We start from the raw sequence: 72089 nt of genomic DNA on the forward strand, positions 1-72089 counted from the left end.
TTCTAATACTTTCCCTCACGTGGGAAATTTTAAAATGACCATTAACTCCCTTCATAATTAATTTTAAAGCTGCAGTGTTTCAATCAATGCAAATCTAAGCCCAAGTATCAAGCTGGTAATATTGATAGTATGCACTTATAATTACATATTTCAGTTCACTATAAAATCTATTATTGCATTAATAAAGTGTGTGAAACTCCTTAACCATTCAGAAACTTGGAACAACAGCATCATTGGCACTTGCCATATCACAGCTGCTCAAAGATTATAGAAATTAATGTGTAAAAGGAGTTCTACAAAGTGCTAAAAAGCTATTTTTGCATAAAACCTCAGTATATTGTTATATTAAACACTAAATTTCCATGCAAGATCTTGGTTTGCAAAAACACAACAAATAGCAAACTGTACACCAAACAAATATTTAGAACAAAAGCAGAGCAGGAGAACTGAAGCCATGTCTAACAGCCTGCTCATAAGCTCTTCATTAATAGGTGCTACTTCCCCCCAAAATATGTTCACATGGCAAAGCTAGGAATACATGTGCCATGCTCCATAAAGAAAGCAAAACTTACGAGGACAGGGGACGCCTGGGTGGCTCAGTCGGTTAAGTATCTGCCTTCGGCTCAGGTCATGATCCCAGGGTCCTGGGATCAAATCCCACATCGGGCTCCTTGCTCATCAGGGAGCCTGCTTTTCCCTCTGCCTGCCACTCCCCCTGCTTGTGCTCTCTCTCTCTCTCTGACAAATAAATAAATGAAATCTTAAAAAAAAAAAATACTTCTAAGAACAGTACTCCTTTCAGGGGGGAGACAGGTTTTTTGTGTACATGCGGTACATGAGGCATGGAGTGATGGAAAGTGTTCACGAAGCCGTAGCTAGCGTCATGGATAAACCAAGGAGAAATGAAGGAGATCCAGGGAACAACGAAGGAGAGAAGCCAGGACCAGAGCCAAGGAAGGGTCTCAGTTAAGACAGGAAGAAGACTCAAGTATGGACAGGAGCCAGATGAATACCCTGGTCCGATGGGTGCTGGAGCTCAGGGCAGAGTCTCTGTTCCTGCCCTTTCCGGTCTTCTGCAGTTCCCCTTGGGAGCCATGCGAATCAAACGAAATGGTTTGAGGGCCAGTATTGCTCTGAGTCTTAGTCCCTCTTGGGCCCCCCCAGAGCTTCCACCTCACCCCGCCCTCCCATGTCCCTCCCACTGCCTTCATCTGAGCTTTCCATGATCTGTCCCTTGTTCCCTCTGTTTCAAATGTCTCGTTCCCACTTCTCTCATTATTCCCACCACCATTTATTTCTGGAGTCTGACTTTTCTTCTGCCCTTTCTCCTTATCCTTCCATATAAACTTCTTGCTTGTGACATATTAGCAATTAGGCAGAACCTCTTGTGTGGCAATGTTTCATCATTTGCATGCAAAATGGCTGCATTTTATTTGAGAGATGGAGTCCTGAAGACCGCACTTAGTTTGAAATATTCATCTGTAAAACTAATCCTGTCAAATGATGGCAGATATCTCTGTTTACCAGCTAAAGTGGCACTGCCATGTGGCAGTCACAATGTCAACACAGCTCATTCAGCCTGCCAATTCTGGAAATTCTGTGATTCTTGAACAAAAATTTTAATTCAGGGCATCTGCATAATTTCATATTATATTCATGAAAGTCAGACTTCATTCATATTTTAATTGTACAACTTTAGATTTATATCTTTCACAATTATATCCATATGACTATATATTACTTGGTGGTAGGGCTATTCATTTCAGGGGTAAATTCAAAGGGTCAAATAGAGCCTTGGAAAGACCTCAAGAAGACTTAAATAAGATGAGAGCTACAGTCAACTTTCTGGTTATGTGAGCTGTGCAAGCTACTGTTTTGTGCAGATGACTGCCAAGGAGGCAATGACCTGATTCTGGGAGTGACTCAGCAAATGAGTGAGAAACTAGGATCCGCCATCCTGAAGGATGATATCCAGGGGGTAGTAGTCACATGATTCCTGAGAAACCTGGTCCCTAATTTTTTTATGTAAATCAATAAAATTCTCTCCAATTCAGGGGCACCTGGGTGGCTCAGTTGGTTAAGCATCCGACTTCAGTTCAGGTCATGATCTCAGGGTCCTCTCGCATTGGGCTCTACACTTAGCAGGGAGCCTACTTGTCCCTCCCCCTCTCTCCCTCCCCCTGCTTGAGTACGCTCTCTCTCTTAAATGAAAAAAAATCTTAAAAAAAAAAAAAAGAGGGGCACCTGGGTGGCACAGTGGTTAAGCGTCTGCCTTCGGCTCAGGGTGTGATCCCGGCGTTATGGGATAGAGCCCCACATCGGGCTCCTCCACTGTGAGCCTGCTTCTTCCTCTCCCACTCCCCCTGCTGTGTTCTCTCTCTCACTGGCTGTCTCTCTCTCTGTCAAATAAATAAATAAAATCTTAAAAAAAGAAAAAAGAACAAAAGAAATTCTCTCCAATTCCAAAATTTCCAGGAGCTCAAATATATATAGTTCTTTCCAACACAAACAAGACTTAAGACTAAAGTTCTTAAAATAAGTATACCACTCCTATCCTGGCTTGGGAAGAAAAAAAAAAAAAGTCAAAGAGAGAAACAAAACAGTGGTTTGTAACCTTATCAGAATTACCATTCAGCTTTTCTGTGAGGAGCAAAGGACTGTTCTACTGCCTTTTACATTCTTCCTCCAAAATAATCAACACTCATCACAATTAAATGTATGAGACTTACGAGAACAAAGGAGCCTATTTTTCTTCTTTTCTGTTGTAAAAGGAACATAGTCAAAACAGTCACAGTAGCCTTTTAGAACAATGAGGATGTTGAGTCAAGAAAGCAGAGGGAACTGGGCCATTTCTGATGGAAGAAACTGGATTGTGAAAGGCATGGCAACTTCTAACACATGGGCGATTTGGGGGTTGAAAGACCTAATTGTGAGCCTGGAAAGACAGGTCATGACCAAGTATACATTTAACTCCATTTGGTGATCAAAGGAGGACTATTTCGTCCACAAATATACAAAACCAGTCTTTGTTGGGTAACCCACTATATTTCAGAAATTATTGTAGGCATTAGTGACATGGGAAAAAAAAGAAAAACCTGACCCTGCCATCAAGACGTTAATAAAATAGTGGGGAGTATAAATATTTACAATACATTGGGGAAATAACTGTAGGTACCATAAACACAAGGCGCAGTAATAGTATAGGGAAATGATCTGCTAAATCTATCTTGAAATGTTGGGGGTTTTTGAACAAGAGAATATTAACCTGGCCAACAATGCTTGCAAAAAAGCATGGAGCAAAGACGGGTGGCCTAGATACCAGTGTTTAATTGATCACATAGCCCAGGATAAGGAACACCTAGCAACAGTTATGACAGAAGTGGGAATTGAAAAGAGGAGAGAGAGCTGACAGTGTTGAAGAGGAACCGAAAGTATTTGGAATCATCTGGAAGTGGGGACACAGAGGCAAAAACTAGATAGCCTAGTGGGGAGCAGAATCTCAGAGCAAAGACAATATGGTGGCATGGCGGGAGGAATGGAGTTTGCTTCTGGGTATTGTTGAGCTTGAGGAAGGAATTTCTCACAGGGATTTCCATTGGACTTTGGAAATGATGATGTCAAGTTTAAGAGGGGAGTTAAAAGTGGAGATATCTATTTGAGTATCACAGTTAAAGCTATAAAAATAGAACGATATCATCAAGGGAAGTCTTGCAGAAAATAAGCTAAGGACAGAAACCAAAGAAAGTATAGATACCAGGGATAGAAATGAGAACCAAGGGGACGCCTGGGTGGCGCAGTCGTTAAGCATCTGCCTTCAGCTCAGGGCGTGATCCCAATGTTCTGTGATCGAGCCCCATGTCAGGCTCCTCTGCTAGGAGCCTGCTTCTTCCTCTCCCACTCCCCCTGCTTGTGTTCCCTCTCTCACTGGCTGTCTCTGTCAAATAAATAAAGAAAGAAAAATCTTTAAAAAAAAAAGAAAAAGAAATGAGAACCATGGAAGTTCAGTGCTGTCTAAGTGAAAGCAGGTGAGTTTCAAGCAAGGGATGACCAACTTTTTAAAAATATTATGGAGCAGTCAGAAATATAAGACTTGAGTATAAAAATAACTCAATTTAGTGAATGCAGGACCATAAATGACCTACTTTTTGGAAAGCAGTTTCATCAGAACCACAGGAGCCAGATTACAAGGGATTAAAGAAGAGTGGTGGGTGAAAAACCCACTGCTCTTAGGGAAATAAAAGACTAGCAGAAAAATAGCCCCAAACTCTGCATCTGGGTATCTCTGGGTATCTCTCTCAAGATATGCATGGGGGGAAAAAAAAGAAAAACAAATAAACAAAAAACAAAAAGCCAAGACTTGTTATATCACTGGATATTAGTGGAGGAAAGATACCAAGCTAGGAGGCCATGTGTCTTTGACCAGGTCTTTATTCCACCCAAGACCACTGACAAGGGTCTGAGCATACAGTCAAATGGAACCTAGAAATGGCAAGAGAAGTAGTGGGGGAATTTTGCCAGAGAATGGATACTTTATATTTGCATTTTCTTTTCAAATTTATTTCTCAATTTTTGTGCCCTCCAAATTTTGGATCCCTGGTAAATAACTCTGGTGGACTGACCCTAGATTTTTCTCTGTGTAGTTCAAATGGGTAGCAAATTAAAGAATAATGTCTTGGTCTGGTGTTTGCGTTCTCATTTGTTTTGTTGTTTGAGGAGGAATTGTTTCTTTGTTCTTTGAACACTAGGAAGAAATGGTATTTGTTGGTGGGAAGGGAAGGTCTTTGAAGAATGGACTGCTCAGTATCAAAGAGTGCTGCATTAAGGCTGGCAGGACAGCAAGCTGCGGGGAATGAGATTAGATGCATGGGGGAAAGGTGTAGAACCTTCAAAGAGAGAAGACACATGGGAGTAAAACAAGAAAGACCATGTGAAGATGGTGAAAGATTTTGATGTGGAGAGGAGGGTTAAAAGAATGCATACCGAGAATCCTGGATTCTTGGTCATGTAAAGAGTCAAGAGGGTCAAGGAGATCAAATAAAAATGAAGAGTCGGAGCTTGAGGTCTTCCGAAAAGGTTAAAACAGACACCGAAGTACAAGTAGTGCAGTTTGGGGGACCCAAAGAGGGCTCCACTGAGATTGATTGTACCGTCCAAGTGTACCCTCCATTCACCACCTCCTGAAGCCCAGGATTCTCACGATTTATTTTGTTGGGTTTTTTCTCTCCCCAACTCCCCCTGCCAAATCTTCAGGGCCTATTCTTGCAAAGCCCATGCCAGACTTCTCTGACAAGGTAACCCAACAACATATTCATGCACCTGTGTTGCAGATTCTTGTTTCCCTGCAAGATTCAGTCAGAGAGGCAATGGGTCAAACTTTTTGGGTTTTAGCTTTTTGGGTCAAACTTCCTGTAGTTTCTATTGCTACATAACAAGTTACCACAAACTTAATAGCTTAAAACAAGACATATTTCTTATCTCACAAGTTCTATGGGTTAGGAATCCATGATCAGCTCAGCTGGGTTGTCTGCAGTGAAGGAATCAGTCATGGCTAGGATTACATCTGGGGTTCATCTGGGGAAGGGTCTTTTCCCTAGGTCACGTGGGTTTGGGGAGGAATTTGCAGTTCCTGGATCATTATTGGGACTCAGTTCCTTGGTGGCTGTGAGCCAGAGGCTGCCCTCAACCCCTTGCAGTATAGGGCCCTCCATATGGTAGCTTACTTCATCAAAGCCAACAAGAAAGGAGTCAACAGGGCGAGTCTGCTAACAAGATAGAAGTGATAATGTTATGTAACATAACCACAGAAATGACATCCCATTACCTCTGCTGTATTCTATTAATAGAAGCAAGTCCTGGAATTTGCCCCCCCACAAGAAGACTAGATTATACAAAGGCATGGCTACCAAGAGGTGGGATTAATTAAGGGCCATTTTTGAATATGTCCATGTTAGTTTATCATTGTAAAAAAGTAGCATTCTCTAGATAGCAGCAAAGTGACCTCAAGGACCATGAGGAAAGAGAAATCTGAGTGGCATAAGCATTTGCATTGTGAAATAACACATTTCACATGCAGGGAAAACAAAGCAAATGAAAATACAGGTGAGGAAAGCATTTGATTTTACTTCAAACACCTGGATATTGCCAGAAATCCAATCAATAAGATTTATTCTGAAACTGGGCCTAGGTTATAACAGTTGTTTAAATTTAGGAAATTGTGGGTTTTACTATTGACACATACCTATTCTTGATAAGGAATAGAGATCTGTCCTTTAAGTAAAAGAAAGGTGATGATGAGTAATGACACTAAGAATGAACTTGAAAATGTAATACCTATCAGTTGTCTAGCATAAAAGATATCACTGGATGTTAGTTAGAAACCCGATTTAGATGTTGGATGAAAATATAAACTGAAACATAGAGGTGAGTGGAGAACATGCGTGATGCCAGCCGTTTTGCATACATGCTAATTTATCCTTCAAACTTATATCTCATAACGTTTCTCCAATCTTATGAAAGGCTACCTATTTTTCTAAAGTAATAGGCAGGCAATCTTTATAGACCAACGCCGGTAATAATAGAACAACATAAATTATGTTTTTCTCCTCAACCCCCATTCCTACCCTTTCTTCCTGGTATATCACAGTCAACAACAATCTTAGGTAAAAACTTATGACCAAAGAGCAAGAAAACTTTAAACACACGTACACACACACACACACACACACACACATCAATAAAAAAGACTAACGACCAAGATTTTAAAAAAAAATCAGGAAAGATATGAACAGAAAATTCATAGTAAAAGAAATACAATTTGGGCAAGAAGCACTCAAAAAAGACATTCGATCTCACTAGTAATTAGGGATATAACACAAATGGTAAGAGGCAACATTTTTCAGCTATAATTTAGCAAATATATTCATAATATCCAGTAGTGACAAGTATGTGGGGAAATGATATTCTTTTATACTGTGAAAAACAGTTTGTCAAGGTTTATCAAAGGTTTAAATCTCTAAGTCATAACCAACACAGCTGTTTTCCTTCTTAAGTCTATCCTGACACATTTACAAATACACACACACACACACACACACACATACACTTTACTGCAGCATTACGTCTCAAAGTTAAAACCTGGAAACCACTTAAGTGTTCTTCAATAATAACAAAGTATGAAGTAAATTACTATATTTACGCCATTGCTGTAAGTTGAATGCATTTAAATAGAATGAGATAGCCATACATATATGTGCTCTATTTTAGATAGATATATATATATTATATATTAGACATATATATGTATATAATGACAGAGAAATATTCTAAAGCATATTAAAAGAAATTATAAAACAAGGTGTATAATATGTATATATTACATTATTTAAAAAAACCCTAAACTATATATGTATGTATTTGTGTATAACATATGTACATATAAATATAAAAAGAATGTGTATAAAAGTATGCAGAGAGAGACGTGGGCTGCTTACATGGTTATATTAATGAAGCTACTTCTGGGACAACTGGGGTGACTGGAGGGGAAGATGAGCTACAATTATAATTTATTGTTACATATATATGAGAGTGCTTGAATTTTTAACAGGCCGATGCTTATGGATCACAAGTAATATTGAAGAAAATTACATTTAAAAAAATAAGTTGATAGTGACAGGCAGAGAGAACTAAAATCTGGGTATTTCTCAGATGAGCAGCCCATTCTGTTCTCGCTCGCTAGAGTAAGCAAATCTCTGCCCTTACTGAGCTGCTTAATGAGGACGGGGGTACCAGCAAGAAAACAGGAGCTTTGCTCTCTGCCTGTATCACATAGTAGGAATCATCGTTTGTAGGCACCAACAAAGAGAGCGCAACTGAATCCTAAGAGGTCCATGATGCTGGATCTGTATGATTTATTATTCAGTTAAAATCTCTAAAGAGGGAAATAAGACCTCGTTGTCAACTCTGATTTATATTCTCTCATTTTGCAATTCAATGAGCAAGTCAGGTGGGTATTGCCGAAAACCGGTTATGGATTTTACCCAAAGACATATAATTATATTTGTATTCAAAGTTTCAATTTCATTCACCTCGCGTGATTTTATTTTTAGCTCTTTTCTTTCATTTAATTTTTATTTCTGAATTTATTTCACCCACTCAGACCAGAGTGACAGGTGGTAGCTGCCCAATATTTAAGCCATGTCTCATGCATCCCTTTGGTTCATTTCACAGCCCCTTCCACGCTCTTCTAGAAATAGGTGAGCTGCTTGCAATTCCCACCCCTTTCCTGACACCGAGTCCATGCTGAGCTATTAAGTCACTGTCACTCTCATCCAGAAGGTAAATTTTTTACTCTCTATGTCTGGAAACAAGGGCAATTAAGTTCAGGACGCATTTGGCTTTAGCTATAATTTAGGCTTTGCCTCTATTCAAGAAGTGGAATGATTCAGCCCTCTGTTGGAATTGTGCTGGCGATAGGGATTACAGCAATTATGCTGGCTACAGGATCCGCCAGCTTCCGCATCAGCAGGAACGTTCTGTATCTTCTGGAAGGATGGCTGGTGATAGGATCTAGGAACTGGAAAGTGGGAACTTAGAAGGATGTATATATAAAACCTAAATACCTATGTCTTCTCAAGAAATAGGACCCCACAAGATGTATTTAACCATGTAAATATTCAAATCCTTTAACCAGTCATTCTATTTTGTTAATTGCCTTGAAGGAGGAGAAAAGAAAATGCAGGAAAGACATTACATGCTAAGATGACCATAAGGGTTATAACAACCAAAAAAAATCCCCAAAACCATGAGACTCTCCAATAGTAAAGTGATGATTTTGTAAAATGTTTATATTTGGTCTTACAGTGCTATATAGAGGTTAAAATGAGTGGCGATGAAAAATATTTAGCGACATGAAAAATATTTATGTCATTTGTGAGAAAGGAAGAGACAACTCAGTACATATACCATGGTTAAAGCATTGCAAAAAAAGAAAAAAAATACATGGGAAATAGACCAGGAGGAAATGAAATAATATTTTAAGAGGAAAAAGAAGACAGAAAACACCACAATCCTATTTTTCAAATTTTTACGGTGTGCCTGTACTTTTTTATTAAAAGCATTTAAAAACTAATAAGGCATATACTTTAACATGTTTAGTTTTATTTAAGCCAACAGGATACTGGAATAAGGTTCAGAGATACTCTTAACAAATCCACAAAACTCTCCGTCTCTATGTCCATATTCCTATTCTCCCATTCTTATCCTCAACACGCACTCACACACACATATGCACACACGCTTCCCGTTCAAAGTTTTCTGAACAACTTGATGAACTAAACGACCGAGAGTCTATAGAGACTGTCCCAAGCTTTTAATTACAACAACAAAGTAAAGCTAAAAACTAAACTCTACTACTATGATCAGTAGTGTATTATCCTTATCTTCTTCAAATCTCATGTCAATTATAAGAGCGATGAACTATTTTATAAATCTGATGGAAAACAGAGAGTTAGAGAAAATAATTAAATTCCACAAGGTCCCAGAGTTTCTAAGTGACACACAGGTGATTCAGATGAACCCATGGCTCAGACTCTACCACTGCTCTAACTGCCTCCCACTCCCATTGAGTTATGCTCTTTTCCAGAGCCACGATGTACAATTGGGCAGGTTCTACACTGCACAACTCTAGGGAGCACTATTTGCAGTCAATGTGAAGGATACTCCCCAAAGTTGGGCACACACGGCCTGCTCAATCTTATGATCCCACTGAATGTTTCTATTTTCCCTTACCCACTTAGCCTATCACTTTCATAGAGCTTTCTCCAACTACCTCTGTATTATTCTTTTCTTCCAAGAGATCAATTGGTATACATACGATAAGATGCTGTCTGGTTGAGATTGCAAAACTAGCCCACATGAATTTTCAGCTCTTGGTCAGCAGATACTCTTTCATGCTTCTTTAGTAGTGTCTCAAGCACCAAACCCAGTCCTGGGTACAGAACAGGAACTAAATAAATGCACATTAACTATCCAATCTTCTAGGCAAATTACTGCAAATCATATAAAGGGATCTTTAGGAGAACATAAGGAAACAGTTTGTAATAGGTATTAAAAATGCTCAGACCATAAATTGGAATGCAGTGTTGTAGGTGGCTTTTCCGCAAATGAGCAAGGGCAGCTACCTAGTATCTGTGCTGATGAAATTTTAAACTAAAGTTCATTTGCTCTGGGTCTATAGAGAAGCAGAAATGAAATGATTTGCACTTGTATGAATATTCAATCTTGCGATCTCCTGCCCCAACCACGATGCAAATTACTGAAAGTTTTAGAAACGGTTTAAGAGTATGATTATCAAAATCCCTAGAATAAATCAAATGCAGTGATAAGAATAAAAATAAGATCGCAAATTCTCCTTGATGTTTTCATACAGTTGCTTTTTATTTGCGGACCTCTGCCCAATCCTAGGCATCTGTAAATGTGATTCCTCATATACAAGGCGGCAAAACCAAGGTCCAGAGAGAGGTGACTTGTTCAAGACAAGTAACGAAGCAGGGGGAAACACTGCCATTCAGACTTTCGTGAATCCGAGGCAGATTTTTTAAAAAAGAAATGACAGCTGCATATTTGGGTTCTGCAGCTTTCTCTGAGCCCAGCAGCCTATACAGAGCCAGTTTCAGAAGGAACGGAGTATACCGAGTGAAAAACAACTACTGCAGAGAAGTGAAAAATACATTATTTGTTGCATCATCAGTACGCATGCACACACACACTTACACAAGCACAAGCACACGCTCACACCGAACTCATTAAAACAAAAGCAGCGTCGTTAGGATTTATCAGACTTCCAACTAGCTGCTGATTTCATTTAAGAAAAATGGATGTAAAGCCATGCATTTATCTCTAGGACACGAACGCTACGTTCCAGACACATATGCCACGCTAGACGCCAAGAAGAGGAGGGCAAAGACGGAAGACCTGGCCCCTGTTCTGCAGAATTCATTTCCCTGTGGCCAAGTAAAGCTTTTCAAGAGCTGTGCAGCGGGTTTGCCCTTCCTAGGAGCAGGGGATGAGCAAAGCCTGTTTTTTTAGCTCCCGTAACTTTCCTGCCACTCAGAGCAGTAAGGCTGTTAACGGAGGAAAGAAACATTTCCTTGAATTAGCATGAATCATTTCATTGGAGATAGTGTAACGACCAGTAATTTTCAGATCAATTTACATGATATCCCACTTATATTAGGCAGCCCCTCACTGCTCCTCCACTTGACTGCGCTCATAACGTGAGCCCTTACAATTAAAACTTTTCATCTTCTTCCGAGATGGCTATATATTGAGACATCCCGTGGAGTTAAATACTTAATCATTCTCTTGCCACAGTTAAGTCTCTCACCGGGAGTCTTCACCTCAGAGTGGGCAGAAGACACGGGTAGGAAATAGACCCAGACTTTTCTTGCCTCCTCGTTTTTACCTCTGGGTTCTCCATATTATCAACATTTCTTCCCTAAACCTCTGCCCCAGGCTGTAACAGACAAGAAATGTGATGACTGCTACCATTGAATTCTAAATAAGAAAGCCTTTTTCAGGCTTTTTATATTTTTAAGATTTTATTTATTTATTTTAGAGAGAGAGAGTGAGAGCTCAAGCAGGGGGAGGGGCAGAGGGAGAGGGAGAAAAAAATCCCAAGCAGACTCTGCGCTGAGCCCGAAGTCCGAGGCAAGGCTCAATCCCACAACACTGGGATCATGACCTGGGCTGAAACCAAGAGTAGGATGCTTAACCGACTAAGCCACCCAGGCGCCCCTGGGCTTTTCTTTTCAAAACAGTAATGGAAACCCAGAAGCCAGCACATCAATGGCAAACACCTATTTTACTGCTGGTGATTGAAATTTGGTTCATTAATTCATTTATTCATTTCTTAGACATTATTTTACTGGGTTCTATGCTAAATCCTGGGGATGGAGAGATAAAAGACACTGAATTCTTCCTCATAAAGGCATCTTGTAAAGAAGACGTGATCTATGATCAAGGTTAAGACAAGATGTATTCAAGAGCAGGCAGTGCAGTGTGGCCATGGACCAAAGGCAGCCATCATTTATGGAATTCCTACTATTCTGTTCCAATTGTCCTTCCTATATTTTGTATTCTTCAAAAAAATTATATATATATATGTATATGTGGATATATATGTGTATGTATATACACATAAGAACGCGTATCCATAGATACACATAAGAATTTACTTTTGTTCTCATGTATTTCATATATCTGCACATCTAATAATGCTAGAAATGGGATCTAAATATGAGAACACATTACTCTAACACCATTGCCATTTACATGATTTTGTGCTGGTCCCCAGTTTAAGTGGCAGATGATTATTTTTCTCCATTCTTTCTTCCCTGACACATCATCATATGCTTTCTGGTTATTTGCTAAAGCTTTTCTAGTTAAGTTGATTCTGATTAGAGCTTGATGGCAGGCTCATAGCAAGGAGAGGAGAATAAAGCTTGGGGAATGAGGTATGAACCTGAAACTAACCCTGATCTTCCAGCGTTTTTTTTGTTTTTTTTTTTTTTTATTCGTTCAAGACCATTAGTCTCACAATGAAAAAAATCCTTATCTTTACATTTTTTTCTTTAGCGCTGTACTCGTACGTCTCATACTTGTGCCCCTGTTGAAATGTATCACTTATGTATTGCACAGAGCTCTCCAAAACTTAGAAGCTTAAAATGAGAAGTACTTACTCATATCAAGCTTCTGGGGGTCAGTGAGTTCGGCTCGCCTCCGCTGGGCTCCCCACATGTTTGGAGGTTTGCCGAGGGTCAGCTAACTTAGGATGACCTTATTCAGGGTGTCAGGAATGACTTGGCTTAGGTCCTTGTGACTCATCCTCCAACAAGCTGACCTGATCTATTCTCCGGGCTAAGCCAGGGGAGTAAGAGCAGAAGTGAAATACACAAGCACTTGTTCAAGCCCCTGCTTTCACTGCACCGGTAACATCCTATTGGTCAAAGCAAGTCACGTGACCAAAGAGCTCAACTGGTAAGGAAGAGCTCTGCCTCTTGGCAGAAGGAACTACAAAATCACATAGCAGAGGGCATGGACGAAGACTTGGAGACATTAAACAACCCATCTACTGCTGGGACTGCACACATGAACTTCTGATCAAGAGGGCACACATTTCCTAGATTCCATGTCCTGGTTTAACTGAGCAAACACTCTTTCACTGTGCTCGAAAATAGCAGTTTCAAAAGAAACTTGGAGGGAACGCAATGTAGTCTGTCATTCTACTAATTGACTTCTCCTTGAGATTCCCTACAAAGTTTTGCTTTATTATCATGGAGCCATCATTCTCTCTCTCACCCAAGAAGTTAAAGGAAAGCTTCAGTGACTAAACTTTTGAGATTCTTTAAATACAATGTCTCTCACAGAATAACATAATTGTAAAAAATAAAATAAAATAAATGTAATATATAATATAAATAGCAATGTCATCCTGATTTTCTTCGTTTTTGCCTGTCTTTCCCTCTTCGAAGACAACCCACATAATAACACCCAGACTGACATGAGACAAGAGCTATTTCTGATAATTAGTCTCCTGCGTTTGTCCAAGGATGGTTCCCTATCTGCCATGGCTCAGTTCCAAATTTAATAACAACTTATTAGCAAACTTAGGAATTTCCAGGATGAAATCTGACACTGACACCCTACATGCAAGGCAAGGAGAGATTAAAAAAAGGAGGGGGGGGGGCCAGATCCCTACAGGTTGGTAGGTGACAGCTTTAATAAGGGAGGGAACTTACATACAAGGCTTGTCTTGGGCATTCATAAGACGAATAGATCTCCACACCCACCCACTGGAATCTTGAAATTTATATAGAGGCCTTAACTGGGTTCAGTAATGTTTTCAGTCCAGATGGTCTCAACAACACCTTCCTCTCTCAAGCCTGCATCCTTGGAACAGCTGCTAATATGGGAATAGTAGGCAGAACGGACATTCCAAGGACAGGAAAGAGCCTCTGACTGCCCAGATCTACCTCTCAGGTCAACACCTAACAGGACGACCAGTGGTCACATCCTTTTGATTTTCTCCAACAAGGTGTTTTGATTCCCTCACTAAACAGGGTAACTTATCTACCAATATCTCCTATCCCTACGCTTCAAACGAAACAAAATCCATTAGGATTTTGACTCCATACCAACCCACCATCCTATCAGGAGTTTTCTTTATTTTTTAAAAGATTTATTTATTCTAGAGGGAGAGAGAGAGAGAGCCTGAGCATGGGGTAGGGAGGAGAAGAGGGAGACGGAGACAGAATGCCAAGAAGACTCCAAACTGAGCTCAGAGGCTGATGCAAGGCTGGATCTCACAGCCCTGAGATCATGACCTGAGCTGAAACCAAGAGCTGGACACTTAACCGACTGTGACAACCATGTGCCCTATATTAGGGTTTTTCTTGAATTTAACTTTGCCCATAATCTTTCTCCATAAGGACGTTGTCCTCTAGCAAATTCCTACCCATCTTTTAAGGAATATTTTACGAGGAATATTCTGATCTGATTTTTATGGTGTAGGTTAGCCTTCTGTCATAGAAGATCAGTTTGAACCTTGTCTGGAAGCATTCACTGAGTGTTGATGAACAGCCCAAGTCAAGAACATTTTGGTCCATATATGGAACACCGCCGTTCCTCCACAAAGTAAAAAAAAAAAAAAATAAATGGGCAAGAAAAGGACAAAAGTTCCACGCATCATCTCCGCATAAGTAGTTGGATTTGGCAAAACAGAGTTTTATTTTTCCTTTTAAATGTCTCCTTATTCAAACATATAGCAGTCTGTCACCCTTTTCCAGAAAGCGTCGACAGGAAAGAGAAGAGTCAAAGGAAGTCTCTAATGGGGTACCAAATTAGCACATGGAAAAAACAAACATGTCCTGCTCATTATGAATTGTTAATGGCCTGTTTACTGCTGAAGCTGTCACAGAAAATAGGCGAGTCTGGTAAGTCAATAATTTATTTCAGACTGTGGAATTAATTAGGAAGACAATTAAATAATGGTGGGAACGCAAAAAAAAATATGTTTAGATGTTTTGTTTTGAGAACTCCAGTGGTGGTTTACATGGTGTTTGGATACCACATGAGAGGGAAAAAAAGAAGTTAGAGGCAGAAAGGGAGTTAACGGTCTGGGTGTGCCTTCATTAGAAGATGCTGATAAAGTCCACTTTCTATCGCTTTGTTCAAAGAAATCTCAAACAGCAGGCAGCAGTAAGCTGCATGAATCCGTAAGAATGTTTGAATGATTTTACATTTCATGTAAGATCAGGGGGACAAATATGGTGTGCCCTCGATTTCTTTTTACTCTATTTTGAGGTTTTCCAATGAATACGTGATCCTTCCCCTTCACATCAGCCATCTGGGTATCAACAGCGGAGCCAGATGAAAAGTCTTATTGTATAATATATTTTAAAGCAATTGTCTTTCTATACTTCAAGCCACTTCAACTTATTTAAAAAAAGAAAAAAATTGAATAGAAATAAAAATCCATATGGTAACATTGTCCACGCTGGAATTATAACTATCATATATCTTTCAATGAAGCCATTTCCATGCCTTAGTCCTCGCCTACATTAATAAAGAAAATGTTTGGTGATCTAGTGACAGGAAATAATTCTTTATAATAAGCAGTGCTTTAGAGATTAAACTTGGTTATGCTCTCTGTACTGACAATTAAAGTCTTCCAGGCAAATCTGAGGGTTCTTTCTACATGTGTCTACCAGTAAACGGGCCTTTTTATTCTTTATATCCTCTAGTAAGAAAAAAAATCATCATTCTGAAAACATTCACCAAAAATCTTTCTTCAAAACATCTCCAACTTAGAAGGGGAAATAAAAAGATGGATTACATAATAGGCACTTTTTTTTCTTTTGTAAATTCATTACAGAGAAATCTATAGGTCCAAGAAACAAAATCTTTACAAATGATTATTTCTTTTTTTCACTTTTTGAGATGTATTTATTTATGTGAGAGAGAGAGAGAGAGCACATACACGCAAGTGGGAGGAGGGGCAAAGGGAGAAGGAAAGTATCAAGCAGACTCTGCAGTGAGCATGGAGCCCAACATGGGGCTCAATCTCACAACCCTGAGATCATGACCTGAGCTGAAACCAAGTCAGATGCTTAAGTGACTGAGCCACCCAGACACCCCAAGAAACAAAATCTTAAAAAATTACATTCTTATTCTAGAAAGTGTAACGACCTACCACTTACACTATTCCTTTCCCATGCTGAAAAAGATTCTTCACCCTAGCATTTCACTGTTCTGTCACTGCCTGGTCTTAGGGAGGAAAATCCAGAAAAAGAAGTCAACCCTAAAATGTGCCTTATGCTGAGACATGATTTGAACACTTTTATAGATAAGAAGGCAAAATCATCATCATTATCATCATCATCTCAGAAGGAAATCTTAGACTTTCCTATCACTGCCTTCATCGGACACCAACAAGGCATACGATCGGAAGAGGTCTCCAGTCTCTGGTGTGGACACTCACAAGAGGAGCTCAGGACTTAACCTTGAAGAATACTGGGGAAACAGTCAAGTTACCAGAAGAGAAACTCAATTCTCCCAGCTGGCCTGGTGCTTGTCGCCTATTTCTGAAGCACGTGGTGGGGATGAAGCCGGCAGGGAAGGAAATGAGCTCAAGAGCGAGGCAGAAGCCCTGGTTTCTCAACTAGCTCAGGTTCCGATGCTCTCATAAGCAGGATGGTCTTGGCAACTGGAGAGCTGAGGACTAAGTCTACTGCTGGTAGGGTTCCAGAAACCCCAACTGTGAGAAGGAGGAGGGGTACAGAAGCTAGGAACCCTTGAGGTTGGAAAGGATCCCTGGCACATCCTGAAATTTTAGCATGTAGACAGATAGACAGACAATTTACAGATGCAGGTGCAAATCCTCATTTGACTGGCTCATAAATTACTACTGGATTATATCCATTATTATGTACACAAGTTGGAGAAACAAATGTTTGCTGAAAAGAAGTCAACAGTGAGAAAGAGAAGTAACTGTTTTTGGATTTTCGTTCTTCCCTTTTCAAGCTTCTGTAGGGAAATGGGATGGAGATGAGAAGTTTCCACAAGGCCAGCTGGCTGGTGCATGCTCCCTCTAAGGCTGAAAACATCAGGGCACTCAAGGGGGACCAAAGCAATTGGAAACCACCCCAAAAAAAACTGCATGAGTTAGAATTGCCTGCAGTTCCTGGACTGGATGATCTCTCAACTCCCTGTAAGGCTCTGCACCTCCAGTCACCGACGCTGTCTAGTCTGGAATCCAGTGTGACTTTAGGCCTGGCCCATCTTTGTAGAAGCTGTGTCAACTCAGTGGCGCTTATGGCTATCGTTCTCAAAGCTCAGAGCTCTCAGAAGCTTGCTGGCACATGGAGGCTGGTCCATGGCTTTAGTTAGAATCCGTCTCTTCTGAGAAGGCTAATGATTATTTTAGATTATTTCCCTTTTTTCTTATTTTTTCATTGAGAAGTCTATTATTAAAAAAAAACGTTTTTGATAGACTACGAGGGTATTCATTGTTATTTTTCAAAAGTCCACATTGAATCATTACAAAATGCAGCACTAATTCTCACACTCCTATCTTTTTCGTTTTTTTCTTTCGATGCATTCGGTCTGTGAAATTTCAAAGCCTAGAAGCTACTTTGCAGGAAGATTTCTCTGGTGACTCAGGCTTATGAAGGGAGCAGAGATTTCCATTCATGCATTCATTCAACAAATATTTAGGAGTATTTGCTATATGCCAAATACTCTTCTAGACATTTGAGATCTATCAGTTACCAAAATCTCAGATAAAAATACCTGTGGTCACAGAGCTATCTTCTTTATTGAGAAGAGAGAGAGAATAAACAACAAATATAATAAATAATTAGGTTGTATTTTACAGGCACACAGGTCTTAAAGAAGAGGCCGTGGTATCTGAATTCCATTCATATTGGACTCAGCGTGCTCCTATGCCAGATTCTGCACTCTAGGCTCTATTACTTTAGGGCGGAATAAGGCAAAGCACTCTTCAAGATGTTTATTTTATAATGCAGAAGATAAAGTAGGACACTGTTTTCCTTCCTAGGTTATGAGTTCTTAGATTATGAGATGGTTTGGGGTTTTTTGGTTTTTTGTTTTGTTTTAATAGCAAAGGTTCATCCTAGTTGTTAAGACTGCGGGAATGCCCTTGTTTTGCAGTCTCTGCACTTATGGCCTCCGTATTCCCTTTTTCTTCTTTCTTGACAATGACAAGCCCCACACTTAGAGCCTTGTCCTCTCTTCTCACTATTCAAGCAGCTGACTTACCACAGAGAGAGGAGTGGTGCAAGCCAGCAGCGTGGGCACCATCAAGCCACTCACCGTAGTCCACGAGGGTGAATATTCCAGAGCTTGGCAACAAACAGAACTCTAAATATAAGGGTCCAGAACCAAGTTCAAATCCTAAGAATATTTAGAAAGTAAGAGCTGGGGCACCTGGGTGGCTCAGTGGGCTGGACGTCAGACTCTTGATTTTGGCTTGTGATCTCCAGGTCATGAGATGGAGCCTTGAGTCGGGCTCATGGTCAGCTCAGAGTCTGCTTGTCCCTCCCCCCACCCATGCACAGTCTCTCTCTAAAATAAAGTCTTGAAATAATGAAATGAAATGAAATGAAAAGAAAAGAGAGAAGAAAAGAACTGTCCTCGGATCAGGTTCTAATACCGAGTCAAGTTTTAGTAGGTAAATAAATGGTTAGGTTTCCCCCCACATTGCTACACAGGTGGGAGATCACAGAGAGATGATGCAAATTAGCTGGCAGTTTAGAACAAATTAAAAACCAGTGTCAGATATTAACATGCAAAATGCCAATACTGCATCTGTACAACAATGAATGGACTACTGAATAGGATTTTTATTTTTATTTGACTGCCGGCTTATGTCAGTGGGCATTTCATGAGCTAAGACAGGGATGTAACAAGGAGAAGAAGCTATTCCAGTTGTTGAACCCATGAGACCGGTCAGGTTCCTGCTTCAGGTGAAGGCAGATTATAGGTTAGAAACTGAAGGAGCCCTTAACAAATGGAGCTGGGAGGGAGCCAGATTTTGCATGCAAGGGGTGCTTTGGGAATAAAGCCTTCTGGCAGTTTGGTTGTGTTTATCCCAAAATGCTTGGTGGGGGGAGGTGGTTGGGGTTGGAGGAGTGTATTTGCATTCTGTAAGCAAATGATGATAATAATAGGTTTCTGAGAGATACAAATTAGGGAAGAGTCAATAAAAATGGAAAATTTTGAATATGCATGTTTTGACCCTCCCCCACGCTCAGAAGCACAGGCTTCCAGATAATCCCGCAAGTGGGTTAGGGAGAGAGCGTGTATTTGCAAATTCTAGGTAGGGAATGACCAGGTTGGGTTTCTGGTTGGGGAACACAGCACGGCTCTCTGCTGCCGTTCATGAGCACTTTGTGCCCTCACTGGCCTCCACATCACTCTGCCCCACACCACAGCTTGGACACATGATGGCCAGGCTGTCATACCCTCTTTTTCCAGCCCCCACCACCTAGTCAAAGAATAGGTTTTACTAGTCAAGAAACTTCAGCTAGCTCTCGAACATGATGTGTATATAACAATTACTCTATATTGATTTGAGAAAATAAACCCTCCCATTATACCAGTTGATCTGTTGATCCAATTTGATCAAAAAGACATATGGGTACTTGTAGAAAATTCTTTGACATAGATAAAGTGAGATTTTTCTGACTTAACAAAAGGAAAATGTTTATAAAAGCTGGTTTGGTTCATTGATTCCTTAATTCCACAAATATTTATTAGATGTTCAGGCACTACCCACATGAACATTTCTCCCCGCACCCCAAGGTAGTTGTAATTATTCACAGCTGGTTGAAAATAGTCTACTTCCCAAAACAAATCCACCGGATCTATACATAGCTCTTTGATCTTCTGGAGTTTTATTCACATGTAATCTCCTCCCTGCTCCTACATTGATGGTCACCAGATATATTGAGATTCTATCTGGTAATCATTAACTGCAAGTCTCAGGACTTGCCACTGAGGTCAGTATATATAAAAGTTTCCCCTCAGTAAAAAATGGAAGGAACTCACAGATGTGTCACTGCTCAAACTTCTTGACATTTTTTTTTTACAATAATTTCTGTGTTTTTGTTCAAAGCAGAAAATACTGCTTGAAAAGTAAAATAATAATGAAGGTTAACCTAATGAAAATCAGTAAATGCATTGCCACCCCTTTTCCCCATTGAGTCCTGCTCCCCAGAGAGAGCCATTTTTATGTTTCTGCTTTTTCTCTATTTCCTGGTGCTTACCTACATGTATCTAAATAATATGTTGAGATTTTCATTCATTCAAGCATTCATTGTAGAAATTCATTGTGTGCCAGCATTTCTCTTGAAACATACATTAAGAAGTATTTAAAAACTCACATCTGTTTGACCTGTAATTGCAAATGTGTTGCAACCTCTTATCTATTGCTGAGCTTTTGCTCATTTTCTTTGTTAGTTTGGATTTATACCATTTCCTAGACCAATACAATTTCAAGGGGCTCTGAGGAAAAACAGGAGATAAGCATGGTCAGTACACTACCTCCCTCAGAAACGTCCTGACCTTGTCTTCATGGAAACCCTTTTTAAAAAAAAAAATTTTTTATTAAAATTCAATTTAGACAACACATAGTGTATTATTAGTTTCAAGGGTAGAATTTAGTGATTCATCAGTTGCATACAACACCCATTGCTCATTCTATCAAGTGCTTTCCTAATGCCCATCACTCAGTTACCCCATCCCCCCAGCAACCCTGTCTGTTTCCCAAAGAGTCTCTTATGACTTGCCTCCCTCTCTGTTTTCATCTTATTTTATTTTTCCTTCCTTTTCTATGCAGAAGAACTTGGGAAGAGATGAGCTCGCTTTAACACTCAAGGAACCAGGGCAACATTGTGTCAGCAGTGCTCAAGGAAACATGGAGTGGTAGAAAAAGCAATGCATGGAGAGTTGGGGAGCCAGGGCCACACCCATTACCGTGTGAATAACCACAGCATTCACCCTGCTCGCCAAGTAGAACGAGCCAACATGGTTATTTTCTACTGTCTTTAATGTAGTTAACATTTATTTAGCTCATTCTATTTGACAAGCACCGTGAATGCTCCACTGATTTTCTCATTTCAAGTAATGACTAATATTACCCCATTTTTCAGAGAAGAGAACTAAGGCCTAGAGACGTATATAATTTTTTCAATGTTTGCGGACAGAACTGGGATTTAGAGCCAAGTCTGTATTGAAAGCCCATATTTATCTCATTCTCCCCTTTCAGATAAGTCAATTTTGTAGATATTAATTGAAGTTCCACTGTTTGCTAGGCACTATGCTCTGCTGCTAGGTTCTAGACAAGAGGATGAATAAGGCATGGCAGATCAAACATCTGTGGGGACCCTGTTTACATGCTCATGGCCTCCTCACCTCTGAGTCAGCCATGTCTGGCGGAGAGTCTCAGGTGGGTGCCAATTCCTGATTCACTTCACGCTGAAACCTCTCCCCTTAAGCACGTGCTCTATCCTGAAAGTGGGTGCCATTAGGACCTAGTTCTTCCTTGTCCCAGTGACATTGAAAAGTGTGGCAGCCATCCAACCAGAAGGACACCCCCCAATAGCTAGAGGACAGAAGCTGGTGCCCAAATAGCAGACAACCCTGAGAGACATTCTGTAGGCTTCTAAAGAGGTTCCCCAAGGAATCAGGCCCCCACTGTCCACAGCAGCAACCTTCAAATCATATTCTTATATTGATTTTCCTTCTTCCCTCTTCTGCTCTCCCCCAAATCCTCATTCCTGATCCCTGGGAACACCTTTGTCTCAAGGATTGCTCTCAAGGAAATCCAAGTCCAGATGTATGCTAGGGGTAACCAGTATATTTTGCTAAGTGCTAAAACAAGGGGTGATATGGAAACACAGAGTCAGGGATAATCAGCCAATTAAGATAATTGGAAGTCCAGGAAGACTTCTGGAGGAGGTGATCCCCAGAGGATAAATATAGTTCTGTTTTTCCTTCAGGTAGCACAAAACGAGCAAAACACAGGCATTCACTTGTTTACTATTCTTCATAATTATTCAATGACCAGCTCAGTTGCTAGGGATACAACATTCAAGCAAACAATGGCCATGGAAAAGACACACAGACAGATGAGCAAAAATCTGCATAAAGTGAGAAGTGGACCAAATGCTATAAAGAAGATGAAAGCATCATAAGGAGACTACGGTTCTGACACCAATTCCAACATGGAGAGGGTTTCCCCCATGCAGCAGGTGATTCTCAGAACCAAATATGTGTCCTACTGTCCCACTCAATTCTACCCAGAGATAGCATCATTCCACAGGGTGAGGGCTCAGTCCCACAAGACTGTCCTCTACTCTTGTTACTGTGCTTTTGACCCCCTGTCTACAAATCAGAGGTTCCCACAAACCGCTCCCAGGGTTTGATTAATTTCCTAAAGTAGCTCACGGAACTCAGAAGACTAATTTACTCCCTAAATTACAGGTGTATTATGAAGGATATTAAAGGATACAAATCAATAGCCAGACAAAAAGATACACAAGGCAAGGTCGCAAACAAAGGAGCTTCTGTCCCTGTGGAGTTTGGGGCCCAGCTCAATCACACATAGATGCATTCTGGTTCACCAACCCAGAAGCTCTCTGAACCCCTTCCTCCCTTCCTCCCTTCCTCCCTCCCTTCCTTCCTTCCTTCCTTCATTATTTTTTTTTTATGGAAACTTCATTACATAGAAATGATTGATTGAATCATTGGCCACTGGTGATTGATTCAACTTCCAACCCCCTCCTCTCCCTGGGAAGCAGGGGTTGGGACTGAAAGTTACAACCCTCTTTTTGTGGTTGGTTCCTGGGACAACCAGCTCCACTCCTCTTTAGGGGATTTCCAAAAGTCAGCTGGTTATAACAAGACTCTGACATGAGTTCAGAAACTGAGGACACAGAGACTTTAACTGAACATTTTGTCAATTTTTCTGGGATTCAATTCCCTTATCAAATAAGCAAGTTATAAATCCACAAGGTCCGTTATAGTTCTAACATCCCACATGCCCTATATGTGAGCCCCTTGGCAAGTTGAGTCTTACTCCATGACAGCCCTGTTTTGCAATCCTTCTTGGAAAGCTTGGATGTTCATGGGGAGGAGGGCTTCCCAGTCAAGCAAAGAATGCGAGAGTGCTGTATTTCCTTCAAACTCTAATACCTTATGTCCTAAATGTAAGTGAAGTTCAAGTGTAACTTCTGCATTGGCACAGCCTGGAAGGGACTTGTGCGGTGAACCCAGCCTGTGGTGCCCAGGCTCAGACTCTCTCTCTCCTCCTTTTACGTATCTATCTAGTCATAGGTGAGGACACAGAGAGACGCCTATGGGCTTGTCCCAAGCCCTGGATTTGAAGAAGCAAATTCCCCCTACCATATAGAGCTCAGAACACCTTCAACAATATGTTTGGAGGAAGAGTCAGAACAGAAACTATAGACACAGGCAGCAGTTAATTTTGTGAGGAGGCCCACTGTCAACAGTTGCCTGTGATAGAACCTCTCCGGAAAGTTCCTGATGGGCACTGCGAGGCCAACTGACGCCTTTAAATAACAAGAGAAAAATAAGGTTACACTGCCTTCCAAGTTAGAAAGGATAAACTGGAGGAAGTTCAGGTTGGCAAAATGGAAGACTTTCAATAAAAACTAGGATTGACTCCTGGCTCTCCTGCTCCCTGTACGTTGAGGGTATTATATCTTGGATATCAAGTCCATCATCTGTTATTCCTTAAATAACAATATTCACCTTACATAACTATTTTGAAGTGTCACAACAGATGCATGTAAAACTATCTGACCTTAAAAATACAGCAGATTCTGCTATTGTCATCAGTAATGAAAATTATTAGTGCTTTGTCTTCCCGTGGATAAAGAAGAAATTCTAAACCCTCAGAAGAACGTCCTCTCTGAGCTCTACCTTCCTGTGACGACACAGCACGGGAGAATCTAGGGTCCCTACCATGGATATATATTCTTTTTCCTTTGGCTTGAAGTTTTAAGCTACTTACAACATGTGGAATTCAAAGCTGCAGGCACACGCCTGTCAGAACTGTCAGGAAGATTAACTACAGGTATTTGAAAAGAAAACAGTAGGCAGTTAAGGAGCTGTTCTTGGAGTATGATTTATGAAGGTTTTCATGACAAGACCATGGTTCTGATGAGAAAACAGTACACATTTCATGAAACTCAACTACATGGGTGTTTTGATAAACAAGTCGCTTTTGACCAGTAGATGCTACTCATACTTAAAGCATCTGTGAGAATCAACAGTCAAAGGGAAGTACCAGAATGACATAGAGGTAGCCCTGAGGTCCACTCTAACAGAATAAACTTTTTGTGTCCCCCATTTTATATGTCATCTGAACCACAGGTGACCCTTCATCTATATTTTACGAAGGCATCAATTTACCAGCCTCCAGCCATGCCTTGCAGGAAGTACCCAGTTTTTTATTAAGTGTGACTGTAAAATAATTGATATATTAAAGATTTTAAAAAGTCTCATAAAACTGTATTTAATATATGAAGGTGCAAGAAAAAGAAAGGGTTTAGAGTTATAGTTCGCTATGATGATCCTAAAAATTATTCAGTCATTTAAAAAAGCTGAGTCCTACCGGATTCTTGCTAGAATATATTTCATTTGACAACGAACCAGTGCCATTAAGGGGGAAACACACACGCGAATATATAATTTGCACAGCGTTTGATTCTGCTGGTAATTGTTTACAACGACGTCACATTTTCATTTTCAAATCTATTTGGCTTGAGCTCTGTTATGTTTTGTTTCTGAGAGCCTTTAGGTTCATCAGCCAACTTGAGCCCATTTGAGGCTGGGATGCTGTGGCAAGGGGTTTAGCCATCACTCTTCTCCATCACATGGCACCTCATATCCATCAGCAACTAGCCAACTCCGGCCCATGGCTTCTTCAGCTGTCCTCTGCTTCCGCCATATTATTCATCTGCCACCTTCCACTCCAGAGAAGCAGTTACAGCCTAAACCAGGTGCGCCTACTGGAATAACTTGATTGAGAAGATTATATCTAAACAAGGATCAGCTATTAAGTTTCATCAAGCTGCATTTTTGCCCTGTTTCATAGAAACAGCAGGTGAGTTAGACCGGTTGCTTGCTAGAGAAACACACATTAAGGCGGCTTAAACCTCAAGCAAGCGTGGATATAGAAGTGTCGTTGGTGATAAAAATCTAACCCGTAGGACATTTCTACAGCTATAATCTAGATGATTGAAATGGACATTACTATTTTAGGTTTAACACAGAGGATTTTGTGCCTCAAGGGGTACTTTTGAATCCCCGAGACAGTACCCAGCACCACTGAAAAATGTCTCTACACGTTATGTAGCTACATGGAATCCGATGAAAATATTTAGAACATACGTCTTCAGCAATGGGTTCTTGGCTGCTGCAAATATATCAAAATGACTATGCCTGGGCAAAATGGGAGAAAGGAAGGGAAGTGACAGTTTAAAGAAGATTAAAAAACCAACCAACTCTTAGGAAGATTAAAAAAGAGAGAGCTGAGAGAATCATTTATAAAAGGAAGGATGTAAATTCTTTACAACCTGATTGGTTTTCCCTGGAATTTGCTTGCTTTAATGAAACTGTGATTCCTGAAGGACTGAAAGCCCTTTTTTAAAATGTGAATAAAGCAGTACCGGGGGCTGGCATATTGTTAGTCTTTGGCCTCAGGAGACTATCTCTGAAGACCTAATTAGGTTACAAACATGTGCAAATGAGTTTAGTAATCCCTTGTGCCTGGAGATGTCAGGGTGGCTGATTTCTGCATGTTGGGATGGTTAACACTTCCCAGAGCATTCTTTGTGAACTCAATAAATCACCACTTTTCTGCCTTCCACACAACAACTAAGTTATCATCCATGGCTCATTTTAATCAGATGACCTTTCTACAGTGAAAAAATTAAAGATGTCTTGGGGTTTCCATTGACTTCTGGTATGATAGTTACTGACAAAGTTCGCACATTTCCTAAGTTTTGTTGTAACGGTTCTGCCAAATAGAATAATGGGTCTGATTTATGGCTTTTCAATCAATCATTCCAAGGAATTAAAGAGCAAACTCTTTAATTTCATAAGATGGTGTCCGAGCTTTATGAACCAAAGTTGTGCTTGCTAGCAGCCTCTAATGGTGAGCTCAGGACAATCTGTTTGGCTCAGGAAGGTCAGAGACAATGTGTGGAACTGAAAGAGAAGGGCCTTGAGGGTCACAGGACAGCAAGGCACTTGAAGTTTCTGAGTATTTTCTCAACTGTGTAGTGGAAATAATGATATGTACCCCATATTATATATGTATATATACGTAAAAGAAAGCACTATGGCAAAAACAAAGCATTGCAGGAGAAGAAGGTATTTTCATTGGTACCAAGTCATACCTATTCCCCTCTAGTGAGTACATGTATTACGAGCAATTAAATAATGCACTGAACTACTGAATAATGAGATCATATATTTTATTACAATTGGGTCAATTATAGACAGAAGGAAAGCATTTCATGTTGACCACCCAAGTTAAAATGCACGCCATTACCCACCCAAATGCATGTCACGACTCACCAGGAAAGGAGAGTGGGAGCCACTACCAGAAATCTCTCTAGTAAGAGGTATGTAATCTACTCATAATAGGCAGAGCATAGCAGCAGCCCAGTTGGTCAGACGATTCAGTATTACAAATAAAAGAAATGCTTACAGAGTTGATATTTGCATGGATATACAGATAAACTAGACTAGAAATTTCATAGGGACAGGAATCTTTGTCTGTTTTGTGCACTTGTAGCTTGGAAATATACTTATATATGGTATGGTCTGAATATATGTGCATTCATTTTGAGAGTAAAATAAAGACAAATGGACTGACATCATCCCATAAATCAGATTGAACTCAGTTTTCTAAATCTTAGAAGGCACAGCAGATGTCAGTGAGCCAGCTCAGTAGCGCTCCAGATGGTAACCAGAGCCGGGTAACCCACACTGAGTTCATCCTTCCTTTGGCTGGATTAGTTTAGGACCACCATAAGCAGAGTTCCCATTCTGCGCAAGGTTCTAGCAAGTTCCCTCAGACATGGCTCTGTCCTCCCCCTGCCAGGGCATATATGTTCACGTTTCTGCTCAAGAAAGCCCCCCTCACTTCTGTTATATGGCACAGTTGCTCATGGACCCTACTTCTTCAGCCAAGCGCATTTCTGAACAAGAACAGTGCTGATTCTACTGGGCAGAAACCCCAGCAGAATGAACTTTCTTTAAAAGGCAGTTGGTACCTGATATGCACGGAAGCTCTAAATCATTCGATAGATGTGTCAATAAGAAAATGATCAAAAAACGTATGAGGTACCAATTGTGTACGAGACATTTCATTGAACCCTGCGTATTCAAATAGAAGATAAAACCTCCGCATTTGAAGGAGCTTAAAACTCTCATTGGATAGGTATAACCGACACAGATGGCATTTCCTGGCAATGGATAGTACAAAAAAAAAAAAAAAAAAGCCACAGAGATTACGTTGAGCTTGGTTTGTCAGACAGTACTTCAAGGCGGAAATGGGATTTCAGCTAAAGAATGTAGAAGAGGAAGGAGTATATTCTAGAAGAGGAGAAATAATAAGCAAAGACAAAAAAGGGGGGGAGTACAAGATGCATTTGGTAAAATAAAAGGTCAGCCACCGGAATAAGGGAGTATAAGGCAACATAGCAGGAGATAAGGCTGAAGGCATAGTAGCATTTAAATTAATGTCCTTCTGACTCGAAGCACTGCCACAGAAGGTATCGGGGGCCAGGTGGGGACACAAATCTCTGAATAAGGCAAAAACAAAACAAAACAGGGTGTGGCAACTTGTAAGGTATCAGACAGGGCATTTTCAAATTACAGTGTTGAAATCTATTTTTTCAAGTGCTGAACTGACCCCCCAAAACATAGGTCTTCCTGACAGTCACCATTTTGCAACTTTTTTAAAAAGAACAAACAAAATAAGGGAAAAGGAGCACAATGTGAAATAAATCAAGTGAAAACATTCGGTACAATTAGAGTGAACGCATGTACATTTACATGAGGCCCCTCTGACCAGAAACAGAAACAACAAACCAATTTCCCAACACTGAAGTTATTATTTCAGGTACGTGTTCCCAGCTCCCAAACTTTTAGTATGCTGGAGAGCAGTGGTATCCACACCTTCGCATGCAGCAGAATCACCCAGAGAGCCTATTAAAACACAGACAGTTCAACTCTACCCCCAGAACTTCCGATTCAGTAGATCTGGGATGGGGCTCGAGGGTTTGTATCTGTAACAAGTTCCCAACGGATACTGACACTTTTAATCTGGAGATTATACTTTGAGAAGCAATATTCTAGAGCAAGCTGCATCAGGCACGACTGGTACTATAATCTGCCTTGTAAGGGACATCGGCGAACAACATTTCTTAAACCTGTAACTTTGGTGACACCTATTTCTGTAGAAAATTGAAAATGCATCCTAAGGAGAACCCTGAATGTAGCAAAGGGAAGTAGAAAGCCCTCCCCTCCTGGTGCATACCCTTCTCAGGGCCCTCAGTCCTCATGACATAAAAATCTTACACCTTACTGCTCTTAAAACATGTTGTTTAGATTTAATTGGCAATGTAGGACAGCTACATTCTAGGTATCTGTCAGAGAATTCAGTCTTAACTTCACTCAATATCTGTTTTTAAAAAGTGGAAAGAAATTTTATTTGTCAAGCATTGTCTGAAGGATATGCACTCCACACGCTCCTCCAGGTAATTTGTATGTTGGTGACACAGTGGCGTGTTGCTGTCAATTGTGGAACATACTGGAAGCTACTTATTAGTAATGAGAGATAAAAGAGTAAAATTTACAAATGATTTATTTAGAACAAATAATTAGAGCAGATGTAGGGTTATTCCTCCAACATCGTTCTGGCTAATTTGCATTCCAAAATGTTCTTTCAAGTGGAGAGAAAGACTGGGAATTTCTGAAGCCTGCCTAACATACGTCTTTAGCTGTGTATCTAACAGTCATGGAAGCTCATCTGTTAAGTATTAAAAAAAAAGAAAATTAAAACTGTCACTTAAGGGCTCTTAAATATGTGCCTAACCAGAATCACCTGGAATACTTGTTAAAATGACTATTCCAGGGTTCTATTCCAGACCTATTGAGAACCTCCTAGGTAGGTCATGCCTTGGTATCTACCCGTGATGAGTTACTCAAGTTGTTTCTAATGCCCGCCAGCATTCGAGTACCGCCCTTCCTAGACCCCCAACTCTGGGCCCCTACAGAGCTGACAGGACAGTGATAACCTTGACCCTCATTGCTGGCCTTTAAAAGAAATAGCTGGCTGGTCTCTCTCCGTATCTACTGGAAAGATGCTAAGAGGGAGTTCTTATGTTATCATCTCACTCATGTATCATCTCACGATGACTCAGAAAAAAAATTTCCTAATTTAAGTCTTAATAATTGTTATTCTCTTGTTTTGCTTTTGGTTAACCATTACAAAACCATCTTATAAGAGAAGGGTTCTCTCCGTGCAGGATTGTAAGAAAGCATGGAGCCCAAGTTGTGTTTCCCCCTTGGTGAGGAGGACTCTGCTGGATATTTCAGTACGAGCTTCATCCCTACCTCTACCTCATGTCCCTAGACTTAGTTCTTTTTAGTTTGTTTCCTTTCCCTATATTCTACTTTGTTATACCTTTCTTTTTTTATTTTAGTACCCCTTATATGAAATCTTAGGTATTTGGTGGAGCTAAGTCTGAGTAAATGCATGTATATTGGTATTTGGTAAATGGCATCTTTTTTCTTAAGAAAACGAAGGAGAGTTGAGACTTCATCTGAAAACAAAAATGTTTTTTAGTCTATTTAGGAATATATGAGAAATCTTCATCTAGCATTAATTCAATAACACTTAGTCCAGTGCTTCTGATGATTTATTTTTCAAGCAATGTATCAGAATGGTAGAGGATTCTAGGGATGCCTTCTGAGATTTGAACCAGACCAGTGGGGGTGTGTTTGTGTGCTCTCTTTTTTCTAGATGTGTTTAGGTGCTGTGATCCTCTCTCTATGTCCTATACCTTTACTTTGGATATGACAAAATGAATTACAACTCTTAAGAAAGTCTACAACCAGAGAAGAAGTAAACCAATTCTAAAAATGTTAAAGGAAATGTAAAATTTCCTGGAAATACGATGTGTGACTACATGTAAATAGTACCAGATCTCTGAACTTGACCTCCTCCTTTTTTAATGCTGATCCGTCTGAATACGCACATATAATCTCCCAAGAAAAGCTTAATCTATTATGAGAGAGCTTCCGGCCACTTTAAACAAACAAACAAATTGATTTGAGAAACTAATTCTGGGAATTAGCAGAGGGTCAGTGCTGTGGAGAATGGGCTATAGTCCTAATTTTACCTTGACTCTTTGACCAGAGAAAAGATAAAAATTCCAAGAGGGAAATGCTTTTGTCTGGCAAATGTTTGAATAAAGACGTTGAAAGAGCTGAGAGGACTTGAGAATAAGCTTGCGACGGGGGAAAATAGACAAGCACAATTCATGCCCCTGCAGTGGGTTAGGGTGAGGACTGAATTAGTTGACAGGCGACGTAATTTCTTAAAACCGGCTGTCTACCTCTATAATCTCATATGTGAGTAGTTTAGAGGTAACTTTGCTGAAAGAAAAGGTACAGTACGCAGTGGCTCTTGGTTTAGACTCAGCTGTGTAATCCTAAAACATCTTTCCACATCACCATGGGCTCTGACTAAAAGTACCCCAAACCCATTCCTAATCTAAAGAACCTTCAGATTTCTGTCACATTTTTTGTCTGTAAAAGACAGCAGTCACAGAATTTAGATTTGACCCCTGTCCATCCAACCAATAGAATTAAAACGTGGAACAAAGAGAGCGAGGTCTTTAAAAACATGAAGGCAGGAATATGGTCAAAGGGTTACCAACAACTAGGTTAAAAAGAAACAACGTTGATTCATAGGATTCGAGTTTTAGCATGGTGTGGGTAGTTGGGTAATTGGAAGGGTTTGCCCAAGTTTTCAGCTGTTAGTGGGAAGTAAAATACTCTTTAAATTGAAATTAAATATTGATTTGGCTTAATAGTAATTGCTAAGTTCCCTATTTCAGTTTGACTTTATACAATTTATGATCACCATCTCCGTCTCAAATTTCCTTCTAATGAAGTGAGAGCAATATTTTATGTCGCACGTCTTTACGGTCCTTCCTAGTTGTGTGATCCCATATATTTCAAGCACAGGTGCATGATTCTATGTGATTCATAGACAGAAATATTAAAATTTGGATTTCCTGTTGTTAATATGTCAAGTCTGCATATTATTTACTTACATATTTATTGTTTCTACTCCCTTCCTGTCAACACACACACACTAGAATAGATGCCTCTATAAGATCCGGGACTTTAACCATCCTGTTTAACTGCTAAATCACCAGTGCCTAGAATAGTACCTGGGCATAAAAGATACTCCATAAATATTCCTTGAATAAATTAATAAGAAGCAGGCAGTTACAGAACATATAAATCAGACTGTACTGCTGTTGGCAGTGATTGAAATCCAGGAAATAAAAAATAAAAAAGGTAGGGGTGTGTATGCATGTGTATGATCTGAAAGGCTGAGCAAGAAATCAGAGGAGACAAGTGCCAATCAGACCTTATTATCCTATCTGGATTTAATTCCTTAATCACTGAGAATTACTAATATGTCTAAGAATATTGGTTCTCTGACTCCTGATGTTAAATTTCACTCTGAAGAAACAGACCAACAAAACTGACTGCTTACGTTCATCCCAGGTACCTCTTCTCAAATTATTCCCCCAACTCTCTTCGTGAGTCTGACATAATCCATTATTGACACCTAGTGAGTTTAATCTATCTCTTGTTTGCCAGCTTCTTCTATCCCATCTCTGGCTATCGCTTCTACTGAATGAGAAGCATGGGGAAAAGGACTCTCTGAGGAGCCACCTGTCAGAACTGTCCATTTGGGCATCAGTTCTGAAGTCTGAAAGCAAACGCTGAAGGAAAATGCTAACAGAATGTGCAAGATAGGCTGAGTTTTCCCCAGTCTCAAATCTAAATCAATGCTATGGAACAGGAATTATCTTTAAAATCAAAAACTGGGCTCTAATAGATAAAGATTTTAAGAAATATCTTCAGAAGTGTTTCTGGAACTCAAATAATCTCCACATCACCTCTCCTTTACACCCCTCCTTTGGAACTTCCCTCGCCTTGAGTCATAACCATATATTTTCCTTTATTGATCCCTGCATTAATCAGGTAATGATAACCATAATAAATGACACAGTTGATTAAAAAAAAAAATCCTTCCTCCATATTTTGCAGCACCCAAAAAAATGAGCTAAGTCTGTCTTTTGTTAAACTTCATCTAATCATTCCTCCCTATTTAATGGAGTTACATATATGGTCATATTATTAAACTGATCAAATGACCAAAACAATGATATTGAACCAAAGTCAATATGATCTGTGCTGTTTCTAACACACAGACTCTACAAACAGCTAACCGCAAGTCAATCTAATGTTTAAAAAATCTGGGGCATATTCTGCCTGAGAACGAGAACTAGAAATAGGCTCCTACCCTCTATTACCAAGGATCATGAAGAAGTTCTGAGCTCAGAGTGAAGCTAACCCATGAGCCCTTAAGCCTGCTTTAGGAAGAGGGGGAATCCTTGCTTTCACACCCAACACTCAAAGTCACAGCTTGCCTATTGGCCTTGAGTCACTATGACTGATCTCATTATGCTCCTTATTACAGTTTAGGCCAGGGACCATGGGAGGCCTCGGATTCCTAGGTCCTCCCATTCATCTCCTTCCTCTTATCCTCCCATGACATCCTACACACTCCCCTGGTCTCCAATCTCTCCCCACTCTGGAAATCCACCCAACTATGCCCTCTAGAATTCATGATTCCTCAACAGGAAAAATTACATTCTCAAATTCTTCCCTGAATCTCCCTTTCATCTTTTTGCTCTAAAATCCTGCTCCAAAGCCCTCTGAAACCCCAGCTCCAATCCTTTACCCATACTACTCATACTCTTTCCTTCTTTTGGCCATCTGCCAACCGTTGGGTCACCTACCCTCATTGTTTTAGGTCAGGCTGGGGGTAACATTCTCCAACATTGTTCCTTCATCATATCCAGGAAATTTCAATGTCCATGGAGAGGACTCTACATAACCTAGCCTCAGTTTCTTGAACTGGTCTTCTCCCATGGTTCTTCAGGCAATTTTCCCTTTTAGGCACTAACTTATATCCTATCTCTTCCCCACAAAGACATGGCTCTAGCCAAACTCCCCTCGTCCTTGCCTGACTCCGTTTTTCTCTCTTTACTAGATGATTGGGTTGAGATACAAACTCAGGCTTTCTAAAAATCCACTCTTGACTCCAATTCCCTTTCTATCTGTTCCCCCATTTTTCTAATTTATAGCAAAACTCGTGTTGAGTGGTCCATAACCAAAATTTTTAATTTTCCTCACTTTCTTTTTTATTTAATCCAAACAGGCTTTTCATGACTTCACTGAAAGTGCCCTTGTCAAGGTCATCAGTGACTTTCACGCTGTTAAATTCAATGATCAAAATTCAGTTCTGATCTTATTACACCTACTAGCACATTTGACCCAAGTGCTCGTTCCCTCATCCTTGAACATGTTCTGTATGCTTCCTAGACTACATTCTTCTTGTTTTCCTCTTATCTTGTTAGTCACTCCTACAGTCAGTTGGCTGGTTCCTTCTCATGGTTCTAGCCTTTTGTGTGACTTTGACTCAATCTCTAAACCTCTTCTCTTCTCTATTTATATTCCCGCCCTGGATGATCCAATTCTGTCATGCATACTCTGATGACTCTCTAATTAATGTCTTGAGTATAGACCTCTCCACGAAACTTCTGAACTCCAGATTCATGTATCTAACAGCCTGCTCAACACCTTCACTAAGATATCTAGGTAAATTAATTTAAACATGTGAAGAAATGAACATGAACCCCTGGCCTTGTTCACTAGCTTCTTCCAGCCTCTGCCAATCTACTCCTCCCCTTACATCCATTAATTATAATTAATTCTTCCAGTTGTTTGGACCAAAAATCTTGACATTATCTTTACCTCCTCTCTTTCTCTCATATCCCACATAAAATCTGTCAGCAAATTTGCTCATATATACCTTCCAAATATATCCTTAACCTGACCTTTCTATTTTATTACTTCAGCTGCTACTTACTTAATCCAATCCACCATCACCCCTTCCCTAGAATATTGCAACAGCTTTCTAACTAGTCTCCTTGCTTCTATATTCATCTTCCTTATAGTCTATGTCTACATAAAAGCAGAATGATCATTTAGAAACTTTGAGTCAGCAGTCACTCCTCTATTCTAATCCTTCAAAAGTTTTCCTTTGTTACGGGGGAAGGGGGTGTGTGTACAAAAAGTACAGCAGTCAACTCTCCTGTACTCTAGCCCTCCAATGAGTCTATGCTTTCTGTCATGATATTCCAGCCATTGGCCACCTGTATGTCCCTCACACAAGCCAAGTGTGCTCCCACCTCAGTTCATTTGTCTGGAAAACTTTCTGCATAGAATCTTCTCTCAGATTATTTGCTTCAGTGAAACCTTCCTTGACTACTGTATTTATAGTTGTCTCCTATCCCTACCCACCTCTTATTTTTCTTCCCTGTTTTATTTTTCCTCATTTACTTGCTGTGTTCAAAGGTACAATATAACTTATATGTAATCTTGTGGTGTGTCTCCTCTCTCTAGAAAGAGGGCAAGAATTCTGATATTTCTCTTTTCTTTACTCTAGCCACAGTGTCAAAAGCAGTGCTTAGCACATAGTAAATAATATTTGTTGAATGTATGCATACATGAATGAATGAATAAGTGAATAAATAAATGAGTGAATGAATAAGATATTATTTGGCAGTTTCAACTTAGGAGTCATGATATAAATGACGATTGATACTGAAGCATACTATGAAAGAGTCTATAAAGCAAAAATCTCAAAGTAGATTCCCAGAATCAATAAAGCAACTCATGAACGTCAAGTGAATAAAAGATGTTAGAAATGCTAGGAATTCATAAGAAGGATTAGGGATAAAACTGTATTGAGAATAGTCTCCTCAATCCAGTGGGGAAATAGGAGGAGGGAATAGTGCCTCTGCTTTCACCTGAAGCCAAAAGAGAAGAGCTTCACCAGGACTACTCACAGAAGCTGCTATGCATGCTAGGGTTGGGAGTAGGTTACAGTGAATTAAAGTTCACGGATGAATGTAAAGACAAGAGATTGTAGCTATTTATCTAAGACATGGTCCTCTAAGAGCATCTGCATAGAAGGAATTACCAAAAAACAAACAGGGCTGAGACAGTAGCATCCAGCTGGAAAAAATGCAGTGCCAAGTCTAAGGATAATGAGTTTTCTCTAAGAGGAGCCTCTGAAAACCTCTGGAAACATCCATGGGAGAGTCAATGCTAAATACCTGACAGACGCAGAGAGCCGATGCCTCCAACCATAATATAAGGATGAAAAAAAAAATTCTTATCCTATTTACCTCTCTTCTTTCCTGGACTCTGACCCTGATAGAGGCCTATACCAGAGTCAGCAAGGTGAAGAAGGAGCAACGTTGTATGGAAAAAGTGTGGGTAAAAACTCACAGATACACTCAAGGCAATGGTACAACCCACAGCAGGACCCGAATAAAGAGGAAAGAAGATAGAATAGAAGGCAGAGTTCAGAGTCTGAGTTGACTTGAGGGTTGGGAAAATGACTTAGGTAATTATAGCTATTTGTGAATGTGTGACTATAAGATTTTAATCAAGAGGGATCAGAAAAGTCATGGGGACCTGATCTATATTCTTTCAGAGACAGAGGCTAGGAATAAAGCAGCTGTACTTAGTGGATTTAAATATATAGAGGGGAAACAAAAATAAGTTTCTCTTGATGAGTACACATGAGTTGGGCTTAACATTTATTACAAGAGGATAAAGACATGCAAGCAGAACATATACTAGAGTATTGAATTATCCTTGAAAATAACAAATAATTACCTTCTAACCTTGGCCTCCTAACACAGTGGAAGAAGATGTTTGTAATATTTGCCTGACAAAGAATTCATAGTCAGTATACATAAAGAACTCCTACAAATCAATATGAGGAAGGTGCATAACAAAATAGAAAAAATGGCAAAAGATTTGATCAAGTACTTCAAAACATCAACATGGTCAATAACTGTTAAAAGATGTTCAATCTCATTGATGATCAAGGAAATGTAAATTAAAACCAATTAAAATTCCATAACCAATTCTTAAGCAGAAAGGCTTAAAAACAAATAAAAACAAACTTCTGGTAAAAAAGTGTTGGGAGGATATGAAGCACTTGGAACCTCAGCACTGATGTGAGTGTAATTTAATAAATCATTTTAGAAACTGTTTGGAAGTATCTACTAGTATATCTGCATACCCTATTCACCTAGATATATACTCAACAGAAATGTATACATATGAGACCAAAAGACAAGATCAAAAATGATCATGGAATCATAATGTGTGAATGCCAAAAAACTGAAAAAACAACCTGTGTTGTCCATTCACTGTAATAGTGTAGATAAATTGTTGCCATATACAACACGAGTGACTCTTACAAATATAATGCTAGGAAAAAAAAGTCAGACAGTATAATGCATTTAGAATGGTTCCATCCATATAAATTTCAACTATATTATGTTAGAAATCGGGATTGTATTTCCCAGTGGGGTCAGGAGGTAAATAGTGATTGGTAGGGTGCATGAAGGGCTCTCCTCGATACGGGTAATATTCAATCTCTTTTGATTCAAAGTCACAGCATATATATCCTGATTATATAATATATATATATATTATATAATCAGGATATATATGCTGTGATATATATTATATATAATATAATCAGGATATATATATATAGGGATATATATATATTATATAATATATATATTATATATATCCCTCTATGTATATATTATATATATATCCCTATATCCTGATTTCGCATACTGACATGACTTCGAGCCAGAAACACACAGCCAAGCACTTCCCAGATTCATAACCACACAAATATAAAGTTTCATTTTTGTGAAACTGTATCAAGCTATATACCTACAATTTGTGGGATTTGGGTTTATACTTGAATAAAATTATTTAATTTGGAATATTTATATTATCACAAAGCAGAGACCCAAATAGTAAATGTAATAGTCAAGAGAAGAGGGAGTATATAACTGTTGCCATGCTAAAAACTTCAACTTGGCTGGCTTCCATTTTTATGTTTTGTTTTTGTTGTTTTTTTATCAGAAGAAAAATCCATTGAGCTGCCCTTCCATGTTTAATCTTCCATCAGGTTATCTTCCTACAGAGACTGTCATAAAAATATGACTTGACCTGATAGTATCTACAACAGTCTGAAACATATTTTTTCCAGTACTTGAATTTAAGCTTACAGTAGATGTGAGACATAATCTCAGATTCTATGATTTGTAACTGATATCTAGTCAATAAAAGAAAAAATATCTATGTCTTGTATAATGTTTATCTGAAGCTAAGGCATGCCAAGTTTTTAGGATCCAATTAAAAGTATTGTAAGTAATATCATTGTTTTAAAAATTACCTACCCCCGTAAGTATTCTTTGATTTTAAAATTATTTAACTAATACATTTCTTCTTTAAAAGAATTTCAAACTCATGAGTTTATAAAGCAAAATATTCCATTTCTAAATACATGCATTCAAAAAACTCATTTTTATTTTTAAATTTATTTTTTTAAATTTTGCCTTTATTTATAATTTACATAATGAGATTCCACTGGAGTCAAGGTGTTGTTCTGTAACTTGTTTTTCATCACTTTATAATATGGCTTAAAGACTTTCCTTGCCAGCACATAACTCTAACTCATTCTAACTATTGCACCAAACCCCACAGATAACCTGTACCATAATTGGTTTACCCATAATTGAAAATTCAGGCTGCTTCTCATTTTCACTAATGCATTTTTTTCAGTGAACATTCTCATGCATGTTATCTTCACTTGTGCAAAAAGGTCTATAGAAGAGATTTATATTAAAAATAGAACTACCTATGATCCAACAATTGCACTACTAGGTATTTAACCAAAAGACGAAAAATACCGATTCGAAGGGACACATGCATTCCAATGTTTATAACAGCATTATCAACAATAGCCAAATTATGGAAAGAGCCCAAATGTCTGATGAATGGATAAAGAAGATGTGCCAGATAAATACACAATGGAATATTACTCAGCCATAAAAAAGAATGAAATCTTGCCATGTGCAACAATATGGATGGAGCCAGAGTGTGTTATGCTAAACAAAGTCAGTCAGAGAAAGACAAATACCATATGATTTCACTCATATGTGGAATTTAAGAAAAAAACAGATGAACATAGGGGAAGAGGGGAAAAAAGAGAGGGTGGCAAACCATAAGAGACTCTTAACCATAGAGAACAAACTGAGGGTTGGTCGTGGGGCAGTAGGTGGGGGATGGGTTAAACGAGTGATGGGGATTAAGAAAGACACTTGTAATAAGCACTAGCTGCTGTATGTAAGTGATGAATCACTAAATTCTACTCTCGAAACCAATATTACATTACATATTAACAAACGAGTTTAAATAAAAACTTGAAGTGAAAAAAGAAAATTTTAAAAATAATAAAATATAAGTAAATAAATAAATGGGAACAAAATAGATTTATAAAGAGGAATTTCAGGATTTGGGGTTCAGGGTTTGTGCCTTTGAAGCTTCAGTAGATAACACCACGCTGCTCTCTGAAATTAATTCCACCAGGCTATTTCCCAACCAAGATTATGAGACCCTCCGAAATGGCTCCTCATGATCTCTATATCCTGATTTCGCACACTGACATAAGGCTTTCCCCTTGATCACAGGCTGGACTTACTGATTCACTTTTAACAAATAGAGTATCTTAGTGATGGGACATTATAAAAAGACTGTGACTTTCATATTAGTCTCTCTTTCCCTTTCAGGCTGAAGGGATCAAGACGCCGTGTTGCCCTTTGCAGAGACGCATGTGCCATGGCAAGGGACAGAGACCCTCAGTCCAACAACTCAAAAGGAACCAAAGGACCATAACAACGTGAGTGAACTTCGAAGCAGACCTTTAGCCCCAGCCAATGGTTTGACTGCAACCTCATGAGACACCTCGAGCCAGAAACACACAGCCAAGCACTTCCCAGATTCATAACCACACAAACATAAAGTAATAAGTGTTGTTTTAAATTGTTAAGGTTTAGGGTAATTTGTTATGCAGCAGGCTCGCACCTTGCTGACCTCTGATTATCATTCATTTAGTTGTTTGCCAAGTGTGAATTTGAGTGATGTTGACGCCTATATTTGTGTGCATGAGTATGTATGGAGGTCTCATTTGCTTCTTCAAGTCCTTTGCTCATTTTTCTACTGAACTGTTTGTCTTTTCTTGTTGATTTGTAGGACTTCTAATGTATTTAATGATTCATGCTTTGTTTTTCATAGATGCTACATTTATTTTCATTTTATCTCTTTAACAATATATAATGTATTATTCATGTGCACTCAACTATACAGATTATCTCCCTTGTCACTTCTAGGTTTGTATTATAATGAGAAAGTCACTGCAATTCCAATATTTTTAATGTTTTCCTGTATTTTCTTCTAAAAGCCTTCGGGGCCTGTTTTCTGTTTTTCTCTTGACCCCATCTGCAGTAAGTTAGGTTTTAATGAGGTTATGGAGAGAGCTAAATAAAATTTTCCAAATGGACAACCAATTGTGAAAGTATCAATGTAATGTATTCCATCTTTTGACACCCTACTTCATATGTCCAATTTTTGATAAGTTGAATTCTCATAAAAACCTGAACATTTTTGAACTTAATATTTTGTACCAATTTTATTTCCTGCAATAGACAAACTGTTTAAATTGCTCTAATTCTATAATATGTTTTGATACTTGGTGGGACTAACTTCTCATTGGTTCCTTTCAAATATTAATTTTTTGTGCATATTTCTCCACAATATATTTAAAACCATATATTTTAATTTTCAGTGTAATCTTAATATGAAGAATAATTTGGGGGATAATTTACCTCTTTCGAATACTAAATCATTTTTAACCAGGAATATAATTCAACTTTCCCCTTTTTTTGGGGCTTGCTTTATGACCTTCAGTAAACTTGTATAGTTTTTTAATAGGTTTTACAAGTTTCTTGTCACACCTAATCATAAGTATTTAATGACCTTTGTGGCTATTCTAAATGGGACCATTTTTCTATTACATTTTAAATTGGCCTTTGCTAGTGTATAAGAAAGCTATTGATTTTTCAATATTGATTTTTTATCTGGCTACTTTCCTGGACTCTTACTAGTTCTGATAGTTTTTCCATTGATTCTTGTTGATTTTTTCTTTCTTTTCTTTCTTTTTTTTTTTTTTTTTTTTTTTTGGTAGACAGTTTGTCTTTGTCATATATATCGTGTGTGTGTGTTTAAGAGACATATTCTTTTACTTTCATTTGAGTGCATGATTCAATCTCTTTAATAACATAGTAACTAGGAACCTTTCTTTATTTCTGATTGCTACAATTCTTTCGGTATTAGCTTTCTTGCTATACAAATTACCACAAACTTTGTGTCTTGAAACAGAAATGTATCCTTGTACAGTTCTGCAGGTCAGATTCGAAATGAGTCTTGCAGGGCTATCAACACAGTACTGACAGAGCTGGTCTCTTCTGGAGGCTCCAAGGGAGAGCCAGTTCCTTGCCTCTGCAGGCCTCCTACATTCCTTGGCATTGGCTCCTTTGAATCACGTGCTTACATCACCACATTGCCTTCTCAACCCCTAGGTCTAACCTCCCTTCACCCACGTAATCCAGGATCATCTCCCCTTCTTGAGATCCTTAACTTGATCGCACCTGCAAAGTCACTTTTACCACGTAAGGTAACATAGGCACGGGTTGCAGGATTTAGGACTTCTGTTTGGACAGAGGTATATTATTCAACAGACCACACCTAAGAAAACATCGTAAATCATAGTGAAATATCTTAAGGATTTTGGTAGATTTTTAAAGCCAAGTTTTAAAAATGTATTCCTCTAACTAGCTTACTAAGAGCTTCCTTTTTCTGCGTCAATAATATTGTAATGAATGGTATGTTTTATTCATCCATATTGAGATATTTATTCACTTTTCTCCTTTAATTTGTTAATGTTACTAATTATATTAGTGCATATGTTTCATATTCTGAAATACTTTTGCATTCTCAGCCTACACCTTCTAAGCATAATTAGTAGTCTTCTAATGCATTCCTGAAATTAATGTGGTAATAGTTTATTTATGATTTTCATATCTGTGTTCATGAGTTTTGTGTACTATTTTGTTCACTTTTGATATCAGAGTTATATTACATCCATAGACTCCTTTGAGAAAGATTCTATTCCTTCTGCCAGTGGGAAAAAAAAAAACATATTACAAGGAAATTATTTTTTCCTTACAGGTGCAGTTGGCCTCACCCATAAAATACTTGACCCTGTTTACGGCTTGTCATGGCAGGTAAGCTTCCAATATTTTCCTTGTGTACCATCAACATTTTGTACCATGCCATACATGGGCTTTGGTAATTTGTATCAGTAAAAAATGATTTTTTGCTAAAGTGCTCAATTTTTAACACAAGCTATATTTAAATTGGCGCTAAATTTAGAATATCATTTATTTTCTTATTTCTACTGTTATTTGTTTTTATTTTGTGTGTGTATGAAAGTTACCCAAGTTCATGATTTTATTGATAATTTTAAAGAGTTTGGTTTTGGTTTTATTGATCACCTCTACTTTCTATTTCTGTTCTTCATCACTTTCCAGTTTTATCTCTATTATTCCTTTTATTTCCCTTAGCTTTGCTTCCCCCCCAGCTTCTTAGTTTTATATACATAATTTGTTTTAAATTTTTATTTTAAAATACATGTATTTTTATGCTATCATTCTTCAGCTAACTGTGACTTTGGACAGATACCACAGCTTTTGATATAGGCTTCCCTTAATGTTTCTGTAGCATTAAAATAGTTGCCAATTTCTGTTTAGACAGAAATTTTATTTAAAATTTTATTTATTTAAATTTTATTTAAAAGAACAATTCTGACGTCTTACCTGTGTAAAAATGTTAGGTTTCTATTTCTATTGAATTATATTTAGGGCATATGGACTGCATTACATCTGTTTTAGGAGTTAATTGGAATTTCTGTTAAGACATTAATTCTTGACCTATTTTTATATGCCCTATTTGTTTTCAAAAAGGTTTGTTCTCTGTCTTCAGTGCCAAGTTCCTTTCTTTTATAGTATCTATTATATCATAGTATTAATTGTGTACATGAAGTCTAACATTAAACCTAAAGCATCTATTAAAAGAAAAAAGCTCCCCTATATTACATAAAAACTTTTTAAAAATGCATGTTGTTTACAAGAAATGTTGAGTTAGAAGGAAGTGGGAAAGATATATCAGAAAGAGAGAATGAGAGCAAGTAGAATATTCACTATTAATTGTAAACTTAGAATTAAGTTTAAAAAATAAACAGAATTTAAAAAGTCTTATTTGAGAAAAATATATTCCACAATAAAAATAAATTTTAAGCATATCTGTATACCATGTAGCACATTGTTTAAACATATGTCAATTTGTGTAATCAATATATGGGATGATTAATAGAAATATTATTAAATTAAGAGAACTTAATACTTTTTTAATTCTTAAAAAAGCAAGAGATGAATTAGCTATAAAATACTTGGCAAATTTCAACATTTCTTCAAAACAAACACACACACCAACTAGGAAGAGAAAGAAATCTCCTGAACATGATAAATAGCATGTACAAAAAATCTACAGTTAACTTTATACTCAATGTTGAAAACAAATGAATCCCTAAGATTGGGAGTAAGGTAAGGCTACTTACTGTCATTACTTTAATCCAATACTGTGTTCAAGGTACTATTCAGTACAATAAGGCAAGCAAAACAAATAAAATCACAAAGTTCGAAGGGAGAAAGGGAAAGCAAAAGAAAATAAGGACAAAAGAGAAGTTAATTTAGACTTCATCAAAACTTTTGTCATAAAAATACATGATCAAGAAAGTAAAAAGACACCCTACAGAATGAGAGAAAATATTTGCAAATCATCTCTAATAAGGGTTTAATATCCAGAATATATAAAGAACTCCTAAAATAAAAACAACAAAAACTACCTTAAAAACGGGCAAAAAACTTAATAGAAATTGCTGCATCGAAGATGTACTAATGACCAGTAGGCACCTGAAAAGCACCTCCACATCATTAGTCATTAGGGAAATGCAAACCAGAATTACAATGAGATACCACTTCACACCTACTAGGATGACTATCACTAAAAAAAAAAAATCAAGGCAAAATGATGAGTGCCGGCAAGGATGTGGAGAAATTAGATCCCTCATACATTGTAGATGGGGTTAGAAAACAGTGCAGTTGCTATGGAAAACAGGTTGATGGATCCTCTAAAACTAAAAGTAGAATTACCATATGACTCAGCAATCCACTCCTACCTATATACCCAAAAGAATCAGAAACAGGGATGCAGGGAGATACTCATATACCAATGTTCATTGCACCATTAGTCCCAATAGCCAAAAGGTAGAAACAACTTAAATATCTAGCAATAGATGAATGGATAAACAAAAAGTGGTATATACGCTGTGGAACATCGATAAAGAGAAATGAAGTTCTGGCATGTGTGACAACATGGATGAACCTTGAGAACATACTAAGTGTAGGAAGCCAGACACAAAAGGACAAATATTATATGATTCCACCTCTATGAAATATCCAGAAGTAGGCAAATTGATAGAGGCAGAAAGCAGGTTAGAGGCTACCAGGAGCTGGGAGAAGGAAAGAATCAGGAATTATTGCTTAATGGTTACAGAATCTGTTTGGGGTAATGAAAAAGTTGCGGAAATAGATGGTGGTGATGATTGCACAACATTGTGAGTAGAATGGATGCCAGTGAACGGTTAAAATGTCAAACTTTACCACACATATGTGCACGTGCACACACACACACACACACACAAGTAAAGGACACTGTTAAGAAAACAAACATAAGCCACAGACTGGGAGAAAATATTTGTGACATGCAACAAAGGATGTATACACAGAATATATAATAAACTCCTAAAAATCAATAGTAAGACAAAATTTTTATTAAAAAATAGTTAAAGAATTCAACAAACACTTCACAAGAGTAGATATGTGAATTGCCAATTAGCCCATGAAAATATGTTCAATTCTATTGGTCACCAAGGAAGTGCAAAATGATTTCACATCCCCTAGAATGACAGAAAACAAAACAATACCCAGTGCTGACAAGGATATGATGCACCTAGTACCCATTAATTGCTGATGAAAGTGTTCAATAGGATAACTGCTTTAGAAAAATTTGTCAATTTCATATAAAATTGAAATACACACTTACCAAAACCCTTGGCAATCCCACTCCTTGGAATATACCTACGGAAAATGAAAACATACGTTCAGAGAAACGCTTGTGCTTAAGTGTTCATAGCAGCTTTACTCATAATAGTCAAAAGCTTGAAACTCAAATATCCATTAATAGGTGACAAGATAAAGTGCTACATTTGTGTCCTAGAACAATACCTAGAAATCAAAAAGAAATGAACTGATATATATAGTAACATGGATGGATAAATCTGAAAATTCATATTCTCAGGGAAGGAAGATAGACATAAAATAGTATGCTAGGATTCTATTTATATGAAATTCTAGAATAGGTACCACTAATCTATCCTATAGAAATCTGTTCAGTGGTCGCTTGGAGCAGAGGATGTGGAAGATGGCCAACAGGCATCCGTGATGATGCAAATAACCTATCTTGATTAGGGGGTTCATTAAATAAGCATAAATGTGTCAAAACTCATTGAACTATACATTTAAAATATATGTATTATTGTTTGCAAAGTATACCTAAAGAGTCAGTTAAAAAATATATATTGCTCAATGGGTGATGGGGGTTAAAGAATGCACTTAGAGAACCAAGCAATGCATAGAATTGTTGAAACACTATATCGTACACCTGAAACTAATAGAACACTGTGCGTTAATTACACTGGAAATAAAATTAAGAACTTAATAAAATTTACAAAATTCAAAAATAAAAAATACATATCACTCAAATACTTGAAGAGTTATTTACAATCGTGGTGCAGAATAGTGTTTTTAAGCATAATATAACCATAAAGAAAAAGATTAATATATCGTAAAGATCAGGGAATATTTTACATCACAGCATAGTAAATAAAGTGAAAAAGGAAAATGTGCCAAGAAACTTTTTATATATAGAGCAGGTATTATATATATACATACGTATATATTCTAGTTCTAACAGATTTTAAAAGTTAAAACTTCCACATCTGATGGTAAATTGTAATAAACAGGTAATTTTCAGAAAAAGAAATGAAAAACAAGTGCTAAAAACATGAGAAGATAATCTCACTGATAATAGAGGTAATGCAAATTTAAATCTCAACGTAATTTTATTTCTTATGAGACTGGCAAAGCTTGTGCTGGTTCACAATCTCGGGCGCTTCAGGAGTGGGTGAAATCTGAAACTGCCACCCCCACAACTGACACAGAGGGCCGGGAGAGACAGAAGAAAGAGGCAGACCGCTCCAGAAAGGTAAATAGCGGGTATAAGCGGGGTGGGGGGGACGACTTACCTACGAAGTTTGTTTGGGTGGCCACAAGAGAAGCAAATCTCAACACTACTTGCCAGACTCTTAAGGGTTTATATAGAGGCCTTAACTAGGCTCAGGCACCGAATGCCACCCACGTGATCTCAATAACACATTATTCTCTCAAGGCTGCCTCCTTTAATGGCTCTGGCGGTGGGGATGGTGGGCAGAACATACACTCCAAATGCGGGGGAAGGAAGGAGAAGCCTCTGATTGCCCAGGTCCAGCTGGCTGGTCAGAGGTCATATCCTCTCTATGATCTCCTCCAAGAGTTTGGGAATTAACGCTATAAAGAAAAGAAAGAGGTTTCCTCTTTCTTTCAAATATACCTTGTTAATTTTTCTTAAGGGCTATTTGGTGGAATGATAGAAATTTAAATTGTGTGCGCCATTTTTACAGTATTTCTGGTCTAGTTATGTAGGCTGAGGAGATATATGTGTATATTCAGTACAGGATTGCTTATAAAAGGTTAAAAAGGTAATGAAGTATGAATCAAGATGTAAATGGTGAACTGAAATTTAAAAAGCTATGTATAATATCATATATATCAAACACGCATAGAAAAATAAATGGAAGGATAAACTGTCAGTGTAACAGTTTATCTTAAATGGTGGTAGTGATGAGCCCTTTATGTCTTTTTGCATTTTTATACTTAAAAAAATTAGAGTTAATGTATCAAATCATAATTCAAATCAGTGCTTGCTCCTGTAAGGCCAAGCTTATTGTCCATATTTTAAAGATAAATAATATTCCTTCTTATAGTTGATATATTCTTTGTTATAATGGTACATCAACATTTTAGATAAAATTGTTTAAGGAAAATAAATTTCAAAAAACTTGACTCTGAATTCATATCATTTTTTATTTATAGATGTGATGAAGTTATAATTCCCATAACATTTATAGATTTTAGTATTCTCTTCTGTGATGTGTATATGAGAATATTCACCGAAATATATTCTATTCCTAAGTATATTCCTCAATTGTATTTATTTAATTCCTGAAAATTGTATGGTTAATTTCTGATGCAATAAAAATTATTTTGTGACTTCATTGATATTTTCTTCATTTGCTCATTCTTTGTGCATAAAATTAACCATCTTTTATCCTTCGTTTTTCAAATTTATTTTCTCAAGAACGTTATTTTTTTTAGAGAGACAGAGTGCATGTGCATGAGTGGATGGGAGAGAATCGTAAGCCAACTCCACAATGAGCATGGATCCCAACATAGGGCAGATTCCACAACCCTGAGATCATGACCTGAGGTGCAATCAAGAGCCAGATGCCCAACGAACTAAGCCACCCAGGCACCCCTCAATAACAGGCATTTTTGAGATTGGAGGCATAAGGTTGCTCCTTTGACATATGTGACGTTGTCAATTGGCCTATGACCGCCATTCCTACCCTCATCTCTGCTTCTTCTTGAGTACAAAGAAAAGTACATTTCAAAGACTCACCTGAAGCTGGGATTTGGGATGTGAATGGGTCTTAGCTAATGTGCCGGTCTGGATACTGTGTAGGGCAGTACAGACAAGGGCAGTTTGTTGTTTTTTTCTGCGAGCAAGCAAGGTCAAGGCGATGTGTGTCTTTACTTGTGGCATACTCTGCATGTGTGTGCGGTCACCAGCTCTGCCTGCAGTATTGAGAGGCCGTCACACAGGCTGCAGAAGTAGCAGCAACTGCAGCTTCTTGGCTTCTGGATTATAGCTGTGACTGTTGTCCTCAGGCTCTTTAATGCTGTGGCAGCCCCTGACTCCCATTCTTCTATGTCCTTTATAAGCATCGAATTTCCTGTATTAAATCCTTTTCGTAAAGTACCTAGAAGGAGTTTTCTGTCTGTCACTGGACATTAACATCTAGAATATTGGTACTAGAAGTGGTGGGGAGTAGAGTGGGGTGGAAATAAAATATAAAACAGGTGAGACTGGCTTAGTAAGTGATTAGCATGTCGGTGTGTATTAGCTTCTCTTTGCTGCTTTTAACAAAATACATGAGAGAACGATAATGTCGGGAAAATGTCACTGTATAAGCAGTAATGGAAAAAATACAGCCACCTAAAGGAAACTCTTCTTACAATCTGCGATCTAAATTGACTCAGAGGGTAGAGATTTCAGGACTTAGAAGTTTGGAAGAGACAAACCAGACTTAAGAGAGCCTCTCATTGAGTGTTCTCTGTCAGAGGAAAAGTTCAAATAAATGGTGAGAATCCCCATGGTAGACTGATCTATTGGCCCTAATATTTTACCTTCCCTGCGTCCACACCTTTTGTCATGTGACTTGGCATCCAAGCTAAAAGTGGTTATACTCCCCCACCCCTTTCCTTTGGGTGTGGTTATGTGGCTAGCATTCACCAAAGAAAATTGAGCAAAGTGAGAGTAGCCATATCTGAGCATGGGCTTTGAGAGGCATAGCAAATTCCTGTGGTTGCCAGGGCCTTCTTTTGCCTCTGTAATTATCAGCTGACGTGCTAATCCAAAGAGAATGAGAGATACCTGGAATCAACCTATAGCTTAGAGTTACCCAGCTGAAAAGCCCAGGTTAGCGAAACGTCAACCAATGGCAGACGCGAGTGAAATGAATGCATGTTGTTGTATAGCGCTGAGATTTTGTGATTGCTGGCATTGAATGGCATTCACAGACTGGTAAACTTCCTAATTCAGTGTTTCAGATTGTCTCACAATAACCACTGTTACATTAGGAAGAGAAAAAGATGAGTTAAGCATAGAGTATAGTTAATAAATGCACTGACTCAAGAACCATAAACTGACAGCTAATTGCTATTTTAACTTTCCCATGAATGTTTCTGGAGGTAAATAACCCAGAATCCTGCTAAATTTTGAGGAAATTACTTTGTCAATGGAACTACAAGCCTGGCCTAAAAAGGCCTGTGATTGTTCCATTGATAAAACAATCTGAAGATCTCCAAAATGGCACCCATAGGAATTGGGCTGTGACGGCTGTGCCGTCCTGAAGAGTGGTGTTTTTTTTTTCTGATCTCTATTTCAGATATATGCATGGGTGAATGATGGACAAGTAAGAATTTCTCAGAGGTGTCAAAGTCAGAAGCAATAAAGGTTATTGGACAAAACCATTCCTCCCAGAAATCAGAATCAGACTTTGACCAAGAAATTAAACGGCTGCCAAGACAGATTCTCCACCCTTCCTTGCCAATGGTGTTCCTTCATTGCTATAGAACTATGACAGCTGTGTGCCTCTGGTCCTTCCCTTCATTCAATGTGGGATTTTAATGCAACTTTTCTGTTACATACTGAGTATGTGTGGAGAATTGGGGAAGATAAATTTTCTATTTCATAGTCCATCGGATGCCAGAAGCCCCATCTGGACAATATGGAAAGGACTGCACATCACACAGAGATCCTGGATTTCAAGTTGTATACTGTAGCTGAATGAGATTTGGGGGTAATATTCTTGGGGAAGTAGTCAGCAAGGGTATGAGAGAAAGGAGTTCTCACCAAATGGAGTATGTGTGGAAATTATCTTTGCAACTCCTTATGGGCTCCTCGAAGGGCACATGTGTGCCATCCACTTTCTTTTTCCCCCTTTCTATAGGTTGTAACATTTGGTGCCAGTAAGCCAGCCTTGACCTTGTAGAAGACGGGAAAACCCTTCAGAACTGGTGATGGAATGAAAAAGAAGGAGCCTAGATGCCTAAAAACTTCATGGAGCTTATCCATCCACCTATCCTTGAATATTCACCTTCCCCTAGACTGGGAAATGAAAACATTTTTCTTCTTGTTTGATCACTGATTTTCTCTCTCTCTTCCTTTCACTATTGTTCTCGTACACAGCAACTTAGACTGTTTATGACTATATATATGAGTATATTTAATAAGAAAAGTTTATATACAGATAATTACAGAACTGTTCTCTAATTAAAAAGTATATTTAATAAAGAATTTTTCAGCAATGGTTTTATGCTATAATTTGGATTTATGCAAATGAATTCAGATTATTTTTTATGTGTACTTTCCATGCTTATTCATCTATTCTATTTTATACTGAACTTATATTACATTTCCCTTTAATAAGTTTCATTTTCCAATAAAATACTAGTCATGTTTAGGTGTTATCAAAATTTAAAAAAAGAAAAATTTTGAAACCGTGCATGGCAATGAATGTTAACTAGATTTATTGTGGTGATCATTTCATGATACATATAAATATTGAATTATGTTGCATATTTGAAACTAATATAATGTTATATGTCAATTGTACCTCAATAATTTCTTCCCCTATTCTTAAATGAGGATAATGGGATTCATGTCCAACACGTGGTTAGGCCTTTCTTCACTTTATTTTCGAAGTAGAACCTATCAGTATTCCTCATAATGCTAAGAAATCTGAAAAAGTGAGTTTTAAATAAAGATTCACTAAGCTTAGGTCTAAATTTTGAGGGTCACAACTTCAAGCAGTAATAGAACTTTATCTTTCATATTAGTCTTTCTCCCTTGGTACTTTGTCATTAGAATCATTTCTAGCTTACGAAATTCTAAATCACTTTGCAGTTCCAGACCAAAATAGAGCAGAAGTTTCCTTCTTCTGTGTTCAACTAAAAACCCTGTACATTATATATAAAATAATCATAAGGAGACTCTGAAAGATAGAAGAAGTATACCATTTGGACCTTAAGATGCAAGGAATGAATGATACAGTGTGAATTTCATGATTTTTCTTTTTGCCTTATATATATCCCAGACTGTGTTGGAGAAGCCAGCAATCTGGGAACACTAACAAAAACAGACAGTAAAGTCCCGTCAAAAGTCACCTCTCTGTAGCCAAAGTACAGGGAAGAGGAAACCTAGCAAGGCATAAAACTTAGATAATAGCCAAATTATATCAAGCAAATACCACAGAAGAAAAACAGCCCCATCTCCATTCCCACCAGTAAAGGCCATGTGGTGACCTTAGACTTTCAGCCTCTCTAGGCTATAATGAAGCGTTCCAACTGCCCACCCATCCACCCACACACTGGGGTGGTATCAAAAAAAGCTGAGTGGGGAGCCATGACATTCACACCTGCTCAGAAGTAATGTAGCCCCATGGGAATTATGAATGCCCATCTCCAACCAGCAGTAAAAAGGAACCCTCCACTCTCTCATTGTGTCACTGAGAGGACCCAGAGGAAAGCTGGAACTTTCAGCATTATCCAGAAGCAATAAGGCCTTCCCTTGATTTACAGTGTCAATTGAGATAAATGGGGAACAGTAATGAGGCACCCCTCTTCATCGTAGCCAAGGATGTACTTAAGGCTAGTGGGGAGCCTGAAATCCTCCACCTGTCCACCAGGAGCAAGGGAGTCCTCTGTCCCCTGAGGTAGCAAACAGGTAAAATGCAGAACCTGGACTTCCACTCCCGCCTAACCCTTGCCCCACTGACCTGGTGTTAGAAAAACACCGGCTAAAACAGATTTAAATAATATCCAGGGTATTGCAATACCCAAAACGTCCAGGATAAAACCAAAAATCACTTATCCTTCCAAGAACGAGGATAATCTCAACTTAAATAAGAAAAAAACAATCAACAGATGTCAACACCAAGATAATACAGATTTTGTAATTATCTAACAAAGATTTTAAAGCACCCACCATAAAAATGCTTCAACCAGCAGTTCATTACAAACAGGCTCGAAACACATGAAAAAAAAAATTGAAAAGCTCAGCAAAGAACTAGCTGTAAAGAAGAACCAAATCAGAATTTAGAACTGAAAAATACAACTGTGGGGTGCCTGGGTGGCTCAGTCAGTTAAGTGTGCAACTCTTGATTTTGGTTTAGGTCATGATCTCAGGGTCGTGAGATCAAGCCCCACATCAGGCTCTGTGCTCAGTGTGGTGTCTGCTTAGGATTCTTTCTCTTTTCACCTTCTGCCTCTCCTCCAACTTGCACTCTAAATAAATAAATAAATAAATAAATAAATAAATAAATAAAAATCTTAAAAAAAAACAGAAAAATACAACTGAAATTTTAAAGAGTCAATGGAAGGACTCAACAGCAGAATGGTGAGACCGAGGAAAAAATAAGTAAACTTACAGACAGATCAATAGCAACTACCAAGTTTGAACAACAGAGAGAAAATAATATTAAGAAGAAAGAAAAAAAGAAAGGACCACTGGAGTCCAGAACAAGAGGAGAAATAGGGTGGGAGCTGAAAAAGTACTTGAAGAAATAATAACTGAAATTTTCCCATATTTGAGAAATGATATAAACCTATATATTTAAGAAGTTTAGCAAATCTCAAATAATAAATCCAAAGAAATCCACACCAGCGCACATCATAAACTTCAGAAAACTAAAGAGAAGGAAAAATATCTTAAAAGTAGCAGAGAAATTATACCTTACCTGTAGTGAAAAAACAATTTGAATAATGCTGGATTCCTCATAAGAAACCATAGCAGCCAGAAGAAAGTGGCACAATATTTTTCAAGTGCTGAAAAACAAAAACTGTCAATCCAAAATCCTATACCCAGTGAAAATATCCTTCAGGCAAGAAAGGGAAATCAAGATATTCTTAAATATAGAAACACCAAGATAATTTGTTTTCAGTAGTCTACCCTCAAAGAATGGCAAAAGGAAGTTCTTGAAATAGGGGGAAAAAATGATAAAAGGATCCTTAGAACATCAAGAAGAAAGAACAATGTAAAGGGCAAAAATAAGAGTAAATCCAATATACTTTCCTTCTCATCTTCTGTTTTCTGAATTATGTTGATAGTAAAAGCAATTAACATAATGTTATCTGATGTGGATCTCAATATATGTAAATACTTAAGCCAATTATACATAGGAGAGAGTAAAGACACTTAAAAAATGGTAAGACTTCTATATGTCACTCAAACTGGCAAAATGATGGCACCAAGAGATGTTTATGGTGATGGAATCGTTCTATATCCTGGTTGTAATGTGTTTAGAAAAATCTACACATGTGATAAAATGGCATCAAACCAAATACACACATTCCTGACTTTGACAGTGTACCAACACAAGATGTAGCCATTAGGGGAAACTTGGGGAGAAGTAATTAGGACCCCTCTGAACACCATTTCTACTTCCTGTAAATTTATAGTTAACTCAAAATTTAAAGAAAAAATGAAGAGAAAATCTAAGCTGCTGTGGTTAGCAGAATAGACCTCAAACTTGTCATATAATAACTAATTACCCGTGTCCTTTACCACTGTTGTGTCAGTAAGTTTAAATTAAGGTGCTGCAGAGATGTGGGGGTGGGAGGAGAAATAACTTCAGAAAAATTCCCTTTTTTTAACTACTAATGAGGATATTACAATATCTGTGGCTAAATGGAACGTCTATTGGCTCTTTATACCTTGCTGAATAAATAAAATGGAGGAAGAGAGGAAGAGAAGACTTAGGAACAAGGACATAATATGAAGAAAGCAAAAAATACTCATAGCCACATCTTAACGCTCGGAGGACAAAGTAAGTATTAGTACACCATTCATGTTTTACTATTAGTTTTACATTACATTAGTTTTATTGAGTCACAAATTTCATGAATCTTCAGGAATGTATTACAGGAGAGTCTCAAACGGCATCTAAAAATTCTATTACCCCTTTTAAAAATTATAAATCCTGACACTTTATGTTATTGACTTTTATTTCATCGAAAACTGTCACTACATTAAGAAAACACAGTTAATCAATACATCTGGACAGTTGGGATCTTTTTTCTGCATCTTTATCTATTTTAGTTAATTTTTATATTATTTTCCTCACTTTCTGCCCCTTCCCTATCATATAAACATGCCCTTCAGCTTCTTAGTCCTTCTTGAGTCAACACGGTCAAAACTAACTGTAACTAAAAGGTTAAAATAAAGGGGTGCCTCGGTGGCTCCCTCATTAAGCATCTGCCGTCAGCTCAGGTCATGATCCCAGGGTCCTGGGATCAAGGCCTGCATCAAGCCCCGCATCGGGCTCTCTGCTCAGTGGGAAGCCTGCTTCTCCCTCTCCCACTCCCCCTGCTTGTGTTCCCTCTCTCGCTGTGTCTCTCTGTCAAATAAATAAATAAAATCTTTTTTAAAAAAAGATTAAAAAATATATATTCCTACACGCTCTTTTTGAAACCACTAAAATCCCCAGAGGATAGGAAATTACCTACCAGGAATTTCTCTCAATCTCAGGATGACTTCATCCAGTTTTGAAATGGCCGGAATTCTCCAACTGCTTTCTTAGCTGGAGTTGTTCTCTTGAACACATATGAACAGAAATACTTTTAAGAAAATCTCAAATTTTATTAAAAGTGCCCGAGGACATGTTTTGATATTCACAGAGAAACTAATTTCTTATTTAAAAGTCTCTCACTTGATTTCTTTTTTCACATATAAGAAAAACGGGACTAGGGTGTCAATTTTGGTCAGCTGACACGGAGGGCTCGCCAGCCCCTTTGAAGTGTAACTGCATAAGTGTTTACTCCAGGCACCTCTTCTTAGTGGATGTATTCTAAAAAGATTCTCAAAAAGATTAAGAGGAATGACAAGATCAGCTAATCTCCTCCCATTGCCTTGTGCCCCTCTCTCATTAATAGCACCACCACAACCTAGTAGTCCTAGACAAAATCCTGGTTTTTCAATCACTAATTTTTTATTAATTCTAGTTCTGGTTTATCAATGTTTCTTCTCCCAATACTGTTTCCACTGCCAATACTCTCTTACTTAAAATATAGGTCCAACGTGTTCTCCGCACCCTCCATTCACTGCCTCAGATCAGAGTAACCCTTCTGAAACATCTACACTATCCCTTCACAACAATCCTCCAAGGCTTCCCTGCACTAAATGTAAAGTCCAAATGCTTTTATATACATTTTGAAATTTATCTTTGTAATTTTTTCTAGAATTTTATATTTTATACATTTTATTTCATCTTTTCTATACCTTTTGCAATTTGTCTAAATTTTTCTCTAGAATTTAGAAAAAATAAGGACATAGAATAAATAAGGACTCTTAAGTTCATACCATTTCCACCTCCGTTAAGACTTAACACTGACATCATGAGGTGTTACATTCACAGCTACTTGGTTAAACATACTCCAGAAATAAAGGAACAAATCTTACTATGCTATGTGATTCAAAAATACAAGCTAAATCCTCTTCATTAGGGACCAGAACCTCTACCCTCTACATACATGTTTCTTTCATCTGAATGACTACACTACCCAGACCTCAGATGCAGTAACATCCTTGAATTGCAGGCTGTCAGAAACCAGTTTCACCACATGAGAAGAAATCCCCCCAAATTCTCAAACCTCACCCAGTGTTTAGTTTTTACAGACCACATGGTTATTACAATCAGAAAATATACATATAAAGTTACACAATCATGAACAAGTTTACGTCACACTATCTATAAACTGCCTTGTTCTTCTTTACGTTATCGCAATTCAACAAGTAGAATATTTATTTTCTATCTACACAATCACCAAAAATCAAACAACAAAAGAAAACTATTTTTTAAATTTCTATAGCTCAGAATTATTGCCATTACGTGCAACTCTCAACACAGTCCTAAGACTCAAGTAAAAAGGGCACTGCTTTCTGAGTATCTATGAAAGTGGAAGAATTATTCACTACTAATATCTAGGTAGGAACTCCCCATCTAATAATTTAATTTTTCTAATTCAAGGAAAGCAGTGTCCATCAACACGTACCTTATTTCCAAAGCACACGACATCCCATTTTCAAGGACTAAGATGAATCAAGTCTTTCATATATTTGATGAGTAGACAGAAGGAAACCCCTATTTTTTTTTTTCTCTTGGTCAGTAAACAAACCCAGAGAGAATAGCTTTCCAGCATGTTGAAGATGCTCTGGCAGATCATTAATCCCAGAAAAATCTCTCCAAACTTACTGATGCGTGGATTCCATTTTCAAATTTCTCATTAGTTCCTCTTTATGGATTAAATGCTGATGTTCACGAGTGAATGCACACAGCTTCAGCTGATGGATGTAATTGGGTTGTAATGGATTTTAGCTGCTGTTCCTTCTGATCTAGCCAATTTGAAATGCAGTATCAATGTATTCTCCCCATCTCTCGGTAGGGAATGAGAAATTGAAACCTACAAGATGAAATTTATCAACTTTCATAAAGTCAGCTTCAACCATCATAAAACTGTTAAACTTCTCATTATCATTCTACCGCAGTTATTTCTCGAACTCTGGTCTAGCAGTCAAAATATTAAAGTGTATTTGAAATAAGTAGAGTTGATCCTTCAATATTCTGTGTGTCCTCAACATTGATTTAGGTGCTGTAAATATTACCGAGTGAAGATGACATTAACACAGCAAAATTTAACACCAGAATCATAAAATGACAAGAAAAGATTTAAAGGTTGCAAAACCTTCTGCAATTTTATATTTAAAAACATGATTTGCAGCTACACTAGGTTCAATAACAAAGATTACATGTTTCAAAGTCTCAAAAATCGCTACTTGAGCTGTTCTTCTGGCATTGGATTCCTCTTGGCATCAAAACATCTAGTGACAAATGGGAGACGTGGACTGGGGAGAACCCAAGTTGTTAGCCGTACTGGTCACCCTTCATTTTCTACACTGTCGTGTGTGTGTGTGTGTGTGTGTGTGTGTGTGTGTGCGTTTCAAGTCCCAACCAGTATTTTCCTGTAGTTATATATTCATGAACTCAGTAACAGTGAGGTCAAAATTTAATTGAGCCCAACTAGACTGAACTTCCCTTTTATCACAAATAGTGTAAAATAAAAGATACAGTAAAACAGCTATTAAGAATCTTCAGCGAAGAGTATCATGGGAAAACAATCTCCTTTTCCTATCTACCTTAAACCCTCCTTTTAAATTAATGCAGAAATTCAAGGTTCTCAAACAATTTGAAAGTTTACTTAAATAATGCGAAGAATACTGTAAAACACCACTAGACATTTGCACACCACTTCTATTTTACTCTACAGAAACAACTTAATCAACTGATAAAACCAAACTACATAGGCTAGATAGAGAGAGAGAGAAAAAATATTATCTAGTTCTTATCAGTTGTGCCTCTGAATTTAAACATTTTCTTTACATTGTGCATCTTATAAAAGCATAGAAATGAAACTATTCTTTGGGTTCATAAGTTAGCCAGCTAAAGTGATACATTTATGAGGAAATAGAAACCATTAATATCTTATTTGCTTTTCACAAATAATACTAATTAGCACATACATTTCATTTAGCATTTCAAAACACTTGACAAACATTAAGTAATTAATTAATTAAAGAGAAGACCATGATGAGCGTAATTGGAATCTCCCCAAGGACACTCAATACTTCTTGGTTCAAACAGGTTTTGAAATAACAAGAATAACCTTTCTTGTGATATTTGACTGCCAGTTCAAGCCCGGAAAGTACCTGGGTGCATGACAATTAGATGTTTTTAAAAAGGTCAATTGGATTTTGTGCAACCTCCAAAATGAGAGGTTAAATTTTTTCTGATATTTCTCTCCATCTTTCTCTCTCTTTCTCTTTCTCTCTCTCTCTCTCTCTCCACACACACATACACACACACTGAGCTTAATAGGCTAAATAAAAAATCCTTCTTCCCACTCAAAAACCATGACCAGAACCAAATTTAAGACTAATAATGTTGTATTAACTTCCAACCAAACCGGTACAGGGAGGCATCATTTTAAATAAAAAAATAACTTGATTCACTCCTGTAAGTTAATATTAAAATCAGTAGTTATTATCTATGATGACAATCCCTTCCTTTTCTTCCTGTAGGAGGGAAATTTACTCAGAGCCATAATTTAGTTTTCTGCAAAGGAGAGAGAGGCCTTTCTATTGACAAAAAACAGAATTTAATTTCTTCATCATTTATTGTTTTATTTGTTCCTGATTTAAAGTTCAAAAATAAAATAATCTTCTTATTGGGAAGAACCTCATTTCAAACATGCTAAAGGCTCAGATGAAAAAAAATATAAATTTTCATGGTCATTTTATGAACATGTGCTGACCTCCCATCGTGTCACCTCAAGGTGACTCACTGAAGCCGCGTAACAAGAAAGGTGAACCCCACAACACTTTCTTCTCTTGATTCTATAATCTTTCCTCTTATTAACAAAAGAGTTTCAAAGAAAGAGTATAGTAGGTCTGTGATGGCACGTGACAAATATTCTTTGATCCAATTGTGATTCAAAATCTAGAATTGCCTTTGTAGGCAGCATTTATACTACTTAAAAAAAATCCAATTCAATACTAGACATTTACCAATTATTTCTGATTAAAAAATGACTTTAACTAGCCTGACCACCCATCCTATTATTTACACTTGGTGAAATTTGTTTTGGCTACTTCTGAAAATCAACTCTCTCGCTCAGAAGCTGAAGATGGTTATGATTAGGCCGAAGTGATTAAAAGAAAAATGTACTCCGGGCTCTGAGAATAATTCCAAAAGAGGATTTCAAAGACAAAATGATAATACAGATGTATTTAGATATGCTGATATATTGGTAATTTTATAAAGGAAATCTAAATAATTTGGGGAGGTTTTATATACGCTTTCTCCAATGATGTTGTCTCTTAGCAAATCAGATAATTTCACCTCTCCAGCTAGTAATCTACAGTTTGCATATCCTTTCCATCGCACATGATACCCTATTCCACCTCGGAGATGGGAAGACTGCTTCACACATCCAGCTCCATATACAGTGTTGCAGGCCAAGTGAAGGATCAATGACCTCAGCTCATGGTGATGAGCTGGGCCTTTCAGAGAAGATGAGGACTTTTCACCTGGAGTTTTAAAACCAAAGCTGGCTTATTACATGGAGAATACGACTCCATTATATTTGACTTTTCTATATTTAAAAACAGATCTGGGGGGCGCCTGGGTGGCACAGCGCTTAAGCGTCTGCCTTCGGCTCAGGGCGTGATCCGGGCGTTGTGGGATCGAGCCCCACATCAGGCTCCTCTGCTGTGAGCCTGCTTCTTCCTCTCCCACTCCCCCGATTGTGTTCCCTCTCTCTCTGGCTGTCTCTCTCTCTGTCGAATAAATAAATAAAATCTTTAAAAAAATAAAAAGTAAAAATAAAAACAGATCTGGGGTGGGGTGTCTGGGTGGCTTAGTTAGTTAAGCATCTGCCTTCAACTCAGGTCATGATCCCGGGGTCCTGGGATTGAGCCCCGTGTCAGGCTCCCTGCTTAGCGGGGAATCTGCTTCTCCCTCTCTCTCTCTGCTGCTCCCCCTGCTTGTGCTCGCTCTCTCTTTCTCTCAAATAAATAAATAAAATCTTTAAAAAAAAAAAAAAAGCCAGGGCGATTTGTTTGGAGTGCCAGGATGCTTCCTGCACCCTTTAAAACTAGCAATGAAAAAAAAAAAAAAACAAACCTCTTCTCCAGCAGGACGTCTGCATCTGTAATGCACATAAGAGAAACAGTAAAGCTCAGGTGAATAAAGGGGAAAATAAAGATGATGGTGAGGCTGTAGGGATTGGGGGTCAAGGGACCAGAGAGAGGCACACATCGTTTCTTCACCAACGGTGTCAACATGAAATGGGCAACATTAATAAGTTATTAGGATACTTGGATCCCAGGTACAGCCTTTGTTGTTTTATTTTTGTTTTTAAGCTGTCAAGTCTCCTTTAAGCATAAACACAAGGTTATTGAAAGGATAAAATAAGGGACAAGATGGATGAATACATTTAAAACCCGTTACAAATGGCAAATGAGAATAAGATATGATATGGGTTTTTTTTCTGACTTTTTATTGTCCTTCTGTCTTCTAGAGGTTAGATTGTTTTAGGCTGGCAAAGCTTTCCTGCTTTAGAGCCTCTCTCTGTCTCTGTCTCTCTCTCTCTCTCTCTCTGCTTACCGAGACCCAGTCAGGTCCTGCACAAAAGCAGTTAGTGTTTCATATGCCTCCACTGAATATTCATCAATTTGAATAGATTAAATTATTAGCTTGTGTTGCTGGGAATCAGGTTCTCACTTTTTTTCTGCCCCCAAATATGTAATGTAAGAAGTTCTAAACTAATTATCCAATTTCAGCCAATACGAGGCCTAAATTTCATAGCCTTATTATCTTTATCATAAGGCTCTTCAGTCCCACTTCAAAGGCAGTTAAAAGATTGGCATCAACACTAAATTATACAGCAAGGACACTCTGCACTAAACTCTTTTTATGATCCTCAGCACTGAACCTGATTTTCTTATCTGTCCAGATTATGCAAAATTAATCAATTCTTTGAAATAGCGGTGAGATACTGTTTCCTTCAGTTAAGAAGAATGATTCAAGGGAATAGAACTGATCTTTCACTATATTTATAGAGTAAAAATGTAGGGAGTACCCAGAGGGATAACAGAAGCCTGAATTCTTCTTCTTACTGCCTTTCTGTTTGATTTCTAGACAATCTCTAAGTTTTCCTGGTGGGGGGAAAAATTAAAAAAAACTTTTACAGGAAAGAATGAACAGAATCTCTTTCAGCTTCCAAGAAATTCCTCAAAATAATACAGCAACAATCATGAGAACACCCTTTGGTTAAGTCCATTGGATGTGCAGTTGCTCACGTTGTGTTTGCCACCACATATGTCTCTGAGCCCAATAAATATATTTTCCATCTTACTAGCCTTTGACCAAATCCAGCCTCTCACATCCTTTCCAATCAACACCACCATTCTCAGTCCCTCTCCCTTTCTTTCACTCACACACTCACACATACACAGACAATTCCTTATTCTGCATATTCAGCCACAACCCTCACTCCCTGGACTACTTCAATATATATAAATATACGGAGCTAAGCCCCTAGATGATTAGAGAAGAAAGGAGACCTCACCAAGAGACACAAGCAAATGTGCTTATCATTAGTATTATTATTTTAGTTGTAGACTTCATTTTTGTCCCTTTAAGTTATGATAGCCATCAGTCCAGACTACCAGCCAGCGCAGAAATTCGGAGGAAGAGATTGGAAAATTTGGATGCAAATCCTTTTAGCCAGCCCTGAGAATGCCAGTAAACAACAAAAAGATCTGCCCTCATGGAGTTTGTTTTCTAGTGAGAGAAGACAGAAAATAAACAAAATTAAAAAGTTAAATATTATACTATGTTAGAATCTAAATGTTAAGGAAAATAGAGCCAAGGAAAGGGGGTAGGAAGTGTCAAGAGCTGCTTCAAGAGGAAATGACAGTGATCAATCTTGAAAAAAGACAAAGAGGAAGCCACTGGATGTTCACAGGGAGAGAATCGTAAGCAGCATGGTCGCCATCATCACTCTCATGTTGCAGTGCACAACCTAAACAACCCTACCCGGTATTTCTACCAGGCAGAGATAGTGGCAATTGCGAAGTGTTGGGTGGGTAGAGGCATGCTTCACAGGTTCATGAGGAAAGGAGATCACTGGAGCTGGAACAGAGAAAGCAAAGGGGATAATAGAGAGAAATAAGATGAAAGAAGGAATAGGAGTCCAAATGAGTCTGTGTTTCTCTCTTATTATTCATTGTGGTAGTTTGTTGTTGTTGTTGTTTGTGAAGATTCCATAAGTAGAAGCATATTTGAGAACAAAACCTACTGGGAGGGGATCTTATGGATAACCGTACCCTGCCTCAGGTCATCATCGTTCTGACTGGTGCATTAATGACCTCAGGAGATCAAGAGGCAGCACAGCGGCATGAAATGAGTACATAGTTTTGTATTAGATTCACTGTTTTAAATTTTGACCCATTCATTTCCTAGATGTGGTACCACAGGTTAACTTCTTAATTTAATGTCAGCTCAATTCAGCAAACAAATTGGTTCTTATAGCTAATCTAACATACGGGACCCAAAAGGAAAGAAACATGCTTGGAGCTTTCAGCCTCAAGCAGCTTATAGTCTAATTCAGGACTGACACACTTTTTCTACAAAGGATCAGAGATTGAATATTTTAGACTTAGTGGGCCATTTGGTCTCTGTTGGAAGTACTCAACTCTGCCACGTTAGCACAAAAGCAGCCAAAGACAATATAAAATGAATGAGTGTCATTGTCTTCTGATAGAAGTTCCTGTGCAAAACCAGGGAGCAGTGAAGATTTCACCCGTATGCTGTAGCTTTCATACCGGATTCAGAGCATCGCTATCCAGTAGAACTTTCTGTGATGATGTAAGTGTTCTGTGCTTCTGTGCGTGCACGAATACGGAGGCTGATAGCACCTGCAGCTGTTGAACTCATGAAACATGACTAGTTTACTAAACAACTAGAAGTTTTATTTCATTTTAATTGATATAACCACTTGACACTGGTAGTGGGGGGTCTGGGTGGTGCAGTCAGATGAGCATCTGACCCTTGGTTTCCACTCAGGTCGTGATCTCAGGGTCATGAGATTGAGCCCCGCACTGGGGACTCTGTGTTCTATGTGGAGTCCGCTTGGGATTCTCTCTCTCTCTCTCTCCCTCTGCCCCTTCCCTGCATGCACACACACACTCTCTCTATCAAATAAATAAATAAATGCATCTTTAAAATAAATAACCACCTACACCAGTCATTACTGAATTGAGCAGCTCTGGTCTAAAGGAAAAACTAGGCATGGGAAAATACAGAGGCTATATTAAAAATGACAAAAGTCATATTGATGCAAGCAAGAAGCAAGTAGCACAGACTGGGAGTTTCACTGAAGGCCTTGTGAACGGAGTGGCATTTGAAATGGATCTTAAGCCATGAGTAGAACTTGGTAGGTTTTCTGAACTTGCTTGCAAAATCAAAATAGAAATAATCAAAGCTACAATAGGGACTCTTACTATGTAATTCTGCTTACAGCAATGAAATTGAAGTGTTTTATACATAGAACCACTTATTAGGCACTCCACTGTTTTCCAAGATTTCTATGGTACAATGGGGAAAGTATAGACTTTAGGACTAGGAAGAAATGATTTAAAGCTTAGTTCTAAATCTGACTTACCATGTGAGTTTAGATAAGTCCTTTACCATTCAGAGAAGCAGTTTTCTCATCTTTAAGATGGAAAGTACTAGCTATTTCTTAGGTCATTGGTAAAAATTAAAGATGATTTGATTATGGTGTTTAGGAAAAAGCTAAGAACTCAAGATTCAGTTACTGAGTTATTACGTAATTATTATTATGTCATCAATATCATTTCAAACAATTCTCACAACTGTGTGAGTAAGGAAGAGTAGGCATTATCATCTCCATTTTTAAAAAAAGATTTATTTATTTGAGAGAGAGAGCGTACAAGCCCTTGAGCAGGAGGAGGGGAAGAGGGAGAGGGAGAGAGAATCTTAAGAGACTCCCTGCTGAGCACAGAGCCGATAGGGGGGCTCAATCTCATGACCCTGAGATCAGGACCTCAGCTGAAATCAAGAGTCAGAGCTCAACTGACTGAGCCACCCACCCAGGTACCCCATCATCTCTCTCTCTCTCTCTTTTTTTTTTATAGGAGAGTTATTTGTGTATGACATGTCAAGACATCTTGCCCCAAACCCCATGGCTCATAAATGGTAGAATCAAGTTGGCACTACTGGGTATTTACCCCAAAGATACAGACGTAGTGAAGAGAAGGGCCATATGCACCCCAATGTTCATAGCAGCAATGTCCACAATAGCTAAATTGTGGAAGGAGCCGAGATGCCCTTCAACAGATGACTGGATTAAGAAGTTGTGGTCCATATATACGATGGAATATTACTCAGCTATCAGAAAGAACGAGTTCTCAACATTTGCTACAACATGGACAGCACTGGAGGAGATAATGCTAAGTGAAATAAGTCAAGCAGAGAAAGACAATTATCATATGGTTTCACTCATTTATGGAACATAAGAACTAGGATGATCGGTAGGGGAAGAAAGGGATAAAGAAAGGGGGGGTAATCAGAAGGGGGAATGAAACATGAGAGACTGTGGACTCTGAGAAACAAACTGAGGGCTTCAGAGGGGAGGGGGGTGGGGGAATGGGATAGGCTGGTGATGGGTAGTAAGGAGGGCACGTATTGCATGGTGCACTGGGTGTTATACACAACTAATGAATCATCGAGCCTTACATCGGAAACCGGGGATGTACTGTATGGTGACTAACATAATATAATAAAAAATCATTTAAAAAAATAAAATAAAATAAAAAAAAAAATAAAAACCAAAAAAAAAAAAAAAGAGAGATACTGCCAAGCAGTTTTCCCTATTAATTATACCAATTTACACTTTCACCAGCAGTGTATGAGAGTTCGCATTGTTCTCTGTGCTGATAAACACTTGGCCTTATGATTATTTTTAATTCTAGCCATTTGGCCTGTATAGTAGCATCTCATTATAATTTGATTTGCATTTCTCAATTAAAAAAAAAAAAGAATCAAGTTGAGAAGGCTCAGTGCTTCTTATACCTGTTCTAGTGCCTTTTCCACTACCTGTTATTAACTCCTTTATCAAGACAAGCTAAATATTTGGAATATTTCTTAGACTGAATCTGCCATCTTTGGGTTATAAGAGATATTCAGGCTAATGGTGTTTCATCCAACTAGTCATTTATGTTTACTAGTCAGATTTCCTATTTTGACATGAAATACATCCAGACTTCATTTCATTATTTAAACAATTTTGACAAGATATCTCCATCTGTATAACCATGAATCAGTGCCACAGTCTAGAGCAATGAACCTGGATATTCAGAAGGATTATGTAAAACAAGTCAAACATGTCAATACATAGGGTTTTATATCTTAGGTCTTCTTTGACATGGGTTTGTGGCTAAGTCCTGACCTTTCTAACAGCTTATGTTTAATTTATGTTTTCAAAGGGAAAGAACAAATTGCTTAAAATATAAGGAATTTCATTTCATGCCATCTCTAACCCCACCTTGCTTCCTAACACTTGTAAACACAGGTACTGAGCAACAAGGCAGCCTTTCATATTTCCAAACGAAAAGGTAGTGAAAGGACATAGGTAAGTGCAAACATGTGTTTTCTTTCCTTACATCAAAGCAGAACTTAGATTAATAATAATAAGTACTGTACAAAGTATATATGTTGAAAAGCAGGAACTTTTCGTGTTTGACTTAATCCATCCCTTCGTTCTACCCATTTTCTACATCTTGCTTGTCCACTAGGATTCTCCAATTCTGACTTATCCTTCTGGGATTACATCCCTCTTGGTGTGTGTGAAAGGAAACACACTGGTAGTCCGAGGTATTTATGTTATATCCTACTGAAATGATGATGTTGCAAGCAGAAGGAAATGCCACCTAACTCAGGGACCAAAACAACTGTATTACCTTCTCTCTGCAAACCTGGCACCAAATTTCCTCATCATTTTCTTTATTTTTTTTTTAAGATTTTATTTATTTATTTGAGAGAGAGAGAGACAGCGAGCGAGAGAGGGAACACAAGCAGGGGGAGTGGGAGAGGAAGAAGCAGGCTCATAGCAGAGGAGCCTGATGTGGGGCTCGATCCCATAATGCCGGGATCACGCCCTGAGCCGAAGGCAGACGCTGAACGACTGAGCCACCCAGGCGCCCCCATTTTCTTTATTATAACCAAATAGGGTAGAACCAAATATTCCCTCATCTGTCTGATGTTAGTTTGATATCTCTTCATGGAATTTGAAGCTGAGACCCAACTGACCATGCCAGTAGAAGGAAGACTGATAATGGGAAGAGGTAACAAGAGACAAATTTCAATCTCTTGGTTCCTTGGACAGACAGTTCTCCAAAGAAGACATCCAGATGGCCAACAGACACATGAAAAGATGTTCATCATCACTTACCATCAGGGAAATGCATATCAAAACTACAAGGAGATATCACCTCACACCTGTCAGAATGGCTAAAATCAACAACACAAGAAACAACAGGTGCTAGCAAGGATGTGGAGAAAAAGGAACACTCGTACACTGTTGGTGGGAATGCAAACTGATGCAGCCACTGTGGAAAACAGTATGGAGGCTCCTCAAGAAGTTAAAAATAGAACTACCCTAAGATCCCATAATCACACTACTGAGTATTTACCCAAAGAATACAAAAATTCTAATTCAAAGGGATACACGCACCCCTATGTTTACAGCAACATTATCTACAATAGCCAGGATAAGGAAGCAGACCATGTCCATCAACTGATGAATGAATAAAGAAGATGTGAGGTATATATATAGTATATATATAACATAATAATATATAACATTATAATTATAATATATTATAACATATAATATAATAATATATAATATATATATGTTATTCAGCCATAAAAAAGAATGAAATCTTGCCATTTGCAACATGAATGCAGCTAGAGAATATAATGCTAAGCAAAATAAGTCAGAAAAAGACAAATACCATACGATTTCACTCATATTTGGAATTTAAGAAGCAAAACAAAATGAGCAAAGAGGAAAAGAGAAAGACACAAACCAAGAAACATAGAGAACAAATGAATTGATGGTTTCCAGAGGGGAGGTCAGTGGGGGTTGGGTTAAATTGGGGATTAAGTTGTGCACTTATCGCGATGAGTACCAGGTGATGTATGGAAATGCCGAAGCACTATATTGTACACCCGAAACTAATATGACACTGTGAAATAAATAAATAAATAAATAAATAAATAAATAAAGTGATGCTAAAAAAAAAAAAAAGGCAATCTCTTGGTTTCTTGGTAGATCTTCCCACTATTCCTTTGAACTGGGTGTCTTTTATGGGCTCCCAAATCAAACTCAGACTGCAATGAACTTTTGCACATTCCAAATGATTATAACATGTATAACTCTACAATTTTTTTCTAGTCAGTTCAAAGAGAATTTTAGAAATGTCGAATGGGAAAGGAGCATTGAAGCAGTTAGGAAATCCTACTTACTCGTTTACTTATTTTATTCAATTCACTCCTCATTACAGATGGTGCAGAGAGGGCAAGTTCCTTACCAAAGTCTGATGCTATCTCATAGCAGAACAGGATTTGGCATCCAGGCCTTAAACGTTTGTACGTACTACTCCTTTTATAGGTAGACATCTCCATGAATATACCAGAGTGGGTTTTTTGTTTGTTTGTTTGCTTTATTTTATTAAGAAACATAATGTCCTACGGTCTTTTTGTATAGATGTCTCCTCCTACAAGCACGCTATCTGTTTCAGGAAGTTAAACACACAGACTTCATAAATTTCACAGTATCGTGAAATAACAGTGTTCATTGTAACCTTGGTGACTCATAGATTTCCCTTCCCATTCACTTTTGTACCTCTCTCACATATTCAAGTTGGTCAGCTGTTCCTAGCCCAATTCCATAAAGACTTCCCGGAAGAATCCAGCCTTGAGTGGTTTCCCCGCAGACCCAGTCCTACCTCTATGAGCCGTCCAGGATACACTCATCGTACAGATCAGTGCTGTGGCTCTCCACCAGACCGTATGGAACACCTGCCTCCAGGACGCACAGCTTCTTCTGGTGCCACGTTCAGCATAACTCCTTCTCAATTATATAGGAATGTGAAGGACTGCATTAGTACTTTTGATGACTTTAAAGAGAAGCTGTGAGTTCCCAAATTACTCTGAAATACTCCTTGTACCTGATTTATTAATTAGGTGGAGGCACCTCAAAGTCGACGCTGGGTTTGAACGCTACTACTTCATTAGTATTCTTGCCCCCAAAAGACCTTGCTACATTTAGCTGAGCCAACAGTCTTCACAAACATTGATGTTTCGTTAACATCACAGTTGAGGAAGCTTTGTTTCTCTCTTAATGGCTGAGTATAAAACTTTAAAGGAAAACATCTCCACGGGAAGTCTAGCATTGCTTAGGAATGAATAATCTGTGGCTGCCAGAAAACATTACTTGATTATCAGTTTGAATTTCCTTTGCTCCTTAGTTTCATCCCATTAAGTATTTCTTTTATTCCCTTGGACCACCCCAGACTGTGGTTCTCCCTCCTGGCTGTCTCTGTATCTTTCAAGTAGTTGGCAAGCTTCAGATTTTGATTGATCCTCCCTTGTTTTTCTCCTCCTCAAGTGCTAACTTCCATCTTCAATGGATTGCTGTCTATTGTTCTTTGAGATTAAATCAATGAATATTACAAAAGCCGAAGAATTCTTTAACAAGCTTCTTTGCCCCTCCCTTCACCTCACAAAGGATTTTTTTCTTCTATTTCATCACTTTCCTTCCGAAAGTACCATACACCTTAATTAAATTATTACAATTCTTTTGAGGATTATGAATAAATCTTCATTTGTTTTCTTTATTAGCATTCGATCTGCTTTTTTAATTGTGTAAATGTTCCCCGTAGGCAGAAAAGCAATATACCGCAAACGAAGCAGGGCTTTTTGTTAAGGATAGTGCATTTGATTAACATCACTGTCAATATGATGAATGGAAGCGTTTTGGAACAAGTTGCCCAGTAACTTGAAATTGACAATATAATGTGTGTGTCATTAGGACTAGAACAATATATTCAACAATATATCATAGCATTGGGATGCTCCTTAGTTTGGAATAAAATAATGATTCTGGGCACTTACATAATATTCATTCTTGGATTCAATGCTCATAAATAGACTTTATCATCTCAACACTTAAATGACATGGAAACAAGTGAACTTCATCAATGCTGAAGGAGTAAAATGGTAATTCGGGGATCTGGATTCAGGGCTCAGAGGGAGAGAAATTAATTACCCCTGCATGGCTAACACGATGTAGTTAATAAGAAAGGATTTATAGCAAATATAAGTAAATGTTCATGGGAACCACTTAAAATGCAAACCAAGAAATTGCAAACTTCCAACTGTAGACTTTCTCTATGTCAACCAAGCAGTTACCAATATTCAATAGCGGATAAATGTCTGATTAACAAATTTTCTTGTTAAAAAAGAGAGAAGAAAATGTACCTAAGGATTGGATTAAGATGCTATAAAAATAAACTTTCTACTTATTTTTTTTAAAAGATTTTATTTATTTGACAGAGAGGGCACACAAGCAGGGGGAGCAGCAGAGGGAGAAGCAGGCTCCCCCTGAGCAGGGAGCTCCACATGGGGTTTGATTCCAGGACCCTGGGATCATGACCTGAACCAAAGGCAGACACTTAATTGACTGAGCCACCCAGGGGCCCCTAATCTTTCTTCTCAGAGGCTAATTGTTATTAATGGGTCTTTTATATCTCCTACAAACTGAGGTTGTAGACCTTCAGAAAGTAGAAAATCAAGAACATATTTGGGTTTTGTTCAGTTTTTTTTTGGTTTTCTCGGGGTTTTTTGGTGCAGTTTTGTTTTGTGTTTAGTGCTTTCTTTTTCTTTCTTTCTTCTTTTTTTTTTTTTTAAGCAAGCTTAGGGCACAATTTTGTTTACAGGGCAAGAGAAGGTAATTTATAAGGATAAAAACCCATCAAGTGAAATATCAATGAAAGGAAGAGAGATAAAGAGACAAGAGTTTCTTGTGAATCATTTGTTTACCTGACACAAAAATGAAATCACTACAACCATATAAGAGAGAAGAAGCAGTGAATAAATTAATCTGGAAACACATGAAATCTACCCACTTTTTCCCTAGTCTGCCTGCAAAGGAACAACCTGATTCTTAAACATCAACATGTTCATACAAATCTGCATTAATTTATTGTCAATTAATAGCTACCCTTCAGCTAAACTCTCTTGGTTTCATCAAAAATTATTAAGATACCCAGATTTCTGTTATTATTTTAATTTCCTTCTATTCTATTTATCATCTCTAGGACTTACTATTAGGCTCTTTGAAGAAGCTACTGTATATTTCTATTTTGGTAAACTGACATACGCAAGTAAAACAGAGACAACTTACTTTTTAAGAGACCTAGAATTCATGTAAGTTCAAAACGACGGAATTCTGCTGTAGACTAAGCAATTGGTTCCAGGCCATAAATTTTTGGAGGTAAATGCAGCTTCTAGTACAAAGATAAATTATGTACAAATGCAGAACAAGCATCTTCAGGGGGAAAAGAAGTTTAAAAGTACTTTAGGGAGAAAAAACGAGTAAAACAGCCTCAATCAAAGACTCCTAAGAGTCCAATCACAGTTTTCCCTGACAGTTATTTTATTTTCCTTCTATTTCTTCAGTGGAGTATACAAGATGTTAACGAACAAAAAATATGAAAAGTCAGAGGGTTCCTTTCTGCTTCAGCATATTTCAGGCCTATCTTGTTCAGGTTAAGGTTAAGTAAGAGAAAGGCTATCACGGAAGGAAACAACCAATTTTGAATAGCGGGCCGAAGAAGTGGACAATCTTGAAATGCTCAGACGAGGCTCCAAGCAAGGCAAACAATGATGGCCAACTGATGAAGAAGGAAACACTGAAAAAATAATTCAAGACATTCCAGCATCGAGATACCTATACACTGAAGTAAACATATTCCTTTAAATCTTGTTCTGAATTACATCTAACAAGACAGTAGAAGCCATCGATATATTTTGATGCTATTTTTGAAAATATTCTTTTTTCATCTTGTTTTACACACTCTTCCCAACTATGAGATATCTCTGTGATTTCCTTTTTTTAATTTAAAAACAAATAAAAGTAGAAAAGCTATGTTCTCCTTTGATTTACTTAACACTAACTATGGAAGTCAGGAATACTGTGATGATAAAACCAAGACGTTGTTTACCTGGTTCCACTGTAGCTTTATTTCACCCAAAGTGGCCAGGGAGAGAATCAAGGCTATTACTGACTAGGTGTGGGACTGAAAAGGCCATCGGTAGTGGTGAATGTCACAGAAGGCAACAGAACTTTATCTGCACCATTTCAATATTTGTACATATCTTGAATGTATTGGAGGCATTGTTGCTTTTCTTCCAATGCCCACATTTGATATCATCCATGTGTGAAGTCCTCAGATCCCCTAAGAACAAACCAATGAAAAGTGAGCCACCCCTGGAGAAGGAAGGAGAAGGGTTCATTTGCCCTAGCTTCCACCCATCCCTTCCCCCTTGGCAATAGTCTTTCCCATGCTCAGGTAAGTGAAGAGAGCCCGTGTCAAATCCCTCCTATTCTGTTGTCTCATCCTCGTTCTGGGTCCTTGTCCCTTTGCCCTGAACCTCCTCCCTGAGGAAGGATTCCAGGCCATTGACCTTTCCTTTCTTGCTTTCTCAGAAGCTTCTTACTGTCAACACACTCGCTCATCTTTTTAGTCCAAATGTGCCCCTTACAAAAATACCTACGGACCCTGACCTTTGAAAAGGGCAAAAGGAGCTTTTAGTTGGAGCTAACAGGGAGGGGATGGAAGGCTTGACAGTCTCCATGGAGCTCAGGGATACTACAATTTCTCAAGATGCAGCCCCTCTCTCTGCTTGCCAAGTCACCGAGCTTCTTAGATAACTGGAACTTGTAAATCTGCAGCAGAGGTGGGAGGAAAATAGTTCTCAAAGTGTAAATTATAGCCTACAAACGGGGAAGGGAAACTTGTCGTTTTTCAACCTAACTTTCTTTGGCAAAAGTAGCCTTCCAGAATGCCCCTGAAATGAGTGCTCCACTCCTGGCAGGCTTCTGGCCATGCAGTTCCCTTCGTTCAGGAATGATTACTTAAGCTCCCCAGTTTAGCCTCCCAGCACAGTGTTCAGGATAGCTTTTTATTTTCCATGTTCTTTCCTCTTATCCCAAAACAAATTTGTCTCCCCGGGACAACATCGCTTTCCGAGGAACTGAACCACCTCCAATATCACATTTATTACTGCCTGAAATGCCTACACTATTTGTTTATCACACACACAGAAGTCATACATAAATTAAAGAAGGTGTTTAATTACACCTTTCTTTCAAGATCAGTGCATGACTTTTGAGGCAGTATTAATTAGCAGCAAAACAGCAAAAGATGGCTGACTTTTAGAAACAAGAAAACCACATACAGGCAGAGTCTCCCTTCCCCTCTCATTATCGTGTGCCTGTGTGTGTGCGTGTGCATGTGTGTGTGTGTGTGTGTGTGTGTGTCTGTTTAATTAAATATCCCTGGGTCCTGGTGATACTGCAAATGTTTAACACAATACCCGTTCATTAGAAATGCTTTATACTTATCACATCTTGAAGATGAACTTATCAGCTCTTTCTTTCAACCACATGTCTCAGATTAATATGCATTGTGAGAAAACTTATTTGACAGGTTCAGAAGGGTCGAGCTGCAAGGAGATAACATTACGATTCCCACTAGAATTAGTAAAAAGAGGCAGAGTGGCTGCATTAAGTCATAGTCAATAGTTTAGTTTGAATGAGTAC

Source organism: Ursus americanus, chromosome 27 (assembly GCF_024610735.1).
Source record: "Ursus americanus isolate L20-20 chromosome 27, mUrsAme1.1.p, whole genome shotgun sequence".
NCBI classification, from domain to species: Eukaryota; Metazoa; Chordata; class Mammalia; order Carnivora; family Ursidae; genus Ursus; species Ursus americanus.